Raw genomic sequence first — 72,089 nt, 5'->3', positions numbered from 1 at the left:
TAAAACAGGTATCCATCTAGAAAATTAAAGAGTGCTATACAGGTAAAAAATGAACATATGCAGTTGTATTGTAGACAAATATTTTAGTAGACAAAAGACTCTCTTTATCAGTGAGTTCCCTCCTTATTCAAAGCAGTAGACTCCCAGAAGACATACTTATAATGCACAATCAATTGATTTGGTAAGGAGTAGCTCTATTTTGAAAAGGTTATCTGAAAATTTGGAAAGAGGACTAGAGACAATCAGTTATAGTGGGTTGGCTCTTGAAGAGGAGTATATACATATTAGGTAATAGTGCAATTACCTGCTCCTTTCCCCCCTCCTTCTCCTCCTTCTCCTCCTGCTGTTTCTTCTTGTCTTTCCTTCATTCCATTTTGCTTCCCTCTTCCTTTCTTCCCTCCCTTCTTCCCTATCCTTCCTCCCTCCCTTCATTCTTTCCTTCTCTCCTTCTTTAAGTTCATGTGAGTTGCTTACTGTAACTTGCAAAAAAAACAGTCTTTGACAAAAACTACTCTGCTACTATGTATATGTGTGTGTGGTTCATTTTCACACCTCAATATCTTGAAAACATGGGGCAGATAAATGACAATATAATTATAAACAGTCACTGGAGGTGTCTGCTTTTTGTGCTACATATTGAAATGCTATGTTATGAAATTCACTTACGTTCACAATGAACTGGAGTAATCTATAATATATAGTGTTGAGTAATAAGCAAGAATATTATTAACATTTTAAAATATGAAAAGGAGTGGGTATCTATCATTTACTGAATAATTGCTACGTGTCAGATGCTATGGTAGGCACATCATTAACTTTAATTTGTTAAAACTTCATATTGGCACTATTAATATCATTATCCCCACTTCTAACCAAATTAATGAGATTAGCTGCGTTAAAATAGGAACTTTGTTCATCGAAAGTCACCTCAAAGAAACTGAAATGATATACCTCAAATATGGAGAAGATATTTGAAAAAAGTATTAAGATAGAGACTTGTGGGGAACTTTTGCACACGTGCACAAGGAGGAATTCAAAGCTTAACAACACATTTTTAGATTTATTTATTCATCTCATAAAACTATTTACATATTAAAGAAAAAGCAAGGGCACGATCAATGTAAAATCCAGGATAGTGGTATCTTTAAGAGGGAAGGAGTGGAAGGGAGAGATGGGGGAGAGCACAAAGGTAGATGTAACTTGCCAGTAATGTTTTCATTTTTGTTTTTGGATTCCTTCATTGTTTAATTAGGAAAATAAATGATGGAGTGAATGAATGATGAGAAATAAATACATACACATAAATAAAAATTAACAGCAATAAAGAATTCCCTCTCTTAAAAAAACAAGAACACAACTTGAAGTGTCTTATTAATGGTCACCCAACTGGCAAATGGTCGACCCAGCACTGAAAACACACCTTTCTTTGCCTTACAACAAAGTACTCTCTTTACCAAGACACTACTTCAAAATGACAGTGAAGGCATTGCATACTTTCAATAGTATTTGCTACTGGGATAAATTTTGGATAAGAGGACAAAATGGAGATTGTTTGACAAGTGGGATTTTTGTTTGCTTGTTTACTTAAACTCTACCATTCTTTACAATTCTCACTTCTGTCTTCTATGTGATTTTACTAATCATTCTAATTATTGTATATTCTCATTTTCTCTCTTACCTTCCCTCAGATTTCATGAGATTGATTCATTTTTCATTCTTCTTATTCTCATTTCCAGCTTATTTGCCTTTTTCTTTTGATCATTCATTTTTACTACCCTTTTATTTCTTCTTCATTTTCCTTCTTGACTTTGCAATCTCCTTTTTATATTTTCACATTGCCTATCATTTTCATTTTACACTCTTTTGTAGGCACGGAATTAGGTGAACATTAATAAAAATACACCTCTCAGCAGTACATGAAAACTTCTTGTATGTTTGCAAGTAGACATCTACACAAAATGAATGAGAGAAATAAGATTTTGGTTTCAGAGACTATCAGAGTCGCTTCAGGTCCTACCCATGATCACAACTCTTTTCTGGCTTTTATTACTAGACTCAAAGTCAGTATTAGGACTTTTTATTTAATTATTCTCCCTCAAAGTGTTTAGATGGTATTATACTCTTCCCAGTCTCCAAGAAAGACTAACGGCCAGCAAGTTTATCTGCCTAAGATGAGAGAAGATAGTTTTATTATTTCAGATGATCTGAAACCAAAGTCCTAATATAATTTACTCAAGTTCAATAAATATTAATTTTAAATTGGTGGTTATAACAATCAATTGCTTACATTCCCTGTATCAAGAAGTTCACAGCCTAGTTATGGAAACAGGCACGTAACTGTAAAATACAACTGTGACTTGAAATCATGTTTAAATAAATGTTTAAGCACACATGGCATAGTGTTTTGTTTAAAGAAATCTGTGTAGGAAAGCAGAATAATAAAAAGAGAAGAATTTAAGTGATTATAAAAGAAAATATTAGTGTAGATGATTATCTAGTCAACATATGTGATAAATTATCAGCCTCAATGTAAAAAGATAAAATGATTTATAAAATAATAATTATTTTTTGTTTAAAAAGCAATTAAGGGCTATATTCTCCAAAGAAGTTATACAAATGGCCAATAAGCACAAGAAAGGATGTTCAACATCATTAGTCAGTAAGGAAATGCAAATCAAAATCACAATGAGATACCACTTGATACCCACTAGGATGTATAGAATTAAAAAAAAAAACAACTTTTTTTTTGTCTCTGTTGCAATTTGACTTCCACTAATGGTCATGCTTATAAAATATCAAAATTATAACCCTCATATAACTCTTTGTCCTTCTAGGTAAGGACACTACCTCCATTAGGACACTAGATTTCTCCTTTTCATCGTTCAGGATATCTCTCCACTCTCAGTCTTCACTCTTTTCCATATATCATTGTCTTAGTCCATTCAGGCTGCTATAATAAAATGCCACAGGCTGGGTGAGTGGCTTATAAACAGCAGAAATTTATTGGTCACAATTCTACAGGCTAGAAGTCTGAGATCAAGGCACCAGCATGATCGTGTTCTGGTGATGGCCTTCTTCCTGGTTCATAGCCAGCTCATTCTCCACTATGTCCTCCACTATGTCCACTATGGTGGAAGGGGAGGAGGAATCTCCCTGGAACATCTTTTATAAGAACACTAATCCCTTTCATGAAGGTTCCACCCTCATGACCTAAGCACCTCCCAAAGACCCTACCTCTTAATATCATCCTCTTTGGAGGTTAGGATTTCAACATATGAATTTTGGGGGGACCACTCAGACCATAGCAATCATCAAAATCTCCCTCTCTGCTGAATCATACTTAATGGCATGCAAACATGCTATAATTTCTCCTGTCTTAAAACAAGCAAAATCCTTATCTTGTCCCCACTTCCTCTGCAACTATACTTTCTATATTTCCTCCATTAGAGACAACTTTCTTGAAAATATTATCTATTCTTATTTTCTCCAGTTCCTTTGTTTTTGTTTTCTTAAAAATCCATTCCAATCAAGCATTCGTTAGCAGCGCTCGTCTGCACCAGCTCCTTTAAAAGTTATCAATCAACTCCAGGATTCAAATCTCAATCTTGAGTAAACTATTAAAACTTAAGCATCACTGGCACAGTAAATCACTCCTCCCTCTTGGAAGATCTTTCTTCTCTTTGCTTCATACATTGTTCTGTCTCTTACCTCGCTAATAGTTCCTTTATTAATTTTTCCACTTCTCCATGTTGGAATAAATGGAGTTTCACTCTTTAGCCTTCTTTTCAATGCATACTAATTTCTTTGGTGATCTCTTGGCTTCAGATACCATTTTTTCAAATACTGATGATTCCAAAATTTATAGCAACAACTTGAACCTCTCCTATGAACACTAATTTTTTTTTAAGTAACTGATAATTCAATATCTTGCTTGTTTTCACAGACAGAGCCTAGGGTGACCCCTGATAATTCCACCTCCTGATGTCCATGCCTTTGTGTAATCCCTTTCCCTTAAGTGCCTGAAGAACCTGTGACTTGCTTCTAACTAACAGAATATGGCAAAGGTGATGAGACATCTTCCTTAATTAGGTCATTTTATACAGGAAATGTGGTGGGATAGCATTTCCATGATTACATTACATGATATAAGCCCTTCTTAGCAATCTGGAGAGAGAGAGAGAAACAGAGACACTCCTTTGCTGGTTTTGAAGAGGTTAAGTTGCTGTAAGTGAGATGACCTATAATGAGGGCCGTGCATCAGGGAACTGCAGGCAGCCTCCAGGAGCTGAGATTCTCAGTCCTAGAATCACACAGAAATGAATTGTGACAATAAACGAATGAGCTTGGAAGCAGCTCTAGTCAAACCTCCAGATAAGAAAGCAAGCTGGCCAACACCTTGATTAAAGCCTTATGACATCCTGAGGAGAGAATCCAGCTAAGCTGTGCACAGACTTCTGACTTATAGAAAATGTAAGATAATAAACATATTTTGTTTCTACCTGTCATGTGTGGTAACTTAATATGCAGCCATAGAAAATGAATACACTTATCTATAGGCATTCCAAACTTAACTTCTGTAATGCTAAACTGATCTTTCATCCCAATCCTCCTCAACCCTTCAATTTCTCCATTTGGGCTTAATGGGAACTTCTGCTTTTCAGTTGCTCAGGGAAAATCCAAACATATAAAAAATCCTACAAAATGTCTGGCCAGGTTCTTCAAAAGTGTCAGGTTCATGAAAGAAAATCAAAGATTTAGAGGATTAGAAGAGAATAAGAAGTCATAATAACTAGATGCAACGGGGAATTGTAGATCAGATCTTGGATCAGAAACAAGCTATCATACGCAATTGGAAAAATATTTTTTAAAGCCTATACATATATTACTAATATTTATTAATATTAATTTCCTGATTTTGATGATTATACCATGCTAATGTATAATGTTAACATTTGGGAATGCAGGATGATAGGCATACAGGAACTCTGTATTATTTTTGCAACTTTTAAAAAAATTTATTCACAAAATACAAAGTTTTAATGAAAATTAAAAAAAGATTTTTTAATACATGATAATGACTAGAAAACCTATAGCACTTCCTTGAGATTGAATTCAGGAGCAGGAAATAATAAGCAGAGAGAGCAGTTGAGTAGTTTCAAAGGAAAAATATATAAAGCATCTTTGTGCACACATCCTACTGGGACAGAATCTTCAATAAATAAATTATAAAGATTAAGGAAATAAACTATTACAAAAATGATTGATGAATAATATGATGTGAATAAATAAAAGACACTGTGGAAAAACAGGAAAAGCACCTATAAGCATCTTGGCTTATCAGTTAAAGATACCTTAAGGTTCACATTTTCTCTCTCTCCCTCTGCCTTGTATATACATATATAGATATATAGATGTTATTTACCCATTCTGCTAATCTCTGCCTCTTGATTGGAACATTTAATCCATGTATGTTTAATGTAATTCCTGATAAAGTAGAAATTGTATCTGCCATTTTGCCATTTTACTATTTGTTTTCTACATCTTTTGTGTCTTTTTTACTTCTGTTCCTCCAATGCTGCCTGCTTTTGTGTTAAATAGGTATTTTGTAGGACACCATTTTAATTCCTTCATTTTTTTTATTATGTATTTTTGAGTTAATCTCTCAGTGGTTTCATTATGATTTTAATTAGCATCTTAATTTAAAACAATCTAGTTTGAATGAATAGCAATTTTATTTCAGTAGTATAAAAATCTTTCCTCCAATATATCATCAACTCAGTTTTATAATCATTGCATTGTGCAGAGCATTAGTTTCCTTGGGCTGCTGTAACAAATGACAACAAACTAGGTGGCTTAAAAGAAGAGAAACGTATTCGATCACAGTTAAGAAAGCTAGAAGTCCAAATCAAGGTGTCAGCAGGGCAATATTCCCTCTGAAGGCTCCAAAGAAGAATCCTTCCTTGCCCCTCCCAGCATCTATTGGCTCTCAGAAATCCTTGGTGCTCCTTGGCTTCCAGCTGCATCATTCCCATGTCTGTCTCCATCCTCACATGGACAGGCAGAGCTGTATGGGCCTATTATCTGTACTGCAGCCCCTCTGGTACAGCAGCAAGCTGCCTAGCACTCTTGTTCTCAGTGGCCTCCAGTACACCTAGTGTACACGGGGTCTTGTCAGCACTCCAAGACAGGCAAGATGGTCTCTCAGGCAATCCTCAGAAAAGTCAGAATGTTGGAAACATGCTCTTCAAGGATAAGCCAGGAGGTGGAGGTATTCTTCCATTCATTCCACAGTGAGCTGGAGGGAGGGACTAAGGCAAGTGAGTGCATGCTGACCTAAACCTTCACCTTGGTTCTCAGCAGCCATCAATCTGACATCCTTTGCCATCAGTGAGTTGATTCAGGCAAGACAGAAACCAGTCCCTCACGCAGCTCTCCCAAATGTCTTCACATTGGACCTATGTTTAAGTCTTCTCTTTTGCTCTCCAAGAAGAAGTTGGGAGCCAGGAGTTTTCTCTTTATGGATCATGCAGTTCTTAGCTAGGGGGAGGGACTGTGGCAAGTAAATGTCACAAATTTTCCTATCAGCTTCAATATGGCTGGTTTTGTGCTCAGCTGGGGTGCAGAAGCCTCTTAACTGCTATATGGATTTCTCACAAAGGGAATTGTTCTGTTTATTGTTGTTGAATCAATATCTCCATGGGGGGAAGGAGAGCCTGAGGCTTCCCATTCCACCATCTTGCTGATGTCCTAGAAAATAATCTTATAAACTCCAGATTGCTTGCATATGACGGAGAATCAATTCTTGTAATATCCTTTATTTTTTCTTTTGTGACATTCATTTATCTGAGACTTGAAACTTAGGGATGTAACAGCTGACCCTCAAAGCTCCCAAGCAGATAATTTAAGTGCTTTTTTGGTGATATTTGCTTTGAGCATCAGAGAGATGGAGACTGAATCTTAATTAAGTTTCCATATGCTCCCAGGCTAGATGAGGTTTTCTTTGGTTAAATAAAAATGAAAGAAAAATTCATCTATGGCCTGATTTCCCTGTGCTCTTGCTGTTCATGCTCAAAAGTTCCAGAGGCTAATTTTAAGATGGGATAAAAGTAAGAAAGGAAAAGTAATAAATAAAAATGGAGAATCCTTCAAAATTATGAAAGTACAGTGCAGATTTTCAACTGTCTGAAGGCAGCAGATATTTTCTGAGTATCTGAAGAATGCCAGATGGACAGAACCAATTTGCCTATTCTCCACACCACTTGAATAGGGTGATCTTGGGGTTGATATTTATTTTTATTTACGAAATTTTCTGACTAGGTTCTTTATTTTACCTTAGCCTTCACAAATGACCTAACTATGAATTTAACATCACTAGTTTGAACTTCCTGTAATTGATAAGAGTATGCTAGGTTGGGAATGGATGTGTCTTCATTGAAGAGCTAGACCACATCTGAATTTTATATTCATGTCTCACGATAAATAGAACAAAATGACCCATTTATGTTGGACCCATTTCTAAGTAATTGGTTAATTGCTTACTACTGGAAATTAAGATCCTTCATAGTGTTTTATGTTCTCATATGAAGAGGGAGGGTTGAAGTTGTGGATTTAGTCAATCCAAGTAATATATTGTAGGTTATAAATCTGCTGCCTTCTGAGGTATTTATGGACCACCCCTTACTTCACTTTTTTGTGTGTGTGAGGAAGATCAGCTCTGAGCTAATGTCCATTGCCAATCTTCCTCTTTTTGCTGAGGAAGATTAGGCCTGAGCTAACAGCTGTGCCCATCTTCCTCTATTTTGTATATGGTCTTCCTCAGTATAAAAGAGGAGGATTGGCATTGGATGTTAGCTCAGGGCTGGTCTTCCTCACACATACACACACAAAAATAGGAGAATATAGAGAAAAATGGAAACTATTAGAATCTCAAAGCCCACTTTGGGGTAAAAATTACACATAATATGTATCAAAAAATGCATCTGAAGATCTCCCATAGCTCTATGTCCTTTTGAGCAGATTGTGCAAATAATGATGCTTTAAAATTAGTCTACTGATTGAGAAAAACTAGTTTGTGTATTTTAGAAATAGTGATTGATTTTCCTTTTAATAAAATACTGTGTCACTCCCAATCACACATGATAACTTGTTCACTATTTAAGCTATAGTAAGCTGCTTTTATAACCTATGAAATGTATGGATGTTTATATTACCCTGTGCATTTGGTTAGCAATTAGTTTGTCAGCCTAAGAAATCTTTAACAGGCTCTTATCTGTATCCAATATCATTACTTTTTTTTCTGGAAGAAAGAGAAAAGAAGAAAATCCTTATTAATATTTAAATAGTTTATAAATAATTTAGCTTAGATCTTAATAAGGTAAATTAAAGTCAGCAAGAAGTGAAATTAATAGCATTTGCTATGGCTTTTTCTTTCTCCTTCTTCAAGCAGACTTTTGACAAATTAAGGGAATTACACTGAGAAGATTTTTATTGCTCTTTTTTCCTTCTTAGTAAGATTTGGGGGGATTTTTAAAAAACTAACACAAAATTCTAAATATGAACGAAAACTTGTACAAATTTTCCTAAATTGTGGTGTTTTCATGTTCTTTAGGCAGAGTAATAGAATATTTTATGTAGATTGCATCTAGTCACCTAATCCAGACCAGTCTCAGTCTGAGCATGGCTTGTGGTTATTTCTTCATATTAAGAACTTGAAAGTTAAAAATTTCCATCTGCTTCCTTCTGTGCTCAAACTGAGTAGTAAGGGAATTTAGTCATTCTTGCCATGTTTCCTCCATTCATGAGCTATTGCTTTCAATACATTTCAAGTTACATGATGCAATCTCTGAAAAAAACAGATGGAAGCTTGCAAAATTTTAAGAATAAACATATTGCTGGTTTAGGTTTCTGTGAGCTCTTTGGAACATTAGGCATCAGTTGTAAAGGCCCATGCATTTCATTCATGATGTATTCCAAATGCAGTCCTTTAAATGATTGCCCTTCCAGCACCTTTGTTTTATAGGTTATATGATAGAAGCTATTTTTCCAATAAGCCTATATGAACTCAAAAATTATATTCCTAAATGATAGATGGTTTGAGGTATGCAGTATACTCCAAAATATTTCAGCATAGGCAGTGTGGTATTATGTACTTATTAGTTATTTAAGTTGCAGTCTAGGATCATTCAGATTTCTTAATCAGAAATTTATACCTGAGAGGTATTTAATTAGCATTCTAATTAGAAAACTCACACTGCATAAGTGGCTTCCAAAAGTACTTCATTTATCTTTATATCTGGTCAACATGATTGCCTTTTTGATTAGAATAATGGATATGAGAAATATTTATTTTGTTGTTTGTGTGTCTATATTTTAAATAAGTAGAGTTGAAGGATTTAGAGGAAATGAGTGGATTTTCTAACATATCATTATCATTGAGACAGTCTTTACTTTTGCAAGAACAAGTTACATAAATCTTGGAAACCATGTAGCTTTTAATCTTAGGAATAACATCCTAGGCTTGTTCCTTAAAGTTCCTGCATTATCTTGAATTGGAGGATTATTATTGTGGTTGACTGAAGCCAATAAGATTAACTGAACCTGCCTCCAGCATATGGATTTTTTTATATCAAATAAATTATTGATGAAAAACATAGTCTAAACAGTTAAACAATAGGCAGCTAGTACTGCCTCCAGATTACAGAACAATTTAAATAATTGTTTTGGTGCTTGCTTGATAATCAATATTTGGATATAAATTAGAATTCAATCTGATTAGATATGCTTTTATTTTAACTTGGAAGCTAGACCTTTGCATAGCGGTTCATCTGCTAACAATTAGAGACTACTTACATCTACCAAAAATGATCTAGTAATTGTACATGACAAAAATCAGTATAGGTCATTTTGCAACAATGTGAGTCTTTTGCATGCAATGCTTGAAATATGAGACTGAGCATTTTGGGGTTCTGTGCCTTTTTGTTGTATATATTTGCTCCACAAGACTCTCAGTCATATTTTTTAAGGTCTAAAGTCTCCTAAAATGTACCGCATAGTCAATGATATTTTTTCTCTCATGGGAGAGAAATAACATATTAAATATTAAAATATTGTGACTAAGTTACCAAGTTATAACTATGTACTAAGTTATACATGCCTTTTTCCTGGAAAGATAAAATTTACGTTATTTCAACAAATACAGTATGTAAATTATGTAATATTTCTATGAGAAATCCTCTCCAAAATCTTGCCACCTCGCTCTATAACATTGTTATTAAAAATGATTCATCTATTGTACATACCTCAAATGATGAAATAACTTGGTGACGATATGAGTAGATCTCAACCTAGCCAATAAAGAGCCAATAGGCTCTTTAACCTGAGCCTATAATTAGTGAGCCAGTATACAAAACTGAGAATGCATATTGGGGTTAATTTAGTCCACTTCATATTTTAAAAGTTTCCAAAAGAAAAACTGTTTATTGTGTTGCAGACCTTGAGAGAAGATGAGACCTAGAATGGCTTTAAAGGGTTTGCTGAGTGTGCAGGTGAAATCTTAAAAAGATAACAGATGTATTTATACATTACAGAGCAGTGACGATATTGTACTTAAAAACATAAGCACTAGACATAAAAAATGTAATACAGTCTAAGTGGCCATAATTTCTTTTGGGCCTAGAATAAAATTGTGGAAAGAAATGCACTTTGTCTATAGGCTCCCATATTATGTGTAATTTTTCTTTCTCTCAGAAGGGATGCAGTTTGTGAAAATAATGTCAAGTTCTCAGGCTAGCAGTAGCCCATGCACTTAATATCCTATACTGATTTCAAATCCAATCACTTAATAAAAACAACCCCAGATTCCACTTATTGACTCTTTTAACAGATTAGTAAAATGTATTATTCCTTAAAATGACCATTTATGAAAATGAGAGAGAGAAAACACGTCATCAGAACCAGGAAGGGAAGAGGGAAAATTACAGATAATAAAAGGACAATAAAGTGATACAATGACAATTGATGTTAATATCTTTGACAATTTGGAAAAAATGCTTTGAAAAAAATCACTTACTAAAATTGACACAAGAGGAAATAGATCTGAATAGCCCTGAATATCTGTTTAGAAATTAAGTTTATTGTATTTAACCTTCCCATATGAGAATGGACTCAGTTGGGTTCACCAGAGTAATAATACTAATCTCACACAATCTTACCTATTTTTCAGGAAATATATGGAAAGGAAACAGTTTTAAACTATTTTATGAGGACAGCATAACCCAATATCAAAAGGTGTAAATAATATTACTAGAAAAAAATGACCAGAAAACAACATCACTCATAAGCATGAGCACAAAATTCCTTTAACAAACTAGCACAGCAATAAATAAAGAAATAAATAATGATCAAGTGAATTTATATCAGGAAAGCTGGGAACAGCACTAAAGTACACCACAGGAGAACGGGTAAATAATTTGGTACATTTATTTGTTGTAATATTATTCTGCAATTGTAAAGAATGAACTACTGTTACACAGTTTGAATGACTCATGAAACATAATGTTGAGCAAAAAATTTCAGCTATTAGAGGTAACATCCTGTATGGTTTCATGTATACGGGGTTCAAGAACAGGTAAAACTAATCTTTGGTGATAAAAAAAATTAGTATAGTGGTTGTCTATGGGGTGTAGAAAATGACTTCAAGCAGGCAAGGAAGAGCTTTCTCTATTCATGGAAATATTCTCCTGCTTGATAAAGGTACTGGTTACATGGATATGTGTGTTTGCCAAAATTATTAACGTAAATATTTAATATCTAAGCATTTCATACATATAAATTTTATACCAATTAAAGATTAATAATAAAAAAATCACAAGACTTTGAATCTAGGTCCTTGTAAAAAGTTGCCCTCTACATATCTGGTCTCTGGAAGGGCTTACTGATTGTGATATTTCCTGTAACATAATGATTTTCCAAAGCCAGCCATATATTTACTATATTTAGTTAGCTAAGACCATCATAACAAAATAACACAGACTGGATGGCTTAAAAAACAGAAATTTATTTTCTAACAGTTCTTTCTGGAAGCTAGTAGTCCAAGATCAAGGTGGTGGTAGGTTTGATTTCTCCTGAGGCCTCTCTCATTGTCTTGCAGATGGCTACCTTCTCACTGTGTCCTCACAGGGCCTTTCCTCTGTGCATGCACATTTCTGGGGTCCCTTCCTCTTCTTAAAAGGACACTAGTCCCTATTGGATTAGGGCCCCATCTTTACAATCTCATATAACCTTAACTACCTCTTTAAAAGCCATATCTCCAAGTATAGTCACATTGAGAGTTAGGCCTTCAACACAGGAATTATGGTGGGACACAATTCTATTTATGACATTTATCCTCTCAGCTTGGACCTGGAATATCAATAGTGCTGTGATCTAACTAAGCGTCATGGACATACTTGTCATAGACTCTGCCCTAGGATAGTGGAAATTCCATTTGGAAGCTAGTCATTGATTCCTTACCGAACCATGATTAGAAAACTCCAGAAGGAGTTCAAGGGGGAGACTTCTTCAGGAAAATGATTGCTCTGCTTAAATGATTCATCTTTCAGAAAGAAAGAAAAGAATTGACTAAGAGTAAGTAGCCTGAGACACTTATTATTTTGACCTTCCTCTACACATAGGCTCCTGGGAGAGTTATTTGTTCTTTTCTTTTCTTTTTTTTTTTTTTTGTGAGGAAGATCGGCCCTGAGCTAACATCTGCCAATCCTCCTCTTTTTGCTGAAGAAGACTGGCCCTGGGCTAACATCCATGCCCATCTTCCTCCACTTTATATGGGATGCCACCACAGCATGGCTCAACAAGCGGTGCGTCGGTGTGTGCCTGGGATCCGAACCGGCGAACCCCGGGCCGCCGCAGCGGAGCGCGTGCACTTAACTGCTTGCGCCACCAGGCCGGCCCCAGTGTTCTTTTCTTGGTGCTGTTGTACACAAACAACAAACTGAACTTGGATTCCTATTGCCAGGAAGATACTTATTGTAAGAGAAATGGTAGAGTGAATTTCATTATATGTTAATGCACAGAGGATTTTTAGACTTTAAGAATTCTGGACTTCAGTTTCTTTGGAATTTTAATATTAGATTTTTCAATTTTCTAGGTATACCACAATGGGATATAACTTATATTCAAATATCAAGTATCTACATTTAAAAAAATTGCTTGGAAGCATCCTGATATTTTCATTTATTTCCATTGCACAATTTTTGATGAGGACAAAATGTAGCATTTGATATAGGGTAGATTATGGCCTTTTGGGGAGTAAAGTCAATATTGACCACAAATGGTCCATGGAATTTACATAATGGAGTAGTGATTGGTTTTATGTGTATAGTTCCATAAAGGGAGAGCATAGGTTTAGCACTAAATTTCAATTTTTAAGAGATCAAAAACCTGGGAGCTATTCAGGGCGATGCCTAGCACCTCTTCCTGTTTTCTCCAGGATGGATATTTCCATGAATTCTTGTGGTATCCTGCCCCTTCCTTCATATGCATCTACTGGAGAAAAAATGTCACCTCATTGGTGGAGGATATTTTCCGATTGGGTTTACTAAAGACAGTAATTATCTATCTTTCCCTCCTTCTCTATCTTGGCTTGGAGTGAGACAATGATCTGAGAAAGAGTGCTTGTTCTGGAGATCCAAACTATCCCTCAAGTGAGATATTTCTAGAATCTTGGTGAGATTTAGGGATGGAGATTCTTACATTAATTTAAGTTTTCCAATATTGGTTTATCAGAAATAACTTTTTATACCCATTTGCTTTTGGTCCTCATATTGGAAATGAGGAAAGGAATTTTATTAATCCTCTCAGACCATACAAACAAGTAACGTTAGCACTGAGTATCTATCGTAAATGAAAGTGCAGAGTCTAAGTGCATACTTTATCAGTGCAGCATTGTTAAGGCACCTATTTCATTTTCTGTTCTTCTCCAGTCAATTGTGTTTAAAAATTTCTCTCCTCTATTTGACTATAAACTTCTTGAGGGAAGGACTAAGTCTTTGTCTTGTTTTATATCTCCCTACCACCTGGCACTATGCCTTATATGCAGTGTAGAAAATCAATAAATATTTGTTTGATTACTTGTATACAATTTGATTTGACTTGAATTGAGTTGCTCAACTTCAATAATCACAGAAATGATCAGTTTCTTTCAGGATTTTGTTTAAATAGTGGTATTTCAAACTACGTACTTTGGTAAAGTGTCCATTTAGTCATAAAATGTTTATGTTTTTCTTTAAAAGCTTATTTAAAATTCTTTAAAAAAAGCAATAAGCACATTTAAAATGGTCAAATTCAAAGTTGTTTTTTAATTGAATAGGGCACATTCTGATGTTTAACGAAAAGAGAAACACCATTTTATTTTACTCTTATCAATTTGTTTGTATGTGTAGATGAAGCTGAAAAGAGAATTTTTTTCCCATTTTTGTTTATTATCTTCATACATTGATAAACTACATAATAATTGGGCTATAATATTTTTTTCCCACTTGTTTATAGGAGAATTGGGTAGAAGATATTTGAGGTTGCAAAGTACAGTCCAAAATATTTCTGTGAGGTTTTCTTTGCTATTTTATTTCAGCTAAGCTCTTCCAGGGCTCATAAGCCAAGACTAATATCATGTTTAGCTTGTTTTTATACAAAGGATTTATATATGAACAAAGAAGCAGAAACACTTTCTCTTCCCACTCCTCCTCCCTCCATATAATATCTGTTTAGGACACTAATACCTTTGATGAATATCAATCAACCAATTAAAATAGATGGCATTCTGGAGTTCAAGTAAAACCTTTTAGGTAGATGCCTAGTGCATAGATCCTGCATTTAACAGAAAAAATGCTGTTCTGTGCATTTCGTATTCCTCTCTATAACTACAGTTTGTGCATTTACACTTCAAATAAAAAACAAGCAGACTGAAAAGTGTAACTGTGCCTTTTCAGCTTACTTCCAATGTGAGATGAATATTAATATTTCACTCCCTTCAAACAGTGTGAAAAATTGGTCATTGAAAACCCTGAGTATGTTGGTGGTGCGCTCACTGGGTCCAATGTTTCATTCATCCTTACCTTGCTTTAAATTGAATTTCAACTCACAGAGAGAAAAAAATGGGAAAAGAAAAAAGAATCAGTGAAAGCAATAAAAAATGTAGAGAACATAAGTATAAATCTGCCTTTTCTCATTCTGCTACAAAATATCAGAAATCAGCTTGATTTTTTTCTTGCAGTTAAGCATTTGTGGGGAAGTTCAAAAATAAGTTTGCCCTTTGTTTCTTTGTTTGTAACCTAGACTGTCTTCTTGATTAAAAAATGTGTGTATGTAAGAATTGATTTCATTTCCCAGAATTGTGTTGGGGGAAGTTTTGAAAATACTGAGAAAGTAAAAGTATCTTAGGTCAACACTTAAAAGGAGTTTTGATGCTACGTGATTATAGGATCACTTGGCTACACACTTTTGACCACTCCCGCAGTCTCAAAGCACTGTCTTCTCTTGTCTCCCAAGCTACTACATTCTTTGGGTTTTTTTTTCCCTTTGTTGGCTTCTACCTCTTCATGAACCTTGCATACTTCATATCTTTGGCATAACAATAGATGCTGGTGTTCCTCAGGTTCTACTCTATGTCTTCAAATATTCTCACTTTCTATACTCTCTAGGCATCTCAACCACTTCACTTATTGGCTTCATTTACTATATACGTCTGAAAACTTCCAAATTTATTTCTACCAACTAGATATGCTTCTCCTATATCCGACCGCTATTAGACATCTCCTCCTGAATGTATCATGTCAACTTCATCCAAACCCAAACGTATCACCTTGCTTCTCTTGTATGCCTTCTCAATGAAAGCACTAAATGCCCATGCTAGAGTCCAGGTCACTGTCATTTATTCTCCCATTTATTCTCCCTCTTACTCATTCTCATACTACATCAATAAACAGATACTACTGATACTATTTCTAATTTTCTTTTTGTTCTCAAGTCGCTTTACTTTTCACAATTCCCACCCTAGTCAGCATCACTAATAATTTTATGGCTAAGAGCCTCCTAACTGGTCCCTCCACATGGAGTGGTATTCCTAAAGTGCAAATCTTACGTCATCTTAAGATTTTTCACTGTCTTCCCACTGCTACTAGGCTCAGTTTCAAACATTCACTTCTGGCCCCTGTTACCTCTCCAGTCTCTGTTCTCAGTCATCTTATAGTTCATTTTGTGTTCGTATCACACTCAACTTTACTTGCTTCTTTTTCTTGAAAGTTATCTTTATGTGTGAAAATACAATCAACTTTTACCCATTTTATCAAACTAGACATTGCCACTTCCAAAATAGTCTTCATGATCTCTTTCTTCTAACTGGGTTGGTTACCTCCCACAGACAATTCTAGCTCTCTATCACAACACTTACCACACTTGTAGTAAATAATCATCTGTCTTCTCTACATAACTGAATTTTTCATTTCATAAGGAAGTGGTCTATATTATTTACTATTGTGTAAATAGTAAATGGATGAATGATTTTTCAAAGTGTCATATTCCAGGAGAAAAGTAATAAATATTTTATTAGGCAGCATTAACAAGATGGGCACACTTTCCCCTTATGTCCTTTAGTCTTGATAGTATGATTCAGAAAACACTTGGAATCTTCATATTGCTCCTTAGAGGCATGGAGAGAAGAGGCAAATGCTCAAATGAATTTTGCTGCATGGCCTCTAGCCTTGCTGAAGAATACCACGTCCTAAGCATAGTAAGAATGACACAGAACTTCCAGATCCAGAGGCACCATGAGGCCTGGAGATGAGAGTTTTGTTAGCAATCTGCCAGGTATTATAAAGTGAGTGTCTGTTCCCGATGTTTGGATATTAGTCAGATGTCCAAGTGTCTGAGGTTGAATGATAACCATTCTGTACTGTTGTTGGGGGTAAGAGGAAACACATTTGAAATTTATGGGCTGTGGTTCAAAACTGCAAAACATCTCAAAGAGAAGCATCCACTTCTGACTAGATATGTTATACATTCAAAAATATTTTTGAAAGCCTAATAAAAGTCAGGTAATGCTAGATGCTGAAGATCTAAAGATAAATAAGACAGAGTCCTTCTCTAAAGCAGCCTAATGTAGTAGGGGAGATGAACACATAAACAATCACAATATCTAGTTACTATTATATCAGTATGCACAAAATTATGGCAATGGAGGAAGAAATCAACTCTGCTTGATCATCAGAATAATATCCAAAAAGAAAAAAATGAATTTGAATTTTGATAAATGAGAAGAGAATTGTAAATCATGAAAGATGAGAAAGGGCACTATGGGCAAAGGGAACATATGGGTATTGTTTTAAAACAGCATGCTGTTCTTAGGGAATAATTAATATTAACTCATACAGTATTATTAACTATAGTCCCCATGCTGTACATTACCAAAGTTGTAAGTGTGCAATTTGAGAAAACAAAAGACTTATACATCATAGTGACAGAAAAATAAAATTCGATATATATTGCTGGACGAAAAGTGTTCTATCAAATAAGTCTTCCTCTTATCATGGAATAGAGTGTATGTTGATTTTATCTCAGGTTTAAAATCTCATACCTACTGATCAAAGCTTAGTTGGAAATTGAGAGAAATATAAGAATTAGAGAAGTAGTTAGCTAGCAAATGGCTGATACATGAGAGGTATTGTTTGGCTTTGCTCTTTATGCATGCTGTTCAAAAGATAATTTCATCATTGGTGTAAAGTATATGTATGAAAGAGAGAATAATGACAACATAGACACCCCACGGGCCACGAAAATGCAATGTCCAACCATAATAAGCTGGAGTACAATGATTTACAACACCTTACTTAGTAGCCTAAAATTGTGACTTATCCTTAAGTCCAATAATATGGATTCATTGAATGGTCATAGGTAAGGAAACATTACTCTTCTATATTAATCGTCCCCATATTTGTTTCTAATTCAAGATTTGTTGCATTAACTAAGAGTATAAAAATCTAATCACAGTTGATTGCTAGCAGTTTTCTTGATATGAACGCAACCCCTCTTTACCTGAAAAACTTACTTTGAAGTGGATTGTGGGAAAAATAAAGATGTTTATACTTTACTTTTTCTGTCAGGTTGGAATACATTGAATTTAACATTGATCTCACTCATATCACCTTTGATTATGCCTTTTGTCCCCAGTTTTTTTTTAAAACAACTTCAGATATGTCCTTATTTTAAATTTATTTCTCTCTATATGGTATTTTTATACTTATCATTTATTACATAAGGCATATTATAGATTATCAGAAAAATCTTCACATATCCTTCCCTTTCTTTCAGATGTCTTCTCTATCCTGATCTTCTTTACAATATTCAGTTGAAACAGGACACAAAGATAACTTTAAATGAAATTTAATTATAAAATGTGGAGAAGAGGAAAGAAAAAGGCATTGCATCTGAAGAAGAAATGATTGAGAAAGAGGCATGAGAGAGTAAGGGAGACAGAGACAGAACTAAAGGAAAGAGGAAAAAAAGGCATGCGGGGTAGGTTGAGGCAAGTAGAACGGCAGATTCAGGCTGTCCTCTAGGAAGTAGAACTGTTTTTGAATAAGCAAGACCTCTGGATGGATAATCAGGGGAGAGAAAAATGATGTAATTATACAAATAGTAATTATAAACTTGCTTTAATACTTATAAATATATATGAAAAATGCAATGAATAAAGTTTAATTACTTCCAAAAATAGGATAAATTCCTTTCTGGTAGTTAGGTTTGTACTCTGCAGGGTCTTCTCATACTGTTATAAAAATACTGTATTTTGTACGCTGTGAATTTTGTTTTGACATATGTGTGACTATGGAGTCACTGCCAGTTATACAGTAGAGGACGATTTAAGTACTCTTTGGTGTATATAATCGTGCAGCATTTTGAATGCATATTTATTACCCTAAATTAATAAATTAAAGTTTTATTTAATGGAAACCGTTAGGGTAGATGTGTTGACAAACTTGATTTTTTTTATCATAAAACTCAAACATATGAATGTGTTTTTTTATCTTAAAAGTAGTATATTTTGCATTTAAATCAGATATATATTTAATGAAAAGTGATCACCTTCTGGAAAAGTTATGAATACACCTTTTCAGGGTATTAATTTTTACAAGTGTATCCTTTTATAAAATGTAAAGATAGAATTCACTTGAAACAAACTCTGAGAAAATGTCAGATTATTAAAGCAAGCACACTAGAAGATAGGTGCTACATGACTAATACCGTTGAAGAGGTTACAATGGATTCAGTCACTTTCGATAACTGGAAAGAATTTGCATTTTACAACATGAAAATCAATAAAGGTATTTAATATACTTTCATCAGTTAGCAAATTATCTTTCCTGTATTACATTGCACTCTAACCATTTTGTCCATATTAATAGAAACTTTGTTGTAAACTAACTTATATGAATGGGCACATAGTCCCAGAAAATTGCTGTAAAAATAGAAGAGGTATACTAGCAAAAGGTGGTATTAAAAGACAGAAACGTTTTTAAAGGACCACCTTTCAAACACAAAGCTCTGAGAGATTACAAAAAAAAAAAAAGTGAAATGGAAAGAATAACCACTCTTTGACAAGGGAAAAGAAGAAAGAATGAAAACTTTAGGGTCTTTCAAGATAAAAGTAAACCACAAAATCAGAGGCGACTCTTCTGTGGTTGTGGTCAACTCTCCCTCACTACCCGAAACAATCAGACAGGCAAAAAAATTATCACTGAAGTGCTTATACTGTGCTACACTGACAGAAAAGGGTGCTATTGAACTAGGAATTCTATAAAACAAACCAGTATCACAGAATTAATACAGAGAAAATAAACTCCATAGGAACTATTTCAGAAAACAAGGAAACACAATTTGACATCTCTAATTCTCCTCCTCTGCACAAGAAAAGCCACTATGTAGCAGAATGAAATCATTCACAGGAGGATATGGAAAGTCATCTTGAATCACATTTTCAAAAACTTAAAAGCGGAATGGACAAAAATAGGGAGAAGTCAAAAGAAAAGTTGATTGAATTCAAAGATGTGATAGAAAAAGAGAAAAATTACCTCACATATGAATAATAAATTACATGGTAACCAAAAGAGGATTAACTCAAATGAAAACTTTAATAAGGATTGAATAAACACAAGAAAACAACCAGAGAATGAAATGACAGGTAGAATATTGTATATATATAAGAGAATCAGTAGTGGAACTAGAAGACAGGAAAAGAAAGAATGATCATTTTTATTATTTGAAGCACAGGAAGAAGAAAATCAAACTAATGTAACAGCTAATACCTAACAAGAAAATCCAAGAAAACTTTATAGAAATCGAAAAACGTAACATAGAACAATCAACTCTGAACCATAACCTGAGAAAACCCTTGGATTTAAAAGATAAAGGTAGAGTCCTTCAAGCCCTCCAGGCAAAGAAGATAAAATAATGTACAAAGGCACAACAATTAGACTAGCACTAGACTTTTTCAAGGCTACCATCAAAGAAGGGAAAAATGGAGTAGCATATGAAAAAAATTAAAAAATAAATGAAAGACAGTATGAACAAATCATTTTACATCTAGTCAACCTAAGCTCCAATTAAAATATTAAGACTATATTAAATCAACTTTCAACATACAAAAACTTAGAAATTTATGCACCCATCAGCCTTTCTTGAGAAATTTACTAGGTTGGGGGTCAGCAAACCTTTCCTGTTAATGGCCAAATAGGAACTAATTTTCACTTTGTTGGCCATATGGTCTCTGTTGCAACTCCTCAACTTTTCCATTTTAGTCTGAAAGCAGATATAAACAATATGTAAACAACTGGAAATGACTGTGTTCCAATATAACTTTGTTTATAAAAATAGGTGGTGGGCCAAATATGGCCCACAGGATACAGTTTGTCAACCCCTAGGCTATATGATAAGTCTCATCCAGCAAAATGATGACTGGGAAAACTTCAGCATAAGGACTAGTGCTGGACATTTAAAAACATATGAATGTACATATAGGACAAAGGTGGGGATGATGGTGTAATATTAATGTACAAATGTTATATATTGTGTCGAAGAAAAAATAATGAAACTAAAACATTAGAAGAGAAGGAACAGAAAAAGAAGAAAATAGAAGAAAGTTCTTTTCTGTACAGCAAATATGTAGATGTGAAAGGATAGCCAAAACAACTAGTAAACCAGACGGTAGAAAGGAAAATAAGAAAACAGGGGATGAAGTGTGTTAAAAAGTGTAAGTAAGAAAATCTTCACTAGGACAAAAATACAAACCTTCCTAAAAAAAGAGCAAAAAGTACACATCTCGTCAATTAAGAAACACAGCATACCTAACAAAATATACATTATTATAAAATATTTTGATATAGTCAAGACAAAACATATTAGTAATAACAATAAATGTAAAGGAAATAATTTATCTATTAATAGAAAATTATTTTCAATTTGCCCCACAAGATAAAAGTCATCTAAAACTCATCCATAAAACTCATTTATTAGAGACTCATGTAAAATAAAGTTATTCAGAAAGCCTGAATATAAAGGATAAGACAAAAAAAAAATATTAGGCAAATAGGAACTACAGGTTTCAGGTATAGAGATCCCAATATCTATGTAGAGTTCAGGATCACAAGCATGAAAGATGTCAAAGAAGGACATGATTTAATGCTAAATCTGTAATCTTCAATGGAGATATAGGAATAACATAGGCATACTTAGGAATATTTATGCATCAAATAACACAATAATGACTTTTATGAAATTAAAACTACAGGCATTTCAAAGAGACTATAAAGAAAGTCACTAATAATAGGAGACTTTAATCCGGTCTTTCAGTAGAAGACAGACCAAGTGGAAAAAATAAGTAAGAAGATAGAACATCTGAAAAATAATCCATAGGATAGATGTTGTATATCTTACAGATCTACTTGAGCTACATAAATGTTAAAAAACACATTTTATTTCTGAAAAAAATGTGTCTTATGGAGACACATTTGCCAAAGGAGATGGTAATAAAGGTTTGGACAAGACTGTATATTCTTTGAATTAGAAGAATTGAATGACTTTTCCCCAAAATCTCATACATTACAGTCTATGTTAATTTTTTGCTTATTTAGAGACTTGGTCTTTCATTCTCCAGACAGGTAGAAGAAGTTATTTTTTCATTACAAGAAACAAACAATCAAACAAAGCATTTACATGACAAAACAGCATGAAGTCAAAAGATAACTGACAAACTAGGGGAAAATATTCAAGATGTATACTACAAAGAGTTAATATCCCTAATATATAAAGAACTATTAAAAAACTGAAGGAGTGAGGGCAAAAGACCCAATAGGAAAGTGTATATTTTTAACTTTCTTGCACTTTGCTAATTATCTTAGCCTCACATTTCTGGTGGGGAAAGAATGATTACTGGTGAAGCTTTTTGGCCACATAAGACCACGTTTCAATTTTGAATCAAAATGGGAAATGAATTTGGCATGAAACTTACATTTTTGTAGAAATAAAGCCACATAATTATATCAACACTAATTGCAAATCACAATAGCTTAAGGAAAAGAAGTCAGAGGTGCTTTTAAGGATAGAAGGTAACTAGATGAGTTGCTTGAGGAACGCTAGAATGAGAATTTAACATAGAAAATCAAAGCGTGTGTGTGTGTGTGTGTGTGTGTGAGAGAGAGAGAGAGAGATGATTACATCTGACAGCTTTTACAGGTATACATCATATATATCATCTAATGAATGGTTATATTAATTACGAGTTTATTAAGGTAGGAGAAAAGAATTCTATTATACTGACCAGCATTAATGTTAGGCAGACTTGAGAAGATGTAGTGAATTTTTGATGCCATCAATCTTCCCTTAATCCCACCTTTGAAATCTAATTCTCTCCTTCCTACTCTTTAAAGTCTACTGTAATATCTCTTCACACATACTAAGTATTACTTGACTGATCACAGCTTAGAGGGCTATCTGAAGGGTATTTGCATTTTTCAAAGTACTTGAAGTGTAAATGTCATGGATCAGACATCAGAGGGACAATATGGAGGCCATCAGCCTTTTCCAGAATTCTTGAAACCGTGTTATGCTTACTCTGAGTAAAGCTACCCTGTGCACATTTAGTTTAACCTAAAGCATGGTTACACATATCAATCGTCTTATCTCCCAAACTACTTGAACAGTGAACAGTTTCAAAGTCACATTATCTTTCTTCCAACCACCTTTGCTCTAATTTAATTTAAAAACTCTAGTTTTCCATATTGTTTGTAGGTGTTTATTTAGATTAAATAATATCACTTATCCATTTTTTAAAATGAATTTAGACAAATGTTACAGAAGGTTCCACACCGTAAATGAAATAGAAGTCATTCTTTGAACTTTCTATGCCAATTTGCTTCCTAATAAGATCATCCACGTAAATTGCCCAGTCACACTCTATGTCTGGCTAATTTTATCAGACTCAGGGGATATTTTCTCTAAAATCACACTATATAATGACATTTAAAGCAAGACTATTATTAAATACCATAATAAAGAAAAGACTATTAATTTCCCTTCTCTATAGGGTATATATTTTTGGTTATTGAAATTTGGTAGAGACGACAAGTGTATAAAGAGGAACGACACATACTTCTGATGCCATAAAACTTTTTTAAATTACAGAATTTAAAATAAATGACTGCATAAAGGGTCAACAGATAAGGTTTATTCAATTTTTTTCTGCTGACAAGCTTGTATTAACTGAATTGATTATTCTCAAAATACAAGTAAATTTAAAGAAAATAAGCTTAAAAATCTCCGAGATATTGGTACCAATATGGGATTACTCTTTGAAATAAGGACATAGCACAAAAAAATAATGAAAGTTCGTTTTGCCTTTTGATTAAGAACACAATCTTTATTCGTAGTTTTTATTCTCTATTGGATAAAAAGTATTAAGAAAAGCAATTGATATTCTTTTTTCTGATTTCTATTTTTTATTGTAGTAAGAATACCACATGAGATTAACAAATTTTTAGGTGTACAACACAGTATTGTTGGCTATAGGCACAATGTTGTACAGCAGATATATAGAACTTTTTCATCTTGCATAACTGAAACTGTATTCTTGAGATTAGTGGGATGGAGGAAAAGCTCCTGGGAGATTCCACTGCTCTGTGTACAAGTGCATGTTTATGTGTATAAAGAAAAAGAAAAATGGCTTTTGTATAATACAGTATACTGGCAAGAGCATTGAGAATAGTCATTTCTGAGTTTGAGTCTAAATTTTGCTAATTACAAAATGTATGATTTTGAGATTTTCTTTAATCTTTAAATTAGGCATAAGAGTAACTGACTCAGAATTATTATAAGAAAAGGAAAGGTAAATAATGTAAAGATTTGGTTTTTAAGTGTAGAGTACTGAACATATGTAAGTTAATGTATTTTTATTAGGACCATATATGATGTTTTACCGATGGACAATATTCTTTAGGCTATCCTATTAGACAATTTAAATTTGACACTAAATGATTGCTTTTTCTGGTGTTGTGGTATCAATGTTGTTGCTGAAGAGAAAAAGGAAGAATGATACTAATTAGGAGATTCAGACCAATGACACTAGCTTAGAATACCTGTTTACATGAACAGTCATAGATTGTACATTAGACATATATATCTCCTGCTGTATCACGAGATCTTATTTTCAGTCTCAGTTCTGTTGCTAATTTGCATCTCACATGGCCTCAGTTTTCCTCAAGTGTAAAATATCTAGGGAAGATATTAATTTTTTCAGACTGAACAAGATAGTGACCAATGAAGGGTCAAGCAGAGCCAAAACGATGATGTGAAGTTAGGCTTCAGGGATCCCTGACTACCCCACTTCAGTCAATACAGTTCTACTGTTATCTTCTCCAGTTTCTTGAAAGATTTACTGCACAAAAACAGTTCAAAAAGAGAAAATGTAAAGATCCTTGTGGCTCTAATCTGTGATTAGAAAATTCTATACAAAGCTTTGGTGTGGAAAATTGAAAATTCACACATGAGCTTCACAAAGATAAATGTAGTGATAGCATTGCTTTCAATCAAAAGAAAATGAAACAGTAGTCTCTGTAATTTACTCCCATGGTATGATGGCTGCATATTCACACAGATGATATCATGCACATCTCTCCTCAATTGCTATATTTTTACATCAATGATAATGGGGCAGAGCTAACCAGGAAAGAACTGGAATATTCTGCAGGTAAGGCAGTCAAGAGAGGCAGACGGAAACTGAAATATGAGTCAGGAAAAGGAGAGTCGGTAAATTACAAGACCATTGCAGGAAAATCTGGGAGAGTCAGGCATTATAGGTTTACGACAGCAAGATCCAGAGTCCATGTAGACAGAGATCAGTGACCTCCATTTGAATCCCTCTAGCTTGGGGCCTGGTTGTAGCAGCTGTGATCTCTGAGGGGTAAAAAAAAAAAAGTGTTGCTGCTTGGGGAAAGTCACAGGAGTGAAATCTTTATTGGTGAGTATGCTTCCTACTTTACATTGACATCTTTGGCCTGGCTCTAATAAAGACTACTATTAAAACAGCAACTAATATCTAAGGTGATTTCTTTCAGCAAAAATCACTTGAAAGACAAACTCAAGTGATGCACCACAGAAGTAGTTAAAAAGAAGTATGATGAATCTAGAATGACACTAATCTTCACAATGAAGCATGAGGGGGAAAGCAGACAAATACTGAACCTTCAAAGTTTTTCATACTGTTTCGATTTAATTTGAATGTGAGTATTTTATGGATTTAAAGGAGACAACATGATTTCTATAGTACTCCAGATGGGTATTTCATAAGTGTAAAAGTAGACAAAAAAGATCCTTGTAAAATTTTAAAATTTGTTTCTGTTCATTTTTCAATCAAGAATTAAGTACCTATGGCATGCCAATCTCTGGACCAGGAACAAAATGATGAATAAAGCATCCTACCTCCTCTCAAACAACAGAGTTTAAGGCAGATAAAAAGATAATGAATGGAATGTAGTATGGTAAACTCTACAGTAAAAAATTAACAAAATGCTGTGTTAGCATAAATGGAAAATCGTTTTCCTGGTATTCTTCTGACATTACTTAAATTTTCATGGGTCAGAAGACTTATATTTTAACTTTTCATATTCAAATATGGACAAGATATCAGCTGGATATTCCAAAGTGAAAAATCAATTGGGACTAAATAATTGCCTTACCAGTTACTGCTCTCAATAGCACAGTGTATGTTATGTTGGAAAAAAGCCAACTTGAGGTTTTATGATAACAAGATGTAGTTTGGTAGATGAATTAATTGCCCTATCTTAAAGGAGCAGTGTATAATTTGATATTGGAATTCATTATCTAAAAATAATCACATTAAGAATAGACTGATTTCAGTATAAATTAGAAATTATTTTAACTAATAATATAATAGATATTCCTTATATCACTTTCTTTTTCTTTTTGAGCAAGAGGTTGAATTTTCATTACTGAGTGTTCTTTTTTTAAAGATACAGAAAGCTATCTTTCTTAAAATTAGCATTTTATCCGTGAAAATAAATCTGCTTTTAATATTAAAAAAATCATAGAAACATTTCCAGAAAATTAAAATTACAGGCTTTCAACTCTAATTCTTTAATTTATATGCCAGGATATCATTCTTCATTGCAGAATTAGAAAAACTTGATGGACTACATCTCACCAATTAGGAAAACTACTAAATTCTAGAGCTTATACTTCTGTTCTCTGGTGCTTTTCCAGAATACAGCAATGAAGTTTACAGTATAATTGGGGTGAGGTCTAAATCAAAGGATAACGTGTCCCATCTGTGCTGATTATGACTGTCTTCTTATCCCAGTTAGTGTCAGGGCAATATGGGGACTTAATAGGAGATCAATGATGCTTGAAATGGGACAAGGATTTAAAGTCTGGTGTGGTCACAATTCATTTGGATGTTACTGAAATTTGTATATTGCCTTCCTACCTTCCTTTCCCTAGCTACAGACCAGTAAAACACACACACACACACACACACACACACACGCACACAAAGTGACTGTATTTGGAGATAGGGCCTATAAGGAGATAATATAGGTTAAGTGAGGTTATAAGGGTGAGGCCTTAATCCAATATACCAATTGGTGTCCTTATAAGAAGAAGAGACACCAGATCTTTCTCCCTCTCTCTCTCCCATTCCTTCTCCCTCATCTTCCATCCAATACTCCTGTAAGAACAGAGGAAAGGTCATGTAAGGACACAGCAAGAAGGTGGCCATCTCGAAGCCAGGAAGAGAGGTATCATGGGAAACCAACCCTAACAGCATATTTATATCAAACTTCTAGCCTCTAGAACTGTGAGAAAATAAATTTCTGTTGTTTAAACCACCCAGTCTATGCTATAGTATTTTGCTATGGCAGCCTGAACAGAAACATGTATATATATTTATATATATATATACACACACACATATAAATAATATATATAATACATATGATACATGTTTATATAATATACATATTATATATATACATATATACATGTATATACACATAAATATATATACACATATAAATAATATATAATACATATATAATATATGTATATTATATATATATGTATATATAGAGAGAGAATGTACAAGAGAGATCTTTAGCACTGTGATCTCTATCTCTATTTTTATTTATATGTAATGAAATGATGCCTGTGCATTTTTCCTTCCTTGATACTCTCAGATTGGAGAACTGGGTTAACTTAATTTATTTAGTTCCTCAAATTGTGACTTATTTAGAGATGACACAAGGTGAATTATTAATTGGCTAGTTTCCCCATTTGTAACACATGAAGAAAAGACATAGCAACTCCTGAAAATCAAATTAGGACAATTTTCTTGCAAATATTCACAATCCTATATACTAATGTTTTGTGAAATCAGAAAAGCCGTGGGCTGGCCCCGTGTCCCATCGGTTAAGTGTGTGCGTTCTGCTACTGGCGGCCCAGGGTTCGATCCCGGACGTGCACCGACGCACCGCTTCTCCAGCCATGCTGAGGCCGTGTCCCACATACAGCAACTAGAAGGATGTGCAACTATGACACGCAACTGTCTACTGGGGCTTTGGGGGAAAAAAGGGAGGAGGATTGGCAATAGATGTTAGCTCAGAGCTGGTGTTCCTCAGCAAAAAGAGGAGGATTAGCGTGGATGTTAGCTCAGGGCTGATCTTCCTCACAAAAAAAAAAAAAAAAAAGAAAAGCCGTTAACTACTCTCCATGAGGCAAAAATAATCTTTGCTTCTTTTTCAATGTGGTCTTCATAAGGTGCTGTGTGTTTCAGATAGTATCTTAAATCTAATTATGAAATTCAGTCTTTTAAATAGCCCTCTGCTCGTGCAAATAAAACACAGATACACACAAGACTTTTCAAAATACCTGATTCACTGGCCACCAAAACATAGAAAGAATTAAAATGGAATAGGTCTGTATGCAAGTAGAAAATGCAGATGATTTTAGCAAAATCTAAAACCAAGCAATTAATTAATCAGTGCTTTAAAATGATATCTGTAGCATCAGGACATTTGTCATTAGACTTGTTCATACATAGTAATACTAACTATAATAATAATTTTGGAAAAAATACCAAGTCTATCTCTGTCACTGAGGGAAATAAACCTTGCTGTGCTTCATTATGTTCTATAATCAGTATTTTAGTTAAAACACATATATGTTAACTGTGAACTCATTAGTGCCCTAAATTGTATTACTATAGAATTGTAAAGGAGCTTATCCTGAGCTTAGAGGGCAGGCACAGGTGCCAGGTATATTTTTATCTCTCATTTCATTTTTTTTGCATACATGGCTTTAATATATATCAAACTAAGTTAAAATATATTAAAACTTGAAAGAATAATAGAATTATTTACAATCACAACACCTGACACATGGACAGGTTTTTAAAAACTTTTTTCTCCTACTAACTTTATATAATTTTGTACAATAGCATTAGGAACACTGTGGTAATTTTGAATTTTTTTACTTAATATTTTGTCACGACCAATTCTCTTTATAGTTATTACTTTCAAAGTAATTATAATAACCATAGTAACATTTACATCAAAATGGGTACATCATATCTTCAATTTAATGAGCTTAAATTAATTCAACATTTTGTACATTTATGATTTTTATATTATATATCATTAATAATGTGGCAGTGAATATCTTCGGGTATATCTTTTTTCCATTAAATTATTTATTTTGAATAAATTCCTATGAAGAAATTGGGGTCATACTGCATGGTTACTTCTACGGTTGAGAAACATTTTATTAAACTGATTTTCAAAAGAGTTTCAATTTATACTATTACTATCAATTTATGGATTTACCAATTCAACAACGAACTTGCCAACATTAGTTGCCATAATCTTTAATCACAAATTAATATGCACCAAATGGTCACGCTTTAGAGTTCAGATTTAATTGGATGCATATATTTGGTTTGTTTAACTATCTTTGCTTATTTTGTGTGACTATTATAAGATATACATTACTGTGGAAAGACACATATAAAGCAGCAAGCGATATATGGAAGGACCATTGAAAAGGAAGCCATTAGTAGATTAGAAGAGAAGTTGAAAGACAGTACACAAAACAACATGTCATAATTTTAGTTTGGCTTGGAGAAAGCTAGTGATCAGGAGTTACTAAACTAATTAGAATACCAAAGAGTACAGAGGGAAAGAACACTACTGATGGCAGTATAAGACTTATTTATTTCTTCTTTAAAATCTCACAGTGTGAATATATGCCATAGTCACAGAGAAAGAAGAGTTCCTGATAATTTGATGTCCAGAAAGTTCAACCAAATTGATCAATATTGTATATCTAGTCGCAAGCAGAGCCAGGAATTGAACCTAGATAAGTACTCTTTCTTCTATATCTCACTGCATTCCTCCCAAAAGTGGAGATTTTTTTGTGTTTGACACTTGAAGAACTTTAGAAATGGTGGACTGGAAGGTGTGATTTGAGAGTATGTATCACCCAGAAAAGACCACTGTTACACAATCCCTGAAACTTCCACTGTTAACTATCTCTTGGTTAAAGCATCCAAGGCCACTGTTAAAATAATACTGAGAAATTGGGATCAAAATTTAACAACTTAGCAGTAGTTTTTCATTTTATTCAGTCTTTTAAGGAAATGGACCACTGAACGCATAGGTTGTGATGCCATAAACAACCAGAATCAGTGTACTTTTTAAGGAAAATCTTGAAAGAATGCCTTGATGACTCCTCTAGAAGCTCAAACAGCAGTAGGAATACATTAGGTTCTTCCAGTGAACGATGACAGGATGCTACTGAACCTAAAATGGGAGCTGCAGACAACCAATTATCTGGCACAGCAATAACCTTACATATATTGAAACACTGCTTATAGATGAATCAAATAGCAGAAACACATGGGCACATATGGGCATGCACGCAATACATATATAAACACACGTATAAATAGAATTGTTTCAAAATATCAAAAATATTTAAATATCTATTTAAAAACTTCACTATATTTCATGGGCAAAATAGGCACTTGTTTGGCCCTGTACTATTAAGGTCAAAACAGGTGATCCCTTGTTTATGTCCCATAATCCTTGTGCAAGTTTCTAAGACAGTATTTATCACATTTTAGCAGTTATTAACTTATACTCCTATCTTTCTCATTAGACCTGAGATTCTAGAAGGCAAAGAAATTACTTATTTGGTATTGTATTCCTTGCTCATAACTCAGTTCCTGATACACAGCATGAAAAAGTAAATGTTTTTTATATGTGAATAAAAAGCATCTATAAATGGTAATGATGGTGTTAATGGAATATAAAGACATTTTTATCTCATTTTAGGTCTCAGTGGGTAAGAACAATATTGGTAAATAATATATTTAAAGAACTCTATCACGTATCCATTTCAGCAATAAAGTACTAAATTTCCTTTTTTCTCTATCTTATACTACAGCTTTTTACCTGACATTGACTAATAGTGGACATAGCTCCAGGCCTGAAGAGAAAAATCTATGTCCTTGATAGCTACTGGCGATTCTGCATTTCCTCTAAAGTAGATCTTACAATCTATAAGACAAATCCCAATGAGAATAAATTTAACCCAATCCTAAAAAGCATTTACCAGATCACAGGGGGGTGATTTCTTGCTACATCATTTATTTGCTTTTACAGAAATGCTCATCATATCTAGAATTGATACATGTTATTGAGAGATATTTACAGAATTTCTAGAGAAGGAACATTGTTATAGATGAGTAAAGTCAGAAGTATGCTGCAGTTAGGTTTTGATGGGCACTGGGTTATAAATAACAAACCTAGGAGATGAAATAAAGGGGGCATTGGAAGGTGTTTTACCGCACATTCCAACATGCTGCAGTGGCCAAAATGCCTGAGAAAACGGAGGAATTCATCACAAAGAGTGTTATAAACAAAACAACTTGCATATTTACTCTCCTAAACCACATGTCTATTCTACTGGAATACCGTATGCAGTGAAGTTTTTGTTGCCGTATATCAAGAATAAAAACTAGAAACATTCCAGAGAAAAACCAATAGAAGAGGCCTTGTATGTGGGAAGGAGAGCTATGTTTAAGTAAATGTGGTGGAAATATCCCTCTTTAGTGTATCAGCACGAACTGGTGTAAACAACGTTTTGCTAAAATATATATTGAAATTCCAAAGAAAACCATTAATCTTATTTTAACCAAAAGTAATCTAATTGTGAACATACTTATGGTATTTTTTCATTTTGTTTTCTGGAGGGGTTTTCTTGGGGAGGAGGGCGTTGTTTTTTCAGCTGAAATGTTGTGATGAAAAAAAATCTGCTGAGGAACTTCTTATTTCTGGCTGTAGCCAATAATCTACTTCTGACCAACTGACAGCTGTGAAAGGTGGCAAAATATGTTGGACAAAATTTCATTAGTACGAGGATGGAGATATCTAGTATATATATTTTTAATTGCCGGGGCTAAGAATTTTAAAAGTATTTTTTCTACGTTTTTTTTTTTTTGTATTATTGTTTTTTTATGGCAGTAACAATGGTTTATAACATTGTATAAATTTCAGGTGTACATCATTATACTTCTATTTCTGCATAGATTACATCATGTTCACCACCCAAATACTAATTACAACCCATCACCACACACGTGCCGAACTATCCCTTTTGCCCTCCTCCCTCCCTCCTTCCCCTCTGGTAACCACCAATCCAATCTCTGTCTCTATGTGTTTGTTTGTTGTTGTTTTTATCTTCTACTTACGAGTGAGATCATACGGTATTTGACCTTCTCCCTCTGACTTATTTTGCTTGCATAATACCCTCAATGTCCATCCATGTTGTCACAAATGACTGGATTTGATCATTTCTTATGGCTGAGTAGTATTCCATTGTGTCTATAAAGACAATTGCAAACATGGCACGTGAGAGAATTGCCTTCGCCCTAGAAATAAACATGTTCTATGAACAACTCATATGCCATAATTCTCTGTATATTAGAGCTACTTTTATCTCTGAATATGAGAGCTATGAATGTGACAGTAAGACAGTACAACTTAAGCAAAAGAAATGGAAGATATAATGTATTGGCCAAACCTGAAATACTATCTTCCAGAGAAAATGTTTATCTCAAGGGATGAAAATTACACAGCTTTGCTGTTTTGTATTGTAAAATAGAAGAAAAACAATTTTGAAAATTTTAAATGGTGATTTAAGTATGAGCAATTTTCCCCAGAGGACTTACTTATCTTAAGGAATCTTTTTGTGACCTACAGTAATCCTGAAATATTTGAGACTGGGACCTCATCCAATTTCTGGGTCAATAATGTACAAAGCACCTGTATTATGCTGAAGATATATGAGAATCCATAAGCACATTTGAATCATAGTTATTTCAGGACAAAGCTTATAATAAGGACAATATATTCCACTCAAGTCACAAGTAAAATATGGGTATAGAATTTCTAACCCTGCTGCCTATTTGAGTAAAGGTTATTCTGTTTTTTAAAAAATGTGTAATTTTTACATTTAGAACCAAACAATAATTAAATTGCCATATCAATTAAAATGTATAAAAACAAAGGTTTAAATGACTTAAAATAAAAAAGTGTATGCATATATTAATTAAAAATTACGTATACATACTATCATTAATTGGAAAATAATCAACAAGCAGCAACTGCAAATTGCGCTTATTTTTAATGAATATATCTATATAATCTAGGGATGGCCCATTCATGACAGATGTTAAGACATTTTACAAAGCAGCACTGAATGTTTGGATTGTAATTAGTATTTGAGTGGTGAACATGAGAACATGATGTAATCCATGCAGAAATAGAAGTATAGTGATGTATACCTGAAATTTATACAATTTTACCACAATAAATAACAAAAAAAGAAAATATTTAGTCTATGCTGGAGATTTTATATAACATCAAAATTGATCATAATTATTTGTTTTATTTACATTGGATATGTTTTATTTGTTTATTTCTTTGCTTGGTTATTTCAAACCTGCTATAGAAGACATCCTTCTTTTGTGCTAAGGTCTCTGTAGAAAGCAGTCATCTCTGCAGTGCACACTAGCTCTGACCAGAGCTAAAGGTTAAAGTTCTTAGCTTCTGCGAGGTAGCTGGCTTCTTGATAAAATGTAATTAGTTATCCATGATTCAGAAGCTTTATTCAAATGTATTTATATCTAACTTGACTTGTCATACATGGCTATAACAATAGATCGGGACTGTAAAGTCTAATGTCATTATAATGGGATTTAGTAAATTATAGAATAGTTAAGTATACAAATAAGTTTTAAATAGTTCTAAAATTACCCATAACTTAAAACATCCCATAGATAGCCTAATAAATGGCATAAATTGAAAACCTCTAGCTAACATAATACTTAATGGAGGTATTATACTCCTATATCAATCAGGTTTCCAGCAAAGAAAAAAAAATCATTAAGGTATGTATATATATCTGCATATAAAGTATATATATACATGAATTGGCTTTATGTCAATTCACGTAATGGATATGTAACAGAAAAATGGAGTAACCCTTACTCAAATAGGCAACAGCATTCGAGGTTCTGTATTCAGTCTATGTCTACATTTTGCCTTCGACTTGAGTGGAATACATTGTCCTTATTACAAGCTTTACCCTAAAATGAATTGTTTTACATGATTGTGAGGACTCAAGGGGCAAGTCTGAAATCCATAGGGCATGCTGTCAGAAAGGGCAGACTGGAGACTGTACAGAAGAACCTGATACTGTAGTCCATAGGCTGAATGTTTTCTTTTCCCAGGAAACCCCAATTCTGCTCTGAAGGTCTTTCAACTGATTGGATCAGGCCCACTCATATTATTGAGGATAATCTCCTTTACTCAAGGTCAACTAATTGTAGATATCAGTCATAACTACATAATAGCTTCACAACACCAATTAGATTAGTGTTTGATTGAATAATTGGGTTTTATATTTTGCCAAGCTGAAACATAAAACTATAATACACTCCAAAGATTGGGAAGAAGGCAAGGATATCCTCTCTTATCACTCTTTTACAATATTTTACTGGAGATCCTACGTAGTGCAATAGGGCAAGAAAAAAAAGTTATGCATGTTGGAAAGGGAACAATAAAACTGTCTTTACTCATACTTGACATAACTGTCTATGAGAAATTCTCAAAGAATCTACAAAGAAAACTTTTCTAGAACTAATAAATAAGTTTATCAAGGTCACAATATGCAATATTATTTGCTTTCCTTTACACCAGGAATGGATATTTGAAATGTGAAATTAAAAGTCAACACTATTTACAATAGCATCCCCCAAAAGTACTTAGGTATAAGTCTAACAATAGCTGTGCAGGATCTATATTTAGAAAACCACAAACACGGATGAAAGAAATCAAAGGAGATTTAAATAAATGAAGAGATGTTCTACGATCATGTATTGGAAGAATCAGTATTGTTTAACTGTCAAGTCTTCCTAATTTGATCTATAGATTCAATGCACTCACAAACAAAATCCCAGCAAGGATTTTATAGATATTAATTCTAAAACTTATATGGAAAGGCAATAGAATAGCAAAAGCAATTTTGAAAAAATAGGAACAAAGTTGCAAGACTCACTTTACCCAAATTTAGTTGTCAAGACATTGTGTTAATTGTAGAAAGATCGACGCATGGATTATAAACCTTCAGTTATCAAGACACTGTGTTAATGGCAAAAGTATAGACACATAGACCAAGGGAAGAGAACAGAGAGAGCACAGAAATAGAACCAAACAAACATAGCCAATTGGTGTTTGACAAAGGTGCAAAGACTATTCAATGAAAAAGATTGTCTTCACAACAAATGGTGCTGGAACAATTGGCTGTCCGTATGCAACAACAGCAAAAAAACTTTGACTCATATCTCACAGTATACGCAAAAATCAACTCAAATGGATCATTTACCTAAGTTTAAAATGCAAAACTTCAAAACTTCCAGAAGTAAACATCTGCTTGACCCTGGATTGGTGATGAGATTTTAGATACAACATCAAAAGCACAATCCCTGAGTGCAAAAAATAATAAATTATGATCTTTATCAAAATTAAAAACTTTTTCCCTGTGAAAGACTCTCTTAAGAGAATGAAAAGAAAAGCTACAACTTGGAGAAAATATTTGTAAATCATATATCTAATAAAGAACTTGTATTCAGAATATATTTTAAAAAATTAAAAACTCTTAAAACTCAACAATAACAAAACAAACAACCCAATTAAAAAATGGACAAAAAATAGGAACAAATGACTTACCAAAAAAGATATAAAGATATCAAATAAGTATATGAAAAGATGGCCACAGCATCATTTGTCATTAAAGAAATGCAAATTGTGGGATCATTTCCTGTTGTAACTCCACAATCTAAATTTTGCTCTAATGTTTTGTGCCTTTGACTCCATCTTTCTGATGTTTCCAGTTCCCTTGAGTCTTCTGACTTCTAATTCCCAGAGCTCTGCTCCTGTAAAAGTGGACTGATCCTCCAGAAACTTAACCTGTGCCTTCTTCATGAAAAAATGTGATTATAGTTTCCTAGTGAGTACTTCTATCTTATTTCCAGTGTTTTCTTGCCTTCTAGCCACTTTTGCATTCTTAAATCTTAATTCATCTGGAATTAGCTTCAGCTTCAAACTCTATCTTATCTTTAGCATTTTAATTGTCATCACACAGTAAGTAGTACAAGTTTTATTGAATTGAATTACTTAAAGTTACATTTGAATATTTTGCAGAATTCTCAGGTATGTGCTGTTTATTGTAAACATATATATTTTGTATTGTAAAATATAGATTTTTGGATACTACTTAGGTATCACAAAACTTGCAAACACATTTTCCCTTTTTTATATGTCATTAACATTATTTTCATATATTTTTATTTTAAAATGTATAATACCATAGAAGTGCTTTGGCAATGAAAATTAAGAATACAAGTTCATTTTCCCCTCAGAAAATATTTAGTCAATGTTTGAGCACATAAAGTAATAAAAATAATAAGCCTATTTAAGCCTCAACAGAGAAAATTCACTTTCCAATTTCCTTCCCTACATGCAAGTAAAATCAGTATAAATTCTGGATTCTGCCAGCGCTTGGTGCAAATTCAGAATTTACTAATAAAAACTGAAGTATAAAAGTGCCTAGTAACAAATTTCAGAAGAAGTAATTCTTTTATATCAAACTAAATAAATAAAAATGAAGTCACATTGCTAACAGGATATTGTGAGTTGCTACACCAGAAAATCAAATTGTGAATTCTCTTTAATAACATTACTTGAAATAATGAAAAAGCTTCCGGATTTATTGATTATCTCAAATTAAAATGGCATACGTGGCAACCCTGTTTCTCATATCTACAACACCAAATGCTCCCTTTAACTTCAATTCAAGCGTCAGGTTTTTTTCATTCTGTCAGACAACATTGTGTCTGTCACTTTACCTAAAAAAGGATCATTCTAAAGTAGAAGGAAAACAACCAAATATACAAATGTAATTTGTATGAAAATAAGAAGTTTTAAATATGCTAAGACTCATTTACAAAATCACCTCTGAAATACATCTGAATGAATATAAATAATGATATTTAGGCTAAAGTTGTGTGTGCTGGGGAGGGGAGGTGGTTGTATGGACACCATATTACTAGAGATTAATATTTTTAGGGTCTATATTTTCTATTACAATTAATAGCTATACACGTTTTGACACTTTTTAATTAAAATGATGAACCTGAAATGTAAACCCTAAAATAAAGAGAATGTAACAATTTCTCTGTTGCACACTTATACACACATATTAGGCCTATAAAGCTGCACATAGCTCTGTGGGTTTTCAGAGAGGCCGACAGATGACCCCTCCACTTGCCACTGTGACTGAATTCATCATTTGTGTCACCAGTACAAAGTGCCTACAAAACCACCAACCCTAAGGCTCAAAGTGGAATTTAGTTATCTTTCTCTCAAAGACCGTCAAAACTAATTCCGTCGTGCATTGTGCCACTATTTATCTCACCCACCACTGGAATCCCAGGACTCTCGGGTCATCAATAATCACCTGAAATCCATTTGTACCCTAAAGTTATCCAATTTCCCACTCTGTATTCCCATCACCTTCCTGCTCTAACTGAAAGCTGTTTATGGCCCATAACACAATTTCTGTTGGATTTCTTCCAAGCGTCATCAAGTATTTTCCTCTTTTTTTTTTTGCTTTTTCCCACGTTTCAGGCAAAATGTCTAAAGGTCGCGTGGCTGTTGGGCTTTACTCCTCATCGCTGCTTCTCTACCTTTTCTCCTCTTTCTCTGAAAACCCCATCCTTGTGGCATTTATCCACTGCTTCATGAACTGAAGATTTTAGCCCATCCCTGACGCTTTCCTCTTCATTGAACTGAGGGCAACATCATCGGTGACTGTGCCATCCATATCCCTCCATGGTCGTAGCTCGGAACTTGTCACCACCAATACCTTCATCCCTTTGAAAGTCTCAATACCAGTCTTTCCACTTTGAAAAAAGTTTCATAAATTTTCAGCTTAAATATCCTACTTCTCTCACTCCAGCTATTCATTGACTCCATTAGAATCTCCATTCAAATGATCTCACCAACTTATTTTATTACTTTTAATACATTTTGTTTCTTAGAACAATTTTAAATTTATAGAAAAACTGTAAAGACAATACAGAGAGTTCCCATATACCCTGCTACAAGTTTCCCCTATTATTAATATCTTATACAAGTAGGGCATATTTATAATAACTAATGAATCAGTATTGATATATTATTATTATGTAAATTCATGCTTTAGTCAGATTTCAGATTTCCTATTTATGTTTCAGGATTGCATCCATGATACTGCCTTACGTTTAGCTGTTGTATCAACTGTGACAGTTTCTTAGACTTTCCTCGTTTTTAACGACCTTGACAATTTTGTGGATTACTCATCAAGAATTTTGTGGAATATCCTTCAATAGGATTTGTTTTGTGTTTTTCTCACGGTTGAACTGGGGTTATGGGATTTTTTGAGGAAGACCAAAGATGTCAAATGCCATTTTCATGACATTCTATCAAGGGTACAAACTATCAACATGACCTGTCACTGTTGATCTCGACCTTGACCACTTGGCTGGGGTAGTTTGGTCAGGTTTCTACAAAGTAAAGTTACTCTTTTTATCCCCCTTTCCATAACTCTCTGGAAGGATGTCACTTTGCACAGCTCACACCTAAGGAGTACAGAGTTACATTCCACCTCCTTGAGTGCAGAGTTACTACAGAAATTATTTGGAATTCTTCTGCCTGGGGGATTTGTTCCTTCTCCCTCACTTATTTATTTATTTATTTTTATTTATATCAGTAAAGACTCACGGATATTTATTTTATACTGTGGGTTATAGCCCAATACTGTGTTATTTTCTTGTTTAATTTTTCCAGATTTAGCCTTTGGGAGCTCTTTCAGTTGGCTCCTGTGTCCCTTTGACATACCACAATCATTATGTGTGTATGTGTTAAGCACTTTCTTATTTATTGGCGCTATGAAATACACCAGACTCTTCTTGTATCTATCTCTTCTTCCCTTGTCCTAGAATCAACTGTTTCTTCAATCAACTCTGTCTCCTTTTATTGGAGAATGGCATTAGAAAAAGATCTTTGTCTTAGGTGTACTCATCGCTACTGGGTGTTTGTTGCTGTTAGGCACTCTCAACTGATAGAACAGGAAAAAAAAAAATATATATATATATTTATATTATGCATACTAACCCAAGCATATAAACTTATGTATAAATATCTCTATGTGTAATGATCTACATTTATAATGAGCTAAACATGAGTTCATACTGGTCATTCTAATCCATTACTACATGGATCATTCCAGCATCCTCCCCTTGCTTACCCCTCACCTCTCACTCCAACAGGGACAAACCTGATTCCCTTCAATCCACCATCCATTTACTTAATTGTTCAGTTCCAGTATACATGTATAGAAGTTTCAGAATTATTAACACACACTCCATAGAAAGAAACATTATTGAGGAGAGTACAGTGTCTGTATACAGTCTCTTTTGTGTTTAGTTATATAGGTCAGCAATTTTTTTCCCACCCCTCTCAGTGAGGTTGTTGCACACATTTGTAATACAGTTAAATTGTTTTGTCACATTCTGCACTCAATCCTAGAATTGCCCACCACCTAACTGATTATTTTTTAATTTGTGCACATTAAGACCTACTCTTTGTGCTGTAACTTTCCGTGAGATTTTAGATGGGGTATTATAGAAATGTAAATTAGATCAGTTTGATTATTAGTACCATTCCAGTCTACTATATGCTAACTGATTTTCTGCCTCCATGTTCTATCAGTTACTGCAAGTGGGGTGATAAAGTATCCAACCATTTAAGTGGGTATGTCTATGTTTCCTTACAGTTCTGTTAGTTTTTGTCTCACGTATTTTAAGGCTCTGTTGTTAGGTGCATAGACAATTATAATTATTACACTTTTTTAAAGAATTGATCCTTTTATCATTATGTAATTTCCCTTGTTTTCCTTCATAATTTTTCTTTTTTTAAAATCTTCTTTATCTGAATTAATGTAGGCACACCAGCTTTCTTTTATTTAGTGTTAGCATGGTATGTCTTTTTCCATCCCTTTACTTTTCCCCTATCTGATTCTTTCTATTTATACTTGGTTTCAGGTGGACAATGTATAGTTGAGTCTTGTTTCTTTTTATCCATTCTGACAATCTCTGTTTTTTAATTGGTGTATTTGGACCACTCATGTTTTTAATATCTACCATATTTGTAATTGTTTTCTATTAGTTGCATTTTTGTTTGTATTTATATCTTTAACATTTAAAGTGATTATTGATATAGTTGCAGTAATATCTAACATGTCTGCATGTTGTTTTCTTGTTACATTTATTATTTTTCTTTTTTCTCTTGTTTTTGTCTTTTCTGGTTTTAATCGAATATTTTATATGACTATTTTTTCTCCTTTCTTAACATATTAATTTTACTTCTTTTTAAAAATTTTAATGGTTGCCCTAGAATTTCCAATATACATGTTTGACTAATCTTAGTCGACCATCAAGTAACATTGTACTACATGGGTAGTGAAGGTACTTTACAATAATGTATTCTTAGTTCTTCACTCTCCTCCCTTAAGATATGCTGTCACATTCATGTCATTTGTTCATATACTATAATCACCCAATATAGTTACTATTATTATCCTAAACAAAGAATTATCTTTTATGTCATTAAGAATAAGAAAAAAAATATGTCACTTTTATTTTACTTCATTTACCTTTCTTCTCTGATGATCTTCCTTAATGTAGATCTGTTTTTGGCCAACATCATTTTTCTTCTCCCTGAAGAACTTTTAATATTTCTTGCAAGGAAGTTCTACTGGTGATGAGTTCCCTCAGTTGTGTATGTTTGTGTGTGTACATGTATGTACGTATGTCTGAGAAAGTCTCCATTTTTCCTTTACACTAAAAGGATAATTTCTCTGGATATAGAATTTTAGGTTAGTGGTTTTGTTTTTTGTTTCTTTGTTTTCATCAACACTTTAAATATTTCATTCTACTCTCATCTTGCTTGTATGGTTTCTGATGAGATATTCACTGTAATTCTTATTATTGTTTCTTCATATGTAAAGTATGTATTTTTTTGTTCTTCTGATTTCTTTCAAGATTTTCTCTGTCTGGTTTTCTGCAATTTAAATATTACATGAATATACATAGATGTTTTGGTATTTGTCTTGCTTGGTTTTCTCTGAGCTTCCTTGATCTGTGGTTTTTGACTGTCATTAATTTCAAATAAACTTTAGCCATTATTATTTCAAATATTTCTCCTTCTTTCTTTCTTTTTTTCTCTTTCATCAGGTATTCCAATTATTAATATATTAAACCATTGAAATTGTCTCACAGTTCCTGGATGATCTGGGTTTTTTTTCTCTCATTTTTTTTTTCTTGTTTTATCTAAGTTAGATAAGTTTTTATTGTCCTATCTTCAAGCTCACTGATTCTTTCTTCTGTCATGTGCAGTCTACGCATGAACCCATCAAAGATATTCCATTTCTGTTACAATGTTATTGATTTCTAGCATTTCCTTTTGATTCTTTTTAAAGTTTTCTTTTCTCTGGTACCATTGCTGTGTTGGTTAATTTTATGTGTCAATTTGGCTAGGCTATAGTACCTAGCTGTTTGGTCCACCAGTCTAGGCGTTGCTGTGTGTACTGATGCTAAGCACTATTCTAGGCACAAGAGAGGAGTGAACAAGACAATGTCTGTGCCTTCATGGAAATTATATTCTAGAGGGGAAAAGAAAGATCATAGAAAAACAAATTTGTAAAACAAACAAAAAAATTGTAATCTCAGGTATTGATGTGTTCTATGAAGAAAAAGAAACCAAAGTAAGAGTGTAAAATGTGAGAAAGAAGGCTTTTGTGAGAGTGTGGTCAACTGAGTTCAATCTGTCAGGGTGATTCAGCAGATACCTTACCGTAAAGCTTTGTATGTGTAGTTTCTGAATCTTGCCTAACTTTCTCCTGACTTCACTGATGTTACAGTCTCCTTTTGTAGATTGTCCTCATGTCCCTAACTTTAAATATTGTACTGTTCCTAGTCTCAATCCTCTGGTGATATTTCTTTTCTATATAGGTTCTCTCCATAGTTGATCTCATCCAGCTCTATAACTTTAAAAACCATTGATAAGCTAATAACTTCTAAATTTATATTTTTAGCTTTGGTCTCTATATGCAGCACCAGAATCATACACCCAATTACCTACATCATATACCTCCTATTTAACATATTTAAAATTGAAACCTTCATTTATCCTCTCTCCAAATCTGTGCCTCTGCTGTCTCCCATCTCCACATCCCCCACTATACACCCAAATATTGAAGCCCCAAACTCCTGCCCAAGAAAGCATCAGATGACTTCTTGTAGTCATTTCGCCAGAGTAAGCACAGTTTTGAAGTGTGGAGAGTATGTTGGTGGGGGCAGAGAATATCTCAAGGTACCACTGCCAATCAATGATGAAGAGAATATAGTGGGTAAACTGCCCCGTCTCTTGTCATTTATATGCTAATTCTGGGAAGCATTCTGTACAATCCTCAGAGATGCCAACAGAATCAAGTCCCCAAATTAACACACTCTTATATTGCCTTATCTTCCTTCCTTATCCATTGTCCTCACTCTTTCACACGTGTTTAATGAGGTCAATTCACCCTAAAAATATCTGAAATCAAATCCTTTTCTTAGGGTCTACTTTTTGGGAATCCAAACCAAGTTAGTCATCCTTGATTTCTCTTATACTGACCACCCACCCTCAAGCCATCAGCTTGAACCTCATCTGCAACTCTGTCTTCAAAATATATCTCAAATCCAACCATGTCTCACCACCTCTACTGTTTCTGCGATAAACTATAAAATCTTTATCTTTTATGGTTGGACTATGCAGACTCCTTTCCTTGGAGTACATTAGTAGTCTCCTAACAATCTCCTCTCTTCCACTCTTTTTCCCTTAGAGCCTCTTTTCTATATAGCAGCCCAATTGAGCATTACAAAGTATATAAAAACCAGATCCCCTCTCTATATGTGATTTACTATCACACATAAAGTTTCTTTTTTCAAAGGCCACCATGGTTTGCTTCTTACCTACATGCTGACTTGATCTCAAGACATTCTTTTCCTTTTTTACTATGTCTTAGTCTTTTTGATCTTTTCTCCTATTTCTTGAGTATTCTAAGCTTGTCCCTGCTGAGGACATTTATATTTGTTGTAACCTGTGCCTCTAAGGCTCTTCTTTGAGACTTTCCCTGATCATCCAATCTAAAACAGCCTACTCATACCTTCTCTTCAATCTTCTTCCCTTCCTTATCCCTTGGTATAGTATTCCTCAGTATCTGAAATTATATTATTCTTAGTAATTTACGTTTTTATTGTCATCGTCCTCCACTAGCAAGTAAGCTTCTTAAGGTAGAAACTTTGTCTTCTTTAACAGAAGGAATAAAATCTCTGATGTAAAGTAGCAAAGATCATAAAACAGTTTTTATATCTCAACATATTTTGAACATAGCAAATAATGTTATATTACAAATAATCATAAAGAAATTATTATGTAACATGAAGTTATGATGGCCATGAGATATTATTTGGAACATATTTAAACATTGCAAATCAATATAACCCCATTGGAGTTGAAATTACTTTAGATAGATATAAAATATATTCTTTATTTGGGGGCTAAAGTTTAATTGAACCTTGGGGAAAATGTGGGAATACAAATTCCAGTCATTAAGTGAAGATGATAGTGTTCAATGTGATAAAATCGTGAACTGAGTTGAGTTTAAGGTGAAATCGTTTATTGGAAGAAAGCAGTAACAGATCAATAGTTGCTCTGGGAAAGAAACACATTCTGCTCAAAAGCCTATAAATACTTAGTGGTATTTTTAGTGCAGAAATCTTTTAATCACCTAGATTATATTTCATTTTATCTCTTTGTTCTGCAGATCTAAAGCATGCATTGTGAAATTGTCATTTACATTCATCTTGTAAAAGATTGATAAGTATTAGAAACAAATATTCACATACATAATTTAAACTGATGTATGTTATATATTCTGTAAACTAGATGAATGAGAAAAGCAAAAATCAATTTATCAATACTAACATTTGTGCAAAAGACCTCTTAAATTAATATTGACATAACTTTTTAAGAGCAGCTGATGTTATGTTTTAGGAAGCCAGGCATTTTATCTTGCAGCCTGTAAGTATTGACAAGGAATTATGTAGGAAATAGACCTTATATTATTTAACTAACCTCACAGTCTAAAAAACCCAGTATTATTTTGCATAGAATATAGAAAATAAGATAACAAAGAATGATGATTTTAGTATATTGCTTCTTTTGGTGATATTAATTCCTTTCTGGATACGTTAGTTTTCTATTGCTGCTGTACAAAATTACCACAAATTTAGCACCCAAAAGCAATACCAATTTATTAGCTCACAGTCTACAGATCAGAAATTGGACCCCTGAGCATGGCACACCAGGGTTTTCTGATTAGGGTCTCACAAGGTGGAAATCAATTTGCTGCAGGGCACCATCTCATACGAAGCTAGGGTCTTCTTCCAAGCTCATTCAGCTTGTTGGCAGAATTCAGCTCCTTGATTCAGTTTCTCCGTGGACTGATGAATTGCCCTCTTTGTCTTCAGAGCCAGGAGAAATTTCTTTACATTGTTGAATCTCTCTCATGCTTTGAATCTCTGACTTCCTCTGTCTCCAACCTCTAGACCCAGATTTCAAGGGTTCATGTAATTAGGTCAGGCATGCCTGAATAATCTCCCTTTCTTAAAGTCCACTGTGACATATAATGTATCCTTGTCATGGGAGTAAAATCCATCAAATTCACAGTATCTGGGATTATTCAGGGCTTGTACACTAGGAGACATCCATCTTGGGAGGCCATCTTAGAATTCTGCCTGATTTCTGAGTAATGCAACCGATCCAAAACACTTGATCTTTCTTCTACTATTTAAAAAAATAATTCAATTACATTCAACCTAAACGTTTATTAAAAACCTTTACTCTATTAAGGACTTCACTAGGATTTATAGAGGGTTATAAATATATATGTTTTCAATAACTTTACCCTAGGGGAACTTTTTGGGATTTGTTTTCATAGGTGAATGGAAAAGAGATAAGATGAGAGTTATAAAACAACTGTGTATCTCTAACATAGGTATGTAGGAAATATAATTTCCTTTTCATTAAAAATTTTCACATTAATTCCTTTTGCACTTGCTCTCACATCTCACATTTACACTTGCTCTCACATATGACTTTCTCTCTGTGTTGTTTAATAATTCAGAGTTTGGTTAGAATATACATTTGCATCAAGATAACTTCTCATATCTCCCAAAAGTATACATCATGTTGTACAGATGATGTACTATATTTTTTTCTTGACATTCTAAAGTTAGGCAGCTTCAATTTCTATGTACATACTTATTATTATATTCTGACTAAAACACTCTTCCTCTAACCATTCCCTTTACCTAGCTGATTCTTACTCATTTTATTTCAATAATATGCTCAGGACTCATCTTCAGCATTATTTGAGTGGAAGATTAAAATGACCATAATTTATTTTCAGCTTCTCCCATTAGAAGGTGGATACTATATTCCTAGCCATTGAATTTGGGACTTGCTTTAACCAATAGAATTCACAAATAAATTTTCTGTGAATTCTGAGCAAGGGCTTAAGCAGCATTATGTCTTCTCTCATTTTCTTGCTTTTTGAGATTATCACGTAGAAACAGCTTGAGATATGCAATTTAGGAGAGAATCTCACATGGAGAGAGAATTCCACCCAACTGTCAACTAAGGCCACCCAGTATTTTCAGTCGTCAGCTAACCAAATAACCAATTAACACTTACTTACAGCCATGTGTTTAATTTTATTAAATAATTTGAATTAATTATATTCATTTTAAATCATATTTTGTTGGCTTGATGGTAAAATCATCCTTGTATTTTTGTGGTATGTTAGTCAAATACATAGAAAAAATATATAAATCAACAATAATAATTCATAAGTAAAATTTGTTGACTATATAAAGAAGGATTTGCATTCTTGATTAGTAAGTCAGTCAAATTTCCAGGACTAATATTTTAGCAAAGGAATACAGAAGGTTGCTAAGAGTAGGGACTATCAAGATGGCAGTCTTTGTTCGGCATCTTGGCTGTAATATTTACTAACTATGGACTTGACTAAGTAACTTAGCCTCTCTTATCCTTAGTTTTCTCATCACTAAAATGTAGGTCACTGACTCATAGAATCATTGGAAATTTGGCTAAGTTAATGTACATAATGTATGTAAATCTATTTAACAGCTTTCTATTCATTCATTATCTCTCTGTTTCTGTGGGTCAGAGTCTATCTATGCCTTAGTTCTCTGCTTCAGGTTCTCAATAGGCTGCAACCCAGATGTCAGGGAGTGCTGTGACCTTATCAAGGGCTCCACTAGAGGAAGAGCCTCTTCCAAGCTCTCTCAGATTATTATCAGTATTCATTTCTTTTTTGGCTACAGGACTGAGTGTTTTAGTTTCTTGCTGATGGCCACTCTCAGCTCCTAGAAGCTTTCTTAAGCTTCTTGCTATGTAGGCTTCCCCAACATGACCACTTAATTCATGACAACTTGCTTCTTCAAAGTCAGCAAGAGAGAGTGAACAAATTTACTAGCAAGATGGAACTTACCTAATATTGGTTAGAAGTAAGTCACAGGCCTCACCCACACTAAAAGGGAAAGAATTATTCAAGAGTGTAAATATCGGAAGGCAGGAATCATTGAGGACCATTATGATCTCTCCACCAAAAGCCCAGTGTGCCAGAGAGTAAGTGCAGAATGGATGTTAGCTGTCTAACAACTGTTATAAAATCCACAGAGTGTAACAGCCAACAACTAAAATTTGACCAGAATAGTCTTGTTTTTCAAGAAGAAAAAATAATGTTTTCCTCTTGTGATTCTTAAAGCCCATACACACAAAGAAATATTAAGCAGTAACCAACTTAAAATATTCAAATGGAAAAAAGAATAGAAAAGAGAACACAAACTTAAAGATATGTGACTTGAGTCACTTTTCACTGATAATCAGCAGCTAACATACTGGAGATTGCGGGACTTATTCTGGCTAAGTCTAGAGTACAGAATTTGCAAAAAAATGTACCTAAGGCAATATATTTGATTGGAGCTGAAATCCATTGGTCATTCTGATAAAGCTTAAGATAATCTATGACTCCCCTTGTTATTGCTAAAATAAGTATTGGTTTTACATTAGTTTTCAAAATCTCTGCCCCATGTGGCAAGGTAACTGTGAATCTGATAACTGATTAAAAGGGAGTTATCTTTTTTTTTTCAGAATGGCTTCTAAGAACTTTACCAATTTCAGGTTTTGGTACCTTGTCCAAGAATGATCTATATTTAGTGGCTTTTTAGGTGGGTTTGAAAAACAATGCTCAGTTATTTCCAAGTAAAGGGCGTCATTTTTCCCCATTTGCACTTGTTTTTACATTTAAATGAGCAGATGTTTTGTTATTGCTGCTTTCTTAATTAACCTTTTAATTTATGATTAATATCTTCCCCATTAAGTACATTCTTAAGGGGGAAAAAATATCTTCAGGTCATTTAATAAGAAGCATAAAAGACAAAACTATCTGCGCTATCCACAGCAGTAATACCAGGACCACTGAGGGTGCTGATAAAAATCTGTTAAATATGATCATTTTTCTTCCCAGTTATATTTCCCAGTACTGAAAACATTAGAAATTTAGAGATATTTGTACACACTGGTCATTTCTTGTAGCATCAAGTGAAGCCCACAGTAGTGTATCTGTGGTTTCCATGAAACAGCTGATTCACTTTGATGACACAGAGTTTCCATAGTGAGAGACAGTCGGGAAAGGAACATCACCATTGCTAAGTCAAATGGAAAAAAATGTCTAAAGCACAATTTTCTGTGTTATATGCACAATTTTCTGTGTTATATTATAATATGAATACTGTACTTGTTACAGAAATGTGCATTACCAACATTTTATTAAATTCCGTGATGTGAATTTTTGTTTGATTTTCAAACCAAATAAAATTATTATATCAACAATTAGATTATCGGTGACCATGACAATTTTATTTTCAGAGGATTGCAGGTATAACCCCAAGAGATGCTGAGAAAATGACGCTATGCAATCATAACATTCTATGCTCTAACCAACATTTTTTATAATAAAGGAAATTAATAGATTACATAAAGCATAAGATGTGTAAGATGGACATTAGCAACTTCAAATTCACATGTTAATGATCTTATTAGAAGCATGTATAAAGCTGCTCCTTTGAATAATATAATTTGCTTTATGCAAACATTTTGATTTAACACCTAAGAACTAATTTTGACTTCAATAAAACTTGATTTCTGAGACTATGGTAATATATATATTTTTTTCCATGGGGAAGATCAGCCCTGAGCTAACATCCGTGCCCGAGATTACGGTAATTTGACATAAAGTGGATATCTGGATATGGTTGAGTATCTGAGTTAGGTAAGTAGAAGAACAAAGTTAAAAAACACTTTTACAAAAGAAGTGGGAAAAAAATCTCCTAAAAATATCATGCAGAGGTTTTTTCAAATCCAAACATTTATTAAATTTTGCAGTTTTGATATCTGAGATTTAATACAATATTTCAGCATAACAATGTTGACCAGAGATGCCTCTGATCATGTAATACCCTTCCAATAGTCAAATTAGCTGGAAAGTGCTATGTATGCATGCCGGCTCACAGGAAAATCCACAAAGCTTCTCTTTTTTACCAAATAGATCATGTCAACTCTCTCAGAAGCAAAGGTTTCAGGAGGTAAGCTGATTAGCATGTATGGTCAAAACCTTTAATTTCTTATTATGTAAAAATTAGCTCTGCTCTAGGAAAACATACTCATAACTTCCTCTTACAATTGTATAAGTACATTTCTCCAAATTTCATGACAATATATCCCCATTTTTGCTCTATACTTCCTTCTCTTTAACTTCATCAGGGAACTTTTGCTTTAAATCTTCCCCTCCTGCTGCCATATTTTCAATTTCTATTGGATTATTCTGAATAGCATTTATATGTGCTCTCTCAGATTTAAAACTAACAAGACAAATAACAATAAAAACTTCTTTCAATCTTACTCTACTTTCAGACACTCCTCAATATTTGTCCTTTCCTTTAAAACCAAACTTCTGAAATACATTTTCTATACTTATGATTCTGATATCCTCAACATCAACTTTGCAATGCACTAGAATCTGAACTTGAGTTCACCAATCCAGCATAGCTTTAATTACTCAAAACTCAAATTATTTCCATGTCACTAAATTCAATGGACACACTTTCCCATTCTCATCTTTCTTGATCTCTCATGATACTTTTATTACTTTATTTATTGATCATCTTCTATTTGTTAGGCAATGTATTTAGTTATTGGAATATAATGGTAATGAAACATATATAATCCTTACCTTAATGAAGCTCACAATCTAGAAGCAAAGAAATACATTTATAAAATAATTACAATTATTAAGTGCATCACAGGAAAGTTACAGAGTATCTTACGAGTATAAAATAAGGGTAGGTAAAAATCTATGACCTGATATCTGAAATAGAATTAGGACAATGAGCAAAGGGAGAAGAAAAAGATTCTACAATGGCCAGGAAGTTGGAAGATGAATATGTGGAACCAAAAGAAAACCAATGTGACTGTGGAAGCAAGAGTGAGAGGGCATCCGTGGAGAGTAGACTAGAATTAATGGAATAAAAACCATAGTCAAACATAGTAGAAGAGCACAATCTTGATTTAAGACTTTAATCTTATTATGAAAAATGATCACTACACACCAAAAAAGAAAATAGTATTGTGCCTGTTTCTATTAATCTTCAATTACTCAAGTAATACATCCTCCTTCTTAGAAATAATAATAATACATATAAAGTTATATATTTATCTCTATAAATATAAACCCTCATCCCATTCTGCTACTCTTTCCTTCATGATAGCCATTTTCATGCATTAAGTATGTCCTTCCATACCCCTTGTTACATAATAAAACATGTCCAACAAATAATGCTTAGTATTATTTTATATTTTAATGATGTCTGGGAAATTATCTTAATGTAATGGAAGCCTCAAAGCACACTGTCAGGCAAGCTGTTCTAGAGGTTATGGAACAGAATAGCTGTCAGGCCAAATTAAGATTCTTGAATCATGTGGTTTATAATATCAGTAAAAAACATATAGCAAGAGGCTAGGGGAAAACAATAGGATGAGATGAAAGACCAAACTTCCTGAATCCTGGGTTACACAACATTATGTGTGTCTGTATCTCTCTCTGCCATGTCAGTCTTCCCAACTGGTGGTGATTTATGGGGACCAAATTTAAAGTTTGAGGAAGGAGCCCAACAGGATGAAGGTGCCAGTACAATATATTCACCCTGTCAAAGAGATACCAGGGAAAGTAGTCCTGGTCACGGCTATAGCTCACTAACTGGTCTACTGAGCAGTTATTTGTTAGAGCTGTTTCTTGTACAAAGTTCATGAGATACCAAATGGAAACACAATGGGAGTCACAAATAGATGGTCAATTTAGGGATAACAACTGTCAGCCTATTGGTGCTGTAAACATAGCTATGACTTGATCTTTCCATTGATTTCTATTTAAAAGGAGCACTCTTATTTGTTTAAATTATTCCATTTATCTTTAACATGTCTTAAAGGTTAGTAACTTGCAATTTATATTTAACATACTTATGAATTCTATTTATCTCATGTTTGTTGACTTGTTTAGTCATTATATATCTTAACACAACTTGTGAGATATTTTACATCTCATGAGCTAACAGTTTATATTCCATATTTACTTAACACTTCTTATGTGTTTTATCAATTCTGTTTGTTTTTTTTTTTAGTTTTTCGGAGCAGACTTGAATATTCTCAAATAATACACAAATTACATTTAACATCAATTGTATCAAACTATATTATTTAGTAACTTTTTCTTTATGCTACATTTGACAGCTATCAAGGTTGATTATGCACATAGATCTGGATCATACGTTTATAGCGTTTATACTTTTTCATTTTGTATCCATTGTAGTTAGCCAGTCAGGAACCATGAAAGAATAGTTTGAGATGTTACTCTACTTGCATAATTATACATTATTATATTATATAAAATACACACACACGCACACATACACACACACAGAATCAGGAGTCCCCTGGATCAGAGACAGACTTTCAATTACTCACAGAATATCCTGTGCCAGTTCCTATGCTCCAAATCACCACAGGGTGAAGGGATAAAAGCAGATGTCAACCATATGTGCTGTAGGGTATGTATCACAAGAGACTAACCCGAAAACTATGAAACTGGGAGCTTATGTAAGGTGGTTGGTACATCTACCTCTCCAGAGATGGAAAGAAATTGATGTTTGCTCTGGAATGTAAATAAATACTCTCTGGAGAGAGGAGAAGGTCTCTAGGTTTACAACCTCTGGAATGTAAACCAATGGCTCCAGGGAAGATTGTCTATAAATCTCTCAGAAGGTCTCGATATTTAACTTCCTAGGCTTGTTTTTCCTTCAATCATCCTTTACATGGGTTGTCAGTAATCTTTGCTCAGTAAGCCCTGAATGTGAGGAAATGTGAAAATATTTATGGAGTATTGTTTCCTGACAGTTGCAACAATTATCTTCATGATTTTTTCCTGGTGAGTTGACTTTTTTTTCCAGAATAAATGCCATACATATAAGTAAGTGAAAATAGGTTACTTTCAACAAAATAAAAATCAAGCTAGGCAATATATTTATTCCTTCAAAATATCAATTACAAAGAAGATAATTGAGAGTTATCACAATAATTCTTGGGAGAAATGCCATGGCCCTAGAATCCTGTGTGCATCCATGCTCTCATTCATCTGTGAAAGGGATGAGAAAAATCGCAAACATTTAAAAACAGATTTTGACCTCACACCGTCTCCTCAGAAATAATAGATGGAGTAATTTTTATGAATATATGATTTTTGTTTTTCCAGCTTATATTCTTTACAAATTATTCTCCATTGTTGGCAGAGAGAGGTGAGGATACTACATGCTCCTTACATTTTATATATAGTTCATGTAGCTTAAAAAATTATACAGAATTATAAAAATACTTTTATACAGAATTATAAAAATATTTTTATATTAGGTAAATGGAAAACAGAAGCCTACTGGTTTTGGTAGTACAGTATACAGACACAGTGTGAGAATTTTATTTTTTAACAATGAGACCCTGGGTTAAAGAAGAATGAGTAACACATATACACATTTCTGGAAGAAAAAGCTGAGTTAACTCTTATTTAAACTTTCTTAATAAACTCTTTTATTGTTATTATTGTTTTAAAATTATTTTTCCAGCTTTATTGGGGAATAACTGGCAAAAATTATATATTTAAGGTGTACAAAATGATGGTTTGATATTTAATATATGTATACACTGTGAAATGATTAGCACAATCAAGCTAATCAAGACATTCATCACCTCACAAAGTTACTATTTTTTTTTTTTTGGTATGGTGAGAACAGTTAAGATCTACTTTCTTAGCAAATTTTAAGTATACAATACTATTATTAACTATAGTCATCATGTTGTACATTATATCCTGAGAACTCATTCGTCTTACAACTTTCAGTTTCAGTACAACTGAAAGTTTGTACCCTTTGACCAACATCTCCCCATTTTCCACATCCCGCCCAGCCCCTGGTAACCACCGTTTACTTTCTGGTTCTGAGTTTGACATTTTTAGATTCCACATGTAAGTGAGGTCTTTCTCTGTCTGGCTTATTTAACTTAACAACATGATCTCCAGTTTCATCCATGTTGTCACAAATGGCAGGATTTATTTCTTTTTTATGGCTGAGTAATATGCACAGCAAAGGAAACAATCAACAAAATGAAAGGCAATCTACAGAATGGGAGGAAATATTTGCAAACCATATAACTGATAAGGGGTTAATATCCAAAATATATAAGGAATTCATACAATTCAATAGCAACAAACCAAATAACCCAAGTAAAAAATGAGCAAAGGACCCGAATGGATAGTTTTCCAAAGAAGACATACAAATGGCCAACAGGTCCATGAACAGGTGCTCAACATCACCAGTCACCAGGGAAATGCAAGTTAAACCACAATGAGATATGACTTCACACCTCTTAGGATGGCTATTATCTTAATAAACTCTTTACTCTTCAAACTACATGTAGTTTGTTTAAATGTATTTATATCATGAGAAAGAAGTAGGATAATTTGTGTAGGAATAAGCTATTCTTCCAAAAGTTGCTGGGTGTTTACTATATGAAAAATGATAGGAATGTAAAAAGGAAATTTTCGATAGTCAAGATGTATCAAAAGCTAGTTTTTATCTGATGTGTGGGAACGGGAATCATATATTCTTTGTTGCTTATATTTTTATTACGGACTCTCTTCCTAATAGCACCTGTAAAGATATACGTGGGTAACCGTAGCTTCCTTATTAAAAGATTCATGTGAGCACCCTCTCCCCTTGATGTATAAAGAGTACACAATGAGTAGGAACGAGTATTTTTGCTGTAAGTTAGATTGCAAAGAATTACATGGCCTACACTGGTAAGGAAAAGATAGAGTGAATTAACTATTAAGAATAATTCATGGCAGGACAGAATGAAGATGTATTAACTAAGAGAGTTTTTGTCTTTGCATCCTGTTATGGATTGAACTGTGCCCCCAAAATTCATATGTTCAAGTCCTAACTCTTAGTACCAAGAAAGTCTCCTTATTTGGAATTAGGGTTTTTGTAGATGTAATTAGCTAAGTTGAGGTTATACTGGAGTAGGCTGGGCCCTACTCCAACATGACTGGTGTGTTTATACAAAGAGGAAATTCAGACATGGCCACACACACAAAGAAAATGCCATGTGAACATGAAGATAGAGATTGTAGTGATGTACCTAGGAATGCCAAAGGTTGCCAGCAAACCATGAATAGCTAGGAGAGAGGCATGGAACAGATTCTCCTTCACAGCGCATATAAAGAACCAACACTGTCAACACTTTGATCTTGGACTTCCAGCCTCCAGATGTGTGAGACAATACATTTCTGTTATTTAAGGCACCCAATTTGTGATACTTTCTTCTGGCAGCCCTAGCAAACTAATACACGGCCCTTGAATCCCTCCTTTCTACTAAGAGTTAATGGCATTCATCACCTCATGGGCATTTATGCATTCACCTTAGGAAAGAGGAGATAAAAAGACCAAGTAGGAGCAAAGTCAATTGATCATCTAACCAGATGTTTGAAATCTTAATATAGAATAAAATTTTGAAAGAAAATGTGTGATGATTTACAGAGACCTGATGTTTTGAGAGAGAAAAGATCAACACCTGGCTTTGATAAAAGCAAAATATGATACTTGAACGAAGAGAACTTAAGTTTACTCTGCATCCACAGGGTTTGGGAAAATGCACATATATTTGAGAGAGAGTTTTTTTGGTTTAAAAGCAAGAGTCACAGGACTGCTGTGAGATTTTTATCATTATTATCGTACATTTGTGGATAAATAAATGAGTCTTAAAGCAGGTAAGTAACATATTAAAGTGCCACCCTGCTCCTTCTTGGAGCCAACTTTGGTCCATCTGAAGTTAGACCCCACGCTTTTAATGGTAAAAATCAATAATTGTATAACCAGTATCACAAATTACTACTTGAAGTTATTATCCCTTTTATTTTATTCCCAAGTATCCAAGTATGTCTCTCAAGTAAAGTATTGTCACAAAATCGTATGTTTGACTTGGTCCTTTGACAAAAGTGATAGCTGAAGCCCTCCCTTCCCCCCTGCAAAAAAAAAAAGCAATATCTCTCAAGCCTATGATTGCTGCAAACTTCTTCCTATTGCCTAACTTATGAACCAACCCTTGAGTTCATGTTTATATTTACTTTAGTTATCTCATATTATGAAAATAATTCTGACTTATGAGACTTATGAAAAATAATGAAATAATGAAAAATAATGAGAACTTATTAAAATAATCCTATAATACAAAAATGCCACAAACACTAAATACTCTACTATATAATAAGGAGCTCCATTTTAGAGACTTCAACTATTGAAGGTTTGAATAGGATAGAAAATAATACCAAACACTTTATCCTTAACTAATTCTAGATAATACACTTCCTACAGTATCACCCTTATGCACCTGAGGGACCCTTACAAACCAAAGAACTACACATTGGTCCCTGGTGGATTAAAAAATGACCGTTAAAAATCTAACAACACTTAAAAGATGACGGCCAACCCTAGAATTGAAAAAGTCAAATCAAGAGCCTGTCAGCACAAATGATTCAGAACTTCTCAAATCCTGGCACAGTGAGTGAGCAGGTTGGTCTCTAGAGAATCTAAATCCTGAATTATTTTTAGCTCAAAACTATCACTCAGAATTCTACTCAGATCCTGATAGGAAGGCATCCTAACAGATGGAGCATAGGTAGCAGGCTCTCCTCCTAGTGACTGGAATAAATAACAGGGTAAATGTGTGGTCTCCGTGTGTGACCACTGACCTATAACCTTAAAACATTAAGTTGTATTGTTCAGACATTCATCTGAGTATTTTCAGCTGTGTAGGGCTATTTCCCTAATATAGATTTAAATATTTTTTCCTATAAAAAGTATAGTTATTCCCAAGCCTCTCTCAAGATTTTAAAAGTAAGGATTTAAATGTTTTCCCTTTTAGAAACACCATTTTTCTTTTCTTTTCTTTTTTAGTTCCCTGGAGAATAGTTTATCTCACTTATATTAAGTGATAAAGGTGGCTACTAAATATATACTTTCTAGCATGAAAATGATGATAGGAAATGGCATGATTTTAACTAAATATGAATTGATTGAGAAGATAAACACATTTCCTGCTCGTCTCAGTAAGCTTTGTGAGACTAGTAGGAGGTGAGCCTATTTCTTGTAGCCATCTGTGGACTCCCATGATGTGTTGTGAACAGTACATTCGTATTGAGACTGATACACCTTCATAAAGCATCTTCCACTCGATGGCCAGCACTGCAATTAATTTCAAAGTGTGAGTAAAGTGTTTATTTTCTAAAACATGTCATTTTAAACACACCAAAACTGCTATGGCTTCTGTTTTTCATATTGTAACAGAATCTTAATTTTAAACTTTTAGAAAATGGCCATTCACTCTAAACCTGATTTAAAAAAAAAGGGAGGGCTGGCCCCGTGGCTTAGCGGTTAAGTGCGCGCTCTCTGCTACTGGCGGCCCGGGCTCGGATCCCGCGCACGCACCTACGCACCGCTTCTCCGGCCATGCAGGCCGCGTCCCACATACAGCAACTAGAAGGATGTGCAACTATGACATACAACTATCTGCTGGGGCTATGGGGGGAAAAAAAGGAGGAGGATTGGCAATAGATGTTAGCTCAGAGCCAGTCTTCCTTAGCAAAAAGAGGAGGATTAGCATGGATGTTAGCTCAGAGCTGATCTTCCTCACAAAAAAAAAAAAAAAGGGAAAACTCCAACAGAATTATGTTATCTTTTAGTAGAAAATGGTAATTGATGTTAACAATAGTTATTTAAAACATTACAAGAAATATATTTATGAATAACTTGTAAAAATCAGAATTATTTTTATTATAATTTCATGTAAGACCTGCTTATATTTCCTAATTTTTTAAAAATTGGTTACTTCTAAATTAATCAGAACATATTGGCCTCCAATCATTTTGTACAAATGAATCTTTACTATAGCAATGTGTTCTGTGAAGTATACATTTCCACAAAGACTGTATTTTTTATGATTATAAATAATATGAGTAATTAAGTGAATGCATAATGACTTAGAAAATAGCTTCAGAAGATTTTGAAGAGAATTTTAATATTTGAGCGACTTTTAAGGAAATTCTAATCAGAGGAGTGCTAAAAGCATTCAGATAATTACTTTTGGAAAATGTCCCTTTTCCAAGACTAATTCTTACTGGTATTCCCTGAAAATTCATCTTTTTCTAACAGTTTGTTATAGGGTTGTTTTCTTCTGCAGTAGAAACACTTAAATAACGTATGTGATTTTTTAAAAAAAGTAAATTATTCTATACATGCTAGTCCGTTTTCAATACTGTTTTAGAAGAACATTTCTAAAGACTTTGGATTTGTGAGGCAGTAGTTATATTTACTTAATATATTGTTGTTCTAAATAAAAACTGACAAAGAAAATCTATTTTTGATCCCAGTGGGAAGCCAGCTGGCCGTTCATAGTCACTAGGATGTTGTCATACTTCGATGGGCAGCAGACGGATGCCCAGAGAGAAGAGCATGAACAGAGATTCTGGCAAATGAACTGGCCTCACCTGCTACAATAAGCACACAATTGTATAAACTGAGTATTTACACAAGACCTTGTTCTTTGCACAACCTGATGTTATGTTTGTGCTCAGTAGCTATCAATTTGGGCAACTGGTTCTACTAACCTTTACATAATTGCCTTCTCACCCACACTTTTTTTGTTTTTTACCTTGTTTTGTTTTTAACTTTTGTGACCATATTGTTGATGATTATTATTGTTCAATGATCTGACTTAGTACAGTTGAAAGGAAATGACAGATAAAACAATCTAGTATTGTTGAAGCTAATAAATGTATATTTCTACTTGATTCAATGATATTTCAAACTTGAAGTATAGGCACTGGAGATAGGCTCATATTTTCCTTACTGTTGATGGAAGCAATTACAACATAGAAAATTTTTATGCAAAAATAAATTGTCAATAAAATTTCCACCTGCATTGTTTTCTTTTCAAAAATTAATTAACAGTAATTAATTAATTAAAATTAATTAAAAACCATACATGAACTCAAAATTATAGAAGGGTATTTTTCCCACATGCAGATTAATAGACACAGGATTGCATCCCATTAATTACTTTTTAGGTGCAATCATAGCAATCACAACACTTAACCTCTCTGAGTGATAACAGTTTAGCGTTGCTTACTGTACAATACCTGAAAATTGTTAAAGATTTTTTTTTTCCTGTAGTCAAGTTGTTTAAGAGTAACTCTGATCAATGATACTCCAACATGGCTAGAAGTGGAAGTTCCAATAAGGATATATTTATTGTGGAAGAAATTCTTTTAATTTTTGAGTGAGTCTTATGTACTCTCCCCAAATTTGGAAGAATAACCCATATATATGTGTTAACATATAATATATATATTTAGTGTTTTCATAAATATATATACAAATATTTAGTAAGTTTTTGAGTGCTTTGTGTATTTATCTGTGCATGAAAAAGAGGAAGGAAAGGGACAAGGGATTGAAATGGTAAATGACAATGTAGACAATATAATTATTGTTAATCTTGGATTTTGTTTTTATTTATTGTTAAATTTCTGATGATAATTCAGAATCACTCAGAACAGCCTATTAAATTTCCAGTCGATGATCTCACCCAGCCGCACTCCAGCAGAACATGATGTGCTAAATTTTTACCTATTATACTTCTTTGTCATATTCAGTGAGAAGTATAATCTATTGATCCTCTTTTATGTGTCTTATTTTGTTATATACTATAAATAATTCTATCAATTTACTCCTGTTTACAAATAATTTTTTTCTTGTAGGATTTCACTAAGTTAAATTTTCAAGACGAAGAAAAACTGTAACAGTCCTCTTCTCCTTTAACCAAATCTAATATGTCTGAACGCTTTAGTACTCTATATTTCCTCTGAAGATAATTGGCAGACATTGATGTCTCTCCTTTTAAGTAACTGTTAAAGAGTACACTAAGAAACTCTAGGGAATCTAGTAAGCCACTCGTAACGATGTAAAAGGTCTAAATATCACATTGACAATGAAGCACTGTCCCATTAACAAAATTATTTCTAAAATTGCCATCAGCATTATTTCAGCAAACGTAATTCTGTTATTTCATTATTGAAGTAGTGTCTTAGGTTTCTTTATAAACATTACTATAAAATGTGATTTTTTTCTATAAACCCTTTCAATATAAACTGAGAAAATATTACTAGCAATAAATGTAATTTATGCTAAATAATCCATCAGGCATTTGAAAACAATTTATGAGCTAAACTTTTTTTGCCTCAACCTAGATAAAAAAACAAGTTTAAAATTAAATCGTAGTTATTTTAAAGGGCTTTTCACAGCTTTTTCACTTTTAATTAGTAATCATATTTAAGATCATAATTTTACCATGCTGATCTTTAAAATATATGTAAATATATTTGGAAACTTTAATTCAGACATACGTACTTAATATATTAAATTAACTACGTAATTAAAATGACTTCTCTTTAAATAGAATATTTATTCATGAATATGGAAAAGTCCATAATTATCTGAAATGATTAGCTCTTCATGAAGTCAGATTTTTAGTAGTTAGTTATTGCTAAACAAAAGTTTGATAGTGTGAGCACAGACTAGGCACAAGGATAGATTCATTTACGAAACTAGAGTTAAGTTTCTATAGCGTGCTAGAAAACAAAGATAATTAGGTCTTAGAAAGCAATAGTAAATAGAACAAATGTTTTCCTTTTGTTATTGAGAGTAAGTTTAAACTTATACTCTAGGTCTTAGAAAGAGAGAGCTATAAACTGAGACAATAGCCAAGGGGCACTAAAAAAGATAGAACCTTCCAAGTAGAGAAAATGCTGAGACAACACATGTAACCAAACTTGTACCAGATCATATATAATTTCCACTGGACTTCATTCTGGACTTCTTATATTCAAGATAGTTTTAGTCATTCACATGAGTTTTTACTGAAGGCATCACACATGAATTGTTTAGATTTAAAAGTGTCAAACCACCCCCAAGTCACAGCCTGCCACAAACCTAGTAGGGACACAATAAATACTTGAGGACTGTGTGTTGAGTAAATGACTTATGTTATAAAATGTTCTGTGGTATAATATAGCAATGGACTAATATTTTAAATGGCAAAAAATAATTCAATATAAAAAGTAAAGAATGGACAATGCTTTGTTATTTATATAATAGTACATAGTATATATGCTTTATTATATATTATGTTGTATTATATTATATATCATATACATTATTAAAATATGTTCTCTTAAACATTAACGAACCTTGCAAAAAAGTAAATAAAATAGCAGAATCCTGAAATACAGAATGGTAAGTTAATGGATATGAAAGAGGCGTAACCTTCACCTGGGGCCTGTAAAAGATGGAAAGCCAAAATGAAGAACCACACATAACACATGAACCCACATTGTCAAAACTTTCAAGGAAAGTATGAACAAGAAAAATAAACTCATTTCACACAACAAGAGAGTAGTTAAACTTGACATCTTAAGACTTGATGTTGAGGGGGAAAATAAACGTCCTCCACTAAGAATTCAAAATTATAAACAAGACTTCACACTGGATTGGTGCCTGAGGGCCTGACGAAATCCAAGATAATCAGATTTTAGGAGATCACAGTTTTGATAGTATCCCCAGATTTTAGTGGGGACATACAAATCCTCTTTAAAAGACACTTTCAACCCCCTATAAAATCTTGATAAAGAAGAGGTCAGCAAGAACAGTCACAAAACAAGAGGAGTCAATATAACATAACCAAGAGTAAACAAATGTTAAAGAGCGGAATCAGCTTCTTCCGTTCTGTGCTTCACCATTTTAGTGGCCTCAGAATCTTCTGCACACAGACAGGAGATAGAGGACAAGAGTATGAAGAAAGTAAAACAGCTTAACTATCTTGGCCCAAATGAGTCTTATATCAATTCCGCTCACATTCTATTGATGAGATATCAATAAACACATCATGTGGTCTACCCGCTTAAACAGTGGTAGAGGGGGAAAGCATATTGGACTGGTGAATACAATATCTGACTTGGCTGAGATTTCTCTGAGACAAATATATATGATGGAGAAGGCACATCAGATTATTGGAGTTAAGCTAGCCACCTCTGCCCCATTGATAAAAACCTTGGAGAAGAAAAAAGAACAAATGTGCATCCCTTACCACCTTGCAAATGTTATTTAAAATGTATAATTATGAAAATAGTCACTAGAGCCAACATCTCTGCCCGTTACTTTCCCCCCTTTCCCGGATCCGAACCCGGGTCGCCAGCAGTGGAGCGCGCTCACTAAACCACTAAGCCACGGGGCCGGCCCTCCCAGTCTTTATCTTGTCTTTTCATTCTCTCAACAGGGTCTTTTGCAGAGTAAAATCTTTATTGTGATGAATTCCTATTTATCAATTATTTTCTTTTGTTGGTTACATTTTTGGTGTCATGTCTAAGAACTTTTCACCAAGTCCTAGATCCTCAAGATTTTTCTACTATTTTAACTTCTAAAATTTTATTGTTTTGCAGTTCATATTTAAGTCTATGACCCACTTTGAGTTAATTTTGAAATAAAATATGATAAGGCAAGGTTTTAATTTTATTTTTATTTATTTACTTTTTTGTCTATGGATATTCAATTGTTCCAAAACCATTTGCTGAAAAGTCTATTATTTCTCCATTGTAGTGCTTTTTTACATTTGCCAAAAAAATCAGGTGGCCATACTTCTGCAGGTCCATTTACGGGTTCTCTTCTCTTAAAATACAATATATTCTATTGACCTATATGTGTGTACATCCACCAGTATCACACAGTCTTGACTACCGTAGCTATTTAAAAGTCTAGAAATTGAAGAGAGTGATTTATCCCACTTTACTCTTCTTTTTCCAAATTATTTTAGCAATAATTTCCTTTACCTTTCAATATATTCTTTTAGAATAATCTTGTTTATATTTACAAAATATCTCGCTGGGATTTTGATAAGAATTGTGTTAATCCTGAATGTGAGAAGAACTGACATCTTTACTATGTTGAGTCTTCCAACCCATGAATGAGGTTCATCTCTCATTAATTTATCTTTGATTTCTTTCATCAGTGTTTTGTACTTTTTAGCAAAGGCATCCCATACAGTTTTGTTTTCTAGATTTACACCAAAATATTTCATTATTTGAGTAATTGTGAATAGCATTGTATTGTTGATTTTGGTGTCTATGTGCTCACAGTGTATAGTATATGTATGCTAGTATGTTAGTATACAGTATGCTAGTATATAGAAATACAATTGATTTTTGTATGTTGATTCTGCATCCTGTGACCTTGCTGAACTCAGTTACTAGCTTTAAGGATTTTTTTGTAGATACCTTGGAATTTTCTACATAGACAATCAATGCACCTGCAAAAAAGAATCTTCCTTTCCAAACTATATATTTTTTATTTCCTTTTCTTGTCTTGTTTCCCTGGCTAGAATCAACAATACTATGTCGAATAAGAGTGACGAAAGTGAGCATCGTTGCCTTGTTTTCTATTTTAGGAGAAAAGCGTTCAGTCTTTCACCATGAAATATCATATTAGTTGTAGGGTTTTGTGGATGTTCTTTATCAGCTTAAGGAAGTTCCCCTCTATTCCTTATTTTCTGAGATTTATTTTTTATCATGAATGGATATTGAATTTTGTCAACAGCGTTTTCTGCATTAATTAACGTGATCCTGTGATTTTTCTATTTTAACCTGTTAATTTGATAGATCAAACTGCTTTTCAAATACAAAACTAGTCTTGCATCTCTGGAATAAACCCATTTGGCCATGGTGTTTAATTGATTTTATATATTGCCAAATTCTATTTGTAAATATTTTGTATAGAATTCTGTATTTATATTCATAAGGGATATTGGTCTTTAGATTTTTTTGGTTTCTGTGTTTTGTACTAACTTTGACTTGTTTTGAAATCAGAGTAATACTGAATTTATAGAATTATTAGGTAAAGAGGTTTTTTTTTCTTTTCTATTTTCTAGAAGAAACAGTATAGAATTGGTTTTTAATTCCTTTTGAAATGTTTGCTAGAATTCTCCAGTGAATCATCAAGCCCAGGAGATTTCTTTTTGGGGAGTTCTTAAAATTATTATTTCAATGTCTTAATGGTTATAGAGCCATAAAAAATTATCTATTTCATATTGGATGAGTTGTGTTAGTATGTACTTTTCAAGGAATTGGTCTGTTTCATCTAAATTGTCAAATTTGGATATGTAGAGGTACTATTATTCCCTTATTATTCTTCTGGTCCGCATCACCTGTACTGATATAACCTGTTTTATTCATCATATTAGTAATTTTTGTCTTCTCTCTCGCCTTTTTTTCTTTTTAAGACTTGCTAAAGGTTTATCAATTCTATTGATCTTTTCAAAGAGCTTCGCCTTTTTTCTATTTAGGTGTCTATTTATTTAGAGAGGTTTTCTTAGACTGTACTATAATGTCATTCTAGCAACAACATTTTGTGAGTGAGACTGAGTGAATACCTCTAATACCATCAACAATTATTGTCCTGTGTAATGCATCCCGGCCAGATGCCTTGCACCACATTCTATATCATACTGATGAGGGTTTATATTTTTCTTAACTACTCTGCTACATTTTTAAGTCACAGTAAAAAGAAAATATTATGTCAATAAATGGGACTTTTTTCACACAACAGAAAACATGATTTTTAAAAACAATTTATATACAACTCTCTCAGAATATTTAACCAATGTTTTGATTTACAAAACTATAAGCTACTTTTAGCTTTTCACTATCCCTTCTTGTAAAGATCTCAAGTATTTCTGGTGAACAGTGATTCTACCAATGTCTACTTAATGTCTTTTCAAATATATGTTAGGGGTATAATACTGTACAAAATAGTATTTTTAGAATTACTATTAATAATCACAGTAATTATGATGATTTAAAATTGTTACATAGAATTGTAATTGAAGACTAGATTTAGCTGAGAAAAATATTCATATTTTAAAATTAATGCGTTTCATTTTCTGTGACAATAAAATGTGGATCTTTGAAAAATATGTTTTAATTTATATATTCAGTTATTTTCTGTACCATGTTAAAAAATAACTTAACCCACTTAATTCCTTTTTTAGAAAACAAAATAAATACAGGCTGGCAACTCTGTGTGCTATTTTGTTCTTATGTGAATTCAAACCATTGAGTCATAAACTTCTGGAAAACTGCACCTATAATAAAATGCTGCCAGCCAGATCTGCTATAATTAAGCTTTAAATAATAACAATGATGAAGTAAAATAATAGGTTGCATGCACTTTACAGTTTAAAAGAACCCTTAACTTTCAGTGCTGGATGATGAACACTTCTATTATTCTCAATGAGTTTAAATAATAAAAAAAGAAATCCCTCAGCGATCACAATTTTGTCTATGTGTAACAAGCTTTAAGCTTCATAATAAATAATTATATATAGCTAGTAAGTCATAATCTTGTTGGGCAATAACAGTCATTAATGCTTCCTCTTAAAAAAAAATCAAAACCTGTTTTGTTGTCTCTCTGGAGCAGAAGTTTTCGTTGTCAACTTTCTATGACAATTTAAAACACAAGTACATTTTAAGTTTCGAACTACAAAATGGAACAGAAAGATAAAGTATCTAGTTAATTCAATCAAAGACATGTTTAAGATTTTCCTTTTTCATTTTAGTTGAGTTTGAGAAATTTTCCAACACTATTTGCATTATAATCTATTTCTGGATAAATGCTCAGTTCTCTTGGGAATCATAAGTAAGCCCATTAATTAAAATCTAGGACCAGCTGTTACTTACAAAGATACTCGCCAGGGACCACACACCCACCTCAACTGGGGAGACTGGATTTCCTCAGTACGTGACTTTGCCTAAACACAGCGAGGGAGATGTTCTTTTTAATATGTTCTAGTATTACAGATCCTGCAACTGTATTAATTCCATGATAAATCATTGGCCTTAGGTACACACACTAAATGTGCTAGAATCTTTGCAAAATATTATCACCTTTTCTTTATCCTTAGAGTCTAGAGTTCTGAACTGCCAGCCTTTCAAAGAGAATCAAATGAGGTCCATTGTGGAGTTTTGATTTCCATGCAGAATGACTTTCAAATACTGTGATTACAATACACATAGCTGCAATAATTTAATCATATTTCAGTGACCTTCAATAATAATGTCCCCTAAAATATTGCTTATCAAATTACTTTTTATAAAAATACAATTGTCATGTTTATGAGATATGGGTATGTCCTTATTCCAAATGCAAACAGAAGGTGCTTAGGATATTACTGGAACAGAGATCTGGACATCCACTCAGCAAATGACCAGAGCTCTATCGCCAAAGGTCAGTCAAGTCCCCAGTGAGTGACTCATCTCCTCCCTCCATCTGCATTGAATTTTCCACCGCCTTCATTCCTTGAAAATCTCAACCCAGCAATTTCTGATACCAAGACTCATAATAAAATATAAATTGTGCCATTTCTTTCCTGAAAGCAATTTTAAAAGTGGGTTTTGAACTATGTCCCACAAGTTCTCCCTGAATCATTTGTATATTCTGGCCCTTCAATTAATGTGTCACCTCCTTTTCCTTTTTATATATTAGGATTCCAAATAAAAAATCATATTTATAAAGGGGTTTTAATTTTCTTAAAATTAATCTGTAAATTCAATGAGTTTCTGACAGAAATTCCAACAGCGTTTTTGGAGGAACTTGTCAAGCTGAATCTAAAATCCATGTAGAGAGGTAAGTGAATACTATACCAAGACATTTAAAAAATAAGAATAAAAAGATGGTAACTGTCCCAGCAAATACCAAAATTTTAATAACTATAGTCATTGAAACAACATAATATTGGTGCAGATGTAGGAGAATATGTCGATTCAATAAAAAAATGATTAAGAATGGAATTTTAGTAGATGATTAATATTCTATCTCAGATAGAAAAGGATAGTCTAATACCTGGTGTTAGGACCATCTGACTTTCTGTTTGGAAATATATAAAAAGAGATCTCCACTTTATACTGTCATAAGAAGAATCTAAATAATAAAAGCAGAAACAATAAATATGTAAGGATAAAAAGCAGAATTATCTATGGAGTTGTTGCAAGAAATAATTTTTTAATAAATTTCTAAACGAAAATAAATAAATTATTGATATATTTGCCTAAATTTGTAACTTCTATAAGATTAAAGTCATCATAAACAAAGTTTAAATTTAAGAAAATAAACAAATATAACCTGGGAGGAAATATTACAATACGCAGACGATGAGTTAGTAACCAAAATTTATGTAAAGAAAACCAACAAATTAAGAGGACAAAATTCCAAGTGAAAGTAGACAAAAGATTGGAAGAAAAAATTTATATAAGAATATGATAGACATATGAAAAGATGTTTAACCTTCCTATGAATCAATTTTTTTTTGTTGTTTGGTTTTTTTTGTGAGGAAGATCAGCCCTGTGCTAACATCTGCCAATCCTCCTCTTTTTTTTTGCTGAGGAAGACTGGCCCTGGGCTAACATCCGTGCCCATCTTCCTCGACTTTATATGGGACGCTGCCACAGCATGGCTTTGCAAAGCGGAGCGTTGGTGTGCACCTGGGATCTGAACCAGCGAACCTCGGGCTGCCGCAGCAGAGCGTACACACTTAACCGCTTGAGCCACCAGGCCGGCCCCCCTATGAATCAATTTAACCAACAGTGAGTTATAATTCTTTGCCCATTTGGGAATGTATTGGACAAGCATCTTGGGCGTCTTTTCATTTTCCCTCTGTCACCGCATTCTTTCTCTCTGGACAAGCAATGGTTATTGAGAATTCACAGAAGGATACCCACCTTCCAGCCACTGGAATACCAAATGTAGGAAACCTTCACTGAGTCTTTTCTTCATACTACGGCTACTGCTCACCCTTCAGCTTTCAGACTGAGAGGAAATGCTCTGCTGTGGGCCTGGAGATATTGCTTCCCTGGCCAACAAGGAGCCAGATAATACAAACCATAAGTTAAGGGGAATTAGCTCCCGGTGTGGTGACTTTGGCAAAGGAGAAATGGGAGATGAAAGGGAACCATACAGAGAAATTTGTCCTCCCTTCTCGCCTCTGGGCACTGCCCCAGGGTGCAGTTCTTTTTTGCAAACCTTCCAAGTGAGTAATGATCGTACCAGCTGAGTGCCTTGCTCTTCTTTTTCGAGGCTGGTAGTGAAGAGTCCAGCATGGTAATGATTGGCATTATGTTGTTTTATTTCTTTTCTTTCCTGGTTCCCACCTGCAATTATGCCCCTCTCCAGACACTTTTATTCTAAATTCGTAGGGCTTGCCCCTACCAAATAAAATATCATCTTTTAACATCTGCCTTAGGCTCTGCCTTCTGGAGGACCCAGACTAAGAGAGATGATTTCTCTGAGGAGATAAGGAAACAATTTCTGAGGCTGCTATAGATTCACTCTTTCTACAAAGTTTAGTTCGTAGACAGCCTGATAGAAATAAATAAATCAGTATGACCCTTTTTTGGTAAGATCTATTAAAATTAAAATTATTTATTTATCCTACAATCCCTCTACTGAATGTGTATCCTAGAAAATAAGTATATGTGTGCCAAAGGGGCCATATTTAAAAATGTTCATTGCTGATTGTCTAATAACAATAAAAATTGGGTAGGATCTGAATGCCCATCTGAAAGAAGCGAGATATTATCACTACATACTCATGATTCCATTTATATCAAATTCTGGAAAAGTCAACAATATAGTGCCAGAAAGCAAAGCAGTGCTTGTCAGAAGAAAGGGGTGGGAAGTGGGTTTTGACTGCAAAGGCGCGCAGAGAAATTTGGGGGTTAGTGGCAACGTTCTATATCATGGTTGTGAGGTGTTTCTACTATTATACACAATTATCACAACTCACCAAATTGAACACTTAAAATTGATAGATTTCATTGCTTGTAAATTATATTTTAATATTTATATTTATGTTATTTGCCTTGCAAAAATTATATCCATGATTATCACGTAGATGTATTAGAACAGTAATTCATGATGTTCCCTAAGGAACATTGTGACCTCCAAGCACTTCACCTCATGATCAGTTTCGAGGACAACTAAAACTCACGATCACCAAGGTCCTTTCCAGCTTTAAATTTTAATACACATCACGCCATTTGTTTCCATTTTTCCTGTTTTCTTGTATCACCTGCTAATACTATTAGTCCCCCTAATGTAATGGCTAAAGGCTCCTGTTTATTTGCATTATTAGTCCTACAAATGTTTATTTGTAGGACTAATAATGCAAAATGCCTGTTTGAATAAGTCACTCGTTGATTTATAATCCTAAATCTCAGGAGTTTTCCAGACAATAGGATATTTTTTGTATAGAAATACAGGAAAACTTTTCTTCCTTATATCCAGACAAGATGGTTTTTAAGGTATCCGTTATCATTTGTATTTGGATTGAACTTTTCAGAAGAAGTCTTTTTGAGATTTACTGAGAAAGTGATTACAACAGATTGCCTTTCTTCTGATGGTAAAAAATATAATTTTCACATGCACTTAGCTTTAAAACAGCTGAATAGATTTCCTTAACCTTAAAAGAAAATTACCTTGGGGTTGAAGAGAAGCATAGAAAGCCTATCCTGAGAAAGAAATTTTAAGAGGTTTATGACCCAGATAACGTAGAGAATTGTAAAAGTAAATGCTCTGTAATATCATTTGCTATCTCTAATACCCATCTAAACATAGACAGATTTGATCTATCTGCCTGTGCTCTCATGTTACATGTGCAAACCATTTACATTGAATCCCCAAGTCCACATGAGCACAAAACTCTATCCAAGAAAATATTTTATTTTATTTTATTTTATTTTTATTATTTTGTTTTTTGTAAGGAGGACCAGCCCTGAGCTAACATCCAATGCCAATCCTCCTCCTTTTTTTGCTGAGGAAGACTGGCCCTGGGCTAACATAGTGTCCATCTTCCTCTACTTTCTATGGGACGCTGCCACGGCATGGCTTGACAAGCGGTGCGTTGGTGCGCGCCCAGGATCCGAACTGGTGAACCCTGGGCTGCTGCAGTGGAGCACGCACACTTAACTGCTTGCGCCACTGGGCTTGCCCTCCCCAGGAAAATATTTTAAAGCAACAATAAATAAGTATCTAGGCTAGGAAATGGCTTATGTGGCCATGGAACTCACTTTTATTAAGAAGTTATATCTAAATATTACCTTATGACTATGTGTATGTACGGAGATTCTGGGTCAAATCAGAAACCAAGGTTCCAGGGCGCTATAGTCAACCTGCTTTACGTATACTGGTCATCCTCTGGTCTGCAAATGGCATGAACTATGGATAGTCTTGTTATACCCATTGGAAACAGATTCTATCAGATAAGTGTCAGTTTGTGCTATAATTCTGTCCACTTTAAGGCCACTTTTTTGTTTAAATTTATTTGGAGAGTATTTTTACCTATTCTACTAATTCAAGAGCATGGTGCATTACACTGTTCGTTTCAGCTCATCTAAGTGGCAACTAGATGTAAAAATGAAGATTACAGAAGACATATCAAAACCAACATTTCAAGGAGCCTACACATTTGTTGCAAAGATAACACATCCACTAAACGCTTCCTCTGCACGAGGCTCTATGTAGTTGTTGGGATATGGCCCTGAACGAGGTACTCTCTAATGCAGACACTCCCTAACAGAGGTTGAAGCTACCTGGATAGCAATATATTACACATATAGTTGGCATGGTCTCCTTCATTCACTTGTCTCTGCCTTATTATTCAATTTATAACTGTCTCTTTTCCACAAATTAGAGGAAATCTAATCTTGTTTATGGGTTTAACTGCCAGGGATCCCCAAGACGCTGGGTGCTGATAACTGATCCTGCTGAGGAGCACAGGGCACCCGGTCCTCATTCTCCACAACTGTTGCAGCTAGACTGAGTCACCACATGTGTGCTGGTCATTGCATCAACCCCACAGTTCTTCAGGATGACAGGCAGGGAAACATTTGGGCACTTTCTAATTATTCTCCTAGTAACCTTGTCCTAGCATTTGCTTCCAGTCTCCACATAATTTTCTTCCTAATAGCCCCAAATCACAGCTAGGATAAGCACCATGCCCCAGATCAAAGAATAAATAGAGCACAGTACATTTCTCAAATAACCCCATCATTACACAAGCAATTTTTTCTCAATCTCCTTCTGGGAAAATCATTTCTCCTTCTTGAAGAAAGAAGGGTGAAAGTAGACCCTAATAATAATATTAAAGAGGACTCTTAAAATCAATCCATATGCCTACGTATTCAAATTTGAAGTGATCCTACTGTTTTTCTCAAAAACAATGAGTAAGGCCTTATAACTGTGCAAAATGAGAGCTTATCACCATGAGTTTCCCCAATCAATGAAATGATGGAAATTGTCTCCTAACACAAGAGTTGGAACATATAAATGAATGATCAAGTAATCAAATGCCAGCGCCCTTCCAAATAAAAATTCTGTGTGTATATGTGTGTGTGTATAATTTGTGTTGTGTGAGTATGTGGATAAAATAAATTCCTGAATAATAGAATGTGGTAAATTGCAAAAATGGTCACAAATTCTTCCCCTTACTTTATCCATACTTTGCAAATAATTGGTGGCATTCTCCAACCCTTGAATCTGTGCTGGCCTTGTGACTTGCTTTGGTCAATGGAACAATAATGAATGAGATACAAGCCAAGACTTTTAAAGCATTTACACGTCGGGGCTTGCTCTATTGATGTTTTGGACACTTTGCCATATGAGAAAGCCTAAACTAGCCCTATGGATTATGAGAAATAGGTGATCTAGTCACCAGAGTCACCCCAGCTGGCAGCCAGCCAACTCACAGGAGCAGAGCAGAATAAATGACCTGCAAACAATTGCAGATACATGAGTGAGCCCAGCTGAGATTGCTAAAGGAAATACTCAACTGAATCCAGTTCAGTTATAAACTAAATAAGGATGTTGTTTGAGCCATTGTTTTGGGTTTTTTAAATTTTTTAATTTTTTAATGCAATGATAGATAGCTGATACAGAAATGAGTTCCTAAAAGTGGAGTGCTGCTGTAAGAAAAGCCTAAAATACGGGCAGCATCAGAAAATGTGATAAGGAAACAGCTAAAGCAGATTGGAAATGTGGCAATTCATGATACATAGTAGCAAAGCTATTAAATCTAACACCTGTAATAACTTGGAAATTAAAAAATGTACCTAATGAACTTGGGGAATTTTGCAAGGTCATTTCTATGCAGAAATGGGAAATATCACGTTGGATTCTTTCTCCTGCTTATGTTAAGGTACCGAAAGAGAAAGATGAGTTAAAATCAGGCCTTCTTGACCTCTGTATTAATGACATTTTGAGATGATATGTCTGTGCTGTGGGGGTTGCCCTGTTCATGTTTAGCAGGATCCCTGGTTCTACCCACTAGATACCAGTCACATCTCTGCCTCCAGTTGTAACACCAAAAATGTCTCCAGACATTGTCAAATATCCTCTAAGGGGAAAATCACACTGGTTGAGAACCACTGAGCTAAGTAAAGAATAGTTCAGTTTGTAAGCAGATTTTAGAAAGAATATTGAAGGTCCTGCAATTACGAGGTTGGAAAATGAAAGTGTTTCTCATCCCTAGTCTTACCAGCCAGGAAAAGATTCTCAAAATGAAACAGAGTTTGACACCAAAGAGCATATTAAGCATATGTCTATAAAACCCTATGATAAGACCTTTGAAAAATTTTAAATGGTACTTGTATACCCTCTCAGCTAAGCAACAGGACTTCTAAGAGTCGTAGGGTCTTATTGTAAGGAGGTCCAGCATAGGGAGGTATATCTTGAAGAGAACTGTGTTTCACTGAATGGAGTAAGCTATTTTGTGATATATAGAGCTTTTTCCTTTCATATGTGATACCTTCATCTTATCTTCATCACCATCATCTTACATGTCTTCTCTAGTCAGGAAAGCAAGAGGTGAAGAAGGTAC

This window comes from Diceros bicornis, chromosome 3 (genome assembly GCF_020826845.1).
Source record: "Diceros bicornis minor isolate mBicDic1 chromosome 3, mDicBic1.mat.cur, whole genome shotgun sequence".
NCBI lineage: Eukaryota > Metazoa > Chordata > Mammalia > Perissodactyla > Rhinocerotidae > Diceros > Diceros bicornis.
Note: the sequence above shows the minus strand (reverse complement) of the source record.